A 72,089-nucleotide genomic window follows, 5' to 3' on the forward strand; every position below is an offset into this window, starting at 1 on the left:
AATACTTCTACCTAAAACAATAGCATCTCTTGACTGCAAGTTCAACAGTGGCACTGCCATCATCTGCTTGAGCACACTGCTGCTACAGAAAGCCCAGGAGCTGCCTGGAGAGCCTTAACATGGGCACATTTCAAAAACATCTTTAGTGCTTATAAACAATAGTTACCCTGAGAAAGATATTTGAGCTTTATAAACACAAAAATGCTGTGTAAAGGGTCTTGGCTGTGTTAACAGGCAGTTCTGCTGTGACTCTGGGTGAGGTGGCAGCCACCAGCACCTGCACTGAAGAGTAGAGGCCTGTGGTGGCTGGACCAAGAACACGAGAGGTATAGAATGTTTGTATAACTAGTTAAGAGGTAAAATGAATATATGTTTAAATGCATGCATTTATTACACCTCATAGCGGTATATACTGCATATATTTAGAAGTACACAAGTGCAGACTAGAGTGGTAAAGTTGACATTCATTTCAGAAAATAGATTTATTTGCTGTAGGAAAGACCTTAAATCAATCTTTAAATCAAGGGGAAGACAAATTTCGATTTACTTTTACTTCCAGTCTTCATTTTAATTGTCACAGTCTCTAGAAATTCCAGGAAGATGAATAGGAATGCCTGGATCATGTAGTAGAACTTATGGTTCTTTGAGTTCTGCAGTATAAGTCCTCAGAGAGGGTTTATGCACTAACGATCAATTCAAAGGAACTGGTTTGTTGTTAGAAAGTGTCTAGGAAAAGAAGAAGTTGGCATCAAGCAACATGTTCCTATGTTAAAAAGTGTAAAATACCAAATACACAGCTGGAGTAAACTGACCCAATTCCATGTAATTTGACTGAGATAGAGGAGATCATTCCAGAAGAAATTCAGCCAGTGAATTAATTACAACTAAATTGTCAGAGGGGAAAGGAAAGCCAACAAGACAAGACTGCAGAAAATGTTGATGGAATCTCTCTGGCTTCATTCCATTGCCTTCTCTGAAGAACTGAAAAATGGATAACTATGTCAACACTGTTTGTTGATCAGCACAAGCATTCCTTGAAAATTAAATTCAGAATTCACTTTCCCAGTCATTTGCTTTCAAAAACCAAGAAAATAACAATCTTCCTAATGTTTACACAGAATCACAGAATAGGCTGAGTTGGAAGGGACCCACAAGGATCATCCAGTCCAACCCTCAGCCCTGCACCCCAAAAGGCACATCATGTGCCTGAGAGGATAATCCAAATATTCCTTGAGCTCTGTCAGCCTTGGTGCTGTGCCCACTGTCCTGGGGAGCCTGGTCAGTGCCCAACCACCCTCTGGGGGAAGGACCTTTTTCTAATATCCAACCTAAACCTCCCCTGATACAACTCCAGGCCATTCCCTGGGGTCCTGTCCCTGGTCCCCACAGAGAAAAGATCAGAATCTGCTCCTCTTCTTCCCCTCACAAGGAAGTTGTAGACTGCAGAGATTAACAGGAGGAAATTAATGTAGATATTATTATTAAAAAATAATTGTTACAAAATTGGATGGTTTCTGACATAAAGTATTATAGATTTTTTTTAATGTTCTGAGCAGTACATATGTTGGAGCAGATTTTTAAGCCCTATTCATATTAAGAACTATTTTATACCTTGAGTGTTTGCACTGAAGTTATAGCGAAATCTCAAAGAGCAAATTAGTGTCAGCAGACAACAGATAGAGCTCCAGTTAAACTCCATGAACAGATACCATTAACTTCAGTGCAGGGTAGAGAGAGTAAAGAGCAAGGGCCTGCCTTTAACTTTCACCTATTTTCATACTAAAAAGCCTTGAAAATAGAATTTGAACAGTTACACGTTAAGGCTGCACATACCACAGTAGAGAACAGCATTTGTAGTGTTCTGGCCGTGTTAAATTCTTCTTGCAGGAAAAGACAGCCTTTATCATAAGTGTTAGAATGGTTCCCAGTCAAATGGTGAAGAGATTTTCTACAAGATGGGAGAAAATGTGGTTGTGTAAGAGTGTGAGATATCAGTCAGCTGAAAATTGCAGGCCTGGATCTGCATCTAGATGCCACTTCTCCTGGATGTGCAAATCTGTTCAGCCTTCATTCTTCACACTAGGGGGATAAAATTAAATCTTTATAGTCTTAGCCAAAGGTATGTTCAAGAGTTAGTTTGCCCTCTGAAGTTTCTGGGCAATGTCAAATCCTAGTGCTGCAGTACTTGATAAGCAGATATGAACATCAGTGCTCCATTTAATATTTTAAACTGTAACTGCCTTGTACAGAAAATACTATGATTAATACATATTGTAGTGGGAATAATCATGTAGCAAATGTTTTTCAAAGTAATGAAACAGGGTGCCCAATTAATTACTGAACTGACTTTCACACTAAATTAAAAACAGAAGTGTGCTTTTATTTTTATGTGGTTAGGCCTTTTACACTTTGGAAGTCATAGTCATTCATTAAATACTGGTAGGTGATTTTGCCTTCTTTTCTTTTTTTGTGAGGGTAAAGTCAATGCCTGTTGTTTGAACTGGCAGGGTATTATCTGCTCCTTCCTTAGGAATAATACACTGCTTATCTTATCTGACCCATGACCTGATGTCACAGTGACCCAGTGCTGTGAAACTAAGGTATCACACACCTCATATATCCTGTACTGAGAGTGAGTTCATACTGAGCTTCCTCCTGACACCACAAACCTACCTGATACTCTGACACCAGAGAGGGATGATCCAGATCCATCCTGTTCTTGCAGTGGTTCTGTGATACGAAGGAATAAGTTACTAAGATGAAGGTCCATGAAACCAAAAAGCAATCATCATTATACCTGAGAATACTGGCTTCTAAGAAAAAAAACTCAGTCCTTTCCCCTTCATTCTTATGAACTTTGCACATTTTGGGTGGAACCGCAACATAAGTAGCAGTTTTGAGAATTCATTATACATCTGTGCAACTCCACAGTTTGAAAAACAAACAAACAAAAAAAAACAATAAGTCCAATTCCTTTCTTAGGAGAGTCTGAAGTTTTGCAGCCCTAGTACACTTGGGCTGATGTAAAGACAAAAGACTTGAGAATTTTCTTCTTTCTAAAATTCTTCCACCAATGACTCTGGCACTGTTCCTCCAAGGACAGAAAGGTATCCTCATAAAGGATGACAGGGGATCATGGGTCATTTTCTGAAGTGGTGACTGTTTTATGTGTTCACAGTGCCTCCTGAAAAAGGGTTGTGATGCTGAGTCTGCTCAACCAGGTGTGCTCACTTCCTGCCATCCCTCCTGAGGTACATGGGATGCTCTGGGATCTCCTCACCTTCCTCGCAGCAGTGCCCAAATTTTCCTCACCACAGACATTACAGGAGGATTTTTCCCTCCCAGGTAAGTTCCCAGCCATGATAGCTCTAACCAAGCATGCAATTCCAAGCAGTGCCTCAGCCTCTAAACCAAGGCCTACAGCCTATTGATGCACTGCACAGAGCTCTCCATGTCCTGTATATGTTTCATCCCCAACGTGACTGAGCTGGAGTCATGACACTGCTAAATTTCAGGGCTACCTGATCTCCTGTCAGCACCAATGCCACAGCAGCTAATCACTCTGTGACCATGAAGTCGAAGTCAGGGTTAAGATAAACTTGGAGAAGTTATCTTCCAATGCAATGGAATTACATAGCAAACACCAGTCCTCAAATATGACGTGACTCAAACCTCAGATGGCAAGTTGTCTAACATTTAACCCCACTGAATGACTTGGGAAACAGTATATACTGAGAGGGGAGGGGAAATCCTGAAGCCACTTAATCAGTGTGCTGGCTGATGAGCCAATGATGTCAGGCTTCAGAATGTCTTTGTCATATTTGAATAAAAATAAAACCCTTTGAGCTTCTTAGTAAAGCTGAGTTGTACCAAAACAATCTGTTTTCGGGTTGAGGATGTCAAAGTTAGGTTCCATGCTTCTCTTAATTTCATTCTTTTGTCTGGAAGTGACAGGCAAGTCCACACCAGGCATCAGGAACAGTCCCACTGGCTAGCCCAGGAAAAGCACAAAGATGGGGCTCTATTTTAACTGCATGTGTTAGCAAAAAGGAAATCTATCAAAATAAAACTCTACAACTATTCTATAAATCTAGACCAACAGCATCTTTGAAAAATAAAAGAGGTAGAAATGCTATTTCTGTACTGTCTAGCTTTTGGTATATGCATAGTTTCAAAGCTTGTATCCAATTCCCACAGTTATCATTCCACTGGTGGTGCGCCAGCATCAAACTGGGAATTGGGGCCTGTTGGTTTCTTTCTAGTAAAGGGAATGGAAGTCAAAAAAACCCAAAAAGCACCTTTTAAAGTAATCTGATGTAATAAAATCCCTTTGTGAATGTCCTAGAATCAGCATGCGGCAATTTAGCCCAACCTAGAACACATTCTTATTCATTAGACAATGTCTCTGGAGAGAATATCAAACATTATCTCGGAGGGTTATGCTACACAAACAAATGCTGAATGTTTTGAGAGAAAAAAAATCAAAGCATGAATGTTAAACATGAAATAGGTGTGAAATTTTCTTTCAGAAATCTTTAGAAATCAGGAAAGCTGAAGGCTAAAAATCACTTTGCTTAGCCAACTGATTATATCTATTTTAACCTGCTGTGGTTGCTTGGGAGCTGTTCTGCTAATCCCTGCTTTGTCTTTAGGCCATATATTAGCAGGGTGGAAATGGCACCACTGCACCATAATTCAGCAATGTGAACACAGAACAAGGAGAGTGCAGAGCTATCACTGGCAGTACAACAGCAGATAATAAGACTCTGTTACTCAAGCAGAATGTGTTATGTAAAGACAATTGCAGTGTAGAAGCAATAGCTCTAATCAGGTTAATTAGGCTGTGTTCATGTTTCATTTATGGTGCAAGTGCCCTGTAAATTCAAAGCACTCTACCTCATCTTACTGCACTCCTTATAGAGCCATCACGTTCTCTGTAACACTCAACACTGTATATTCTCTTCCTTTAAAAGAAAAAAATTCCCAAGATATTTCCCATTGCTTTTCAACAATTCCTTTTCTTCACTGCTTATGGCTAAAAGAAGAAAAAAAGGAAAAGATACAGGTTGTGTATAAAGCCTATGCCCACATGAAATTTCCTTCCTCTGCAACCAAATTAGGCACTTGGAAGTTTTTTTGTGTTTAATTGTGTTTTATTTATTTTTCATGTATTTTCTTGCTCAGTAACATGACCTGTTGAATGTTTAAGAAAAATTGTATTGACTTTAAAAACTATGACTCTCACCTTTCTTCCTTTTATTCATTTCCTTAAAGTGATAGATCTCCTCTTTATTCCCTCAGAACTCTCTGGAACGATGTGTCTACTTTGAAGATAGGATTAGAGCCCAGTGCTCTGACCCTCAAACTCTGGCTGTGTCTCCTCTCCACTTACTGCATCTATTAGGTTGTTCCTTTACAGTGATAATAGGTACAAAAATTCTGAGATCACTTGCTCTTCTCCCCCAAGAAAACAAACCTGGGCAGAGAGGATCTATTAAAAAGAGAGAGAACATGCTGCAAATTAAGAGAACATTGCAGCCTGCACCATCTTAATTGTTATGGCTGTTATTTTAGCAGTCAGATATCTAGATTCTGATTGTGAGCTTAGACTCAGTGTGCTTCATTAAAAAAAAGAAATGCAGTATTTTCACTACCCATCTAGAACAAATCTATTCATATTACACCTTAATTATGAAACCTTTTATTAAACTTGAAAAATGTTATAGCTCCATTTTAATGTGTGTGTGTTCCTCACACGGTATTTCAATATGCTGTTAATAACAATGCATAGATAAATATTCTCCCCTATATAGTTCTATATATACCACAAATTTTTTCTTATACATTCTGTCCTGTGGAATTGAACTTGTTGAGCACGACAGCACAATATTACTGCAGAGGTCAAGCTGTGGCACTGATGAACAGTGACCAAAGCAGGAGAGTTTTGCATGTCACCACTTACAGGATTACATTGCTTCCATGCATTTACTTCCATCCTGCAAAAAAATGTGACTGTTTGTAAGGAATTTCTAACTCCATTTGACAGCACACACCTGCCCAGGTGTGCAGCTGAATTTCACAAGGCTCACAAACATGCTATGTCTTGTCACACCTCACAGCACTTAGCACCCTGGAAGAAAACATTGAGGAAAACCCATGTGCACCCAATTTTTCACCATCTGAGCCCACACTGAACCAACAACGCAATTATTAATCCCTTGTAATGGTTCATATGTCTGTGGTATATTTAAATATTTTACCAGACAGATTTCATTTCAGGGGAGGTCTGACTAGCCATCCAGTTCTGTATCCTTCCCTTTTTGAAGGCAAGCTGAGATATTAAAATCCTCAAGGTTTCAGCAGTGAAGAAGCCCAAAGGAGACAGCCCTCACTTGCCTTCTGCTGGACAGAGGGACCAGGCAGCTGCATCCCTGGCTCCAGCTCGGGTGCCCTGGCACCACAATAATGAACTTCATTATTCCTCACTCAGGTGGCATCACTCCAAAAAAATGAAGTAATCACGTAAAGGGACTGTTTGATGGGGCCTGCAGCAAATATATCTTCAGGCCTGGTGGTGAAGACCTCAGGACTCATTCTCGGGTTTCACCTTTCTCCTCCCTGATGAAGAGTAGCAGCAGAGAGAGCCTTGTTCTCCTCCTGGAGGACAAACTCTGGCTGCCTGCCTATATGCAAGTGTGTTCTACCTTTCACAGCCTCAAGGAAATACCAGATATGCATTCCTGAGCTCTCCTTCCTGCTCCCCCCAAGTAACCCTTGTACCCAGGTGGGTTTTTACGTGATATTTAATTTACCATTTGACCAAAAGACAAGCTTAAATTCAAAGTAAATGTTAAACACTTGCAAAAAAATATGTATAACTGAAGTTAGGGAGCAAACTCCCTACTGATGTAGTTTTGCTAAGGATTGATCTAAATGTTATTGCTACAAGTGGGAAATTCTGGATATATCCTCCCAGGAGTGGCAGCAAAAGCCTCATGAGAACCCACTGAGAAGCACCCAATGCTCCCAACTCACTGGGGTCTACCTGGAACGTAACTCACTTTTTATCAGGTTCTTCTTCTAGACAAAGAAATTAATTTCTCTCCTGTTTTCATAGCATAAACTTTCACTATCAGCCAGAAGCTGGTGTGGTGTTTGTACTCAGAAGATTTGTCTTCCCTGAGTAACGATGTGTTTGCAAAGACAGACGTGGTAAATACCCTGGAAAGACAATTTCTCATCCCATGCCTATGAGCTGTAAGGTGTCTCGAGCCTAAATCTGTGCAACCAACCACAAATTCTCCTCTAAAAGCAGAGTCTCAATGTGGCAGAGCAAGATGTGTCTCCAAAGCTGTGACCTTAATCAAGAGTAAATTATCAGGAGATTAAAGACACGACTGGAGAAAAGCTAAATAATTTCAGTTATGATGGAGGAACTGTGTTTACTTAACTTAAAATTTGTTATTTTACTGTGTAACTACAATGTAGAGAAATGAGGGGAAAATAGCAAGCAAGATACATTGAAAATTTAATCTCTTTCTCACATAGAAAGTAAGGTAGTTGAAATCAAGAGGTGATTTGAAGTTGTCAGCATTCATGACCTCAGAAATGTTTATTTTTTGATTGATCAATATGCATTCTAAAATACACTTATTTGTCAAACTAACATGCCAAAAGAAACATGTGATATCACATGCCTTTATAAAAGAGAAACCCATCACATTCACCTTTACTTTGTCCCCATCATGAGGGGCTTGATATTAGCCCTGGTTTTAACCCTGGTGGGTAAGTAAATAACTTATTTACTTGGATAAATTTAAAAATAATATTTTAAGGAAAAGGTTTCAGAATCTAAATACAGGTCACTGGCAAACAAAAACTTTGTTATAGAAAAAAATATTTTATGACTTTTTTGTTGTTTAGGGAAAAAAGAAGGCTTTTGGATGGTTCTGAAACAGAAGTTAATTAGAAAGGGTTATGCTATATGTACAAGATGAGATATAGCCCTTTATACTAAAACACACTAACATTTTGTGGTAGGTTTTCTTTTGCTTTGTCACTTCATTACTCTTTTTTTTTTTCTCTTTCAGGGAGCCAGCATCTTAATTACCGTAAGTAATTTTCCTATCAGCTAATATAATTATAATGAGTGAAATTAAAAATAGGATCTGAAAAGTATATCAATGTTTAATATAGTTTTACAACAGCTAATTTTGTTCAGGTGCATTGCAAAAATGAACAAATTCATCTTTTTTTTTTTTTTTTGTTCCATACATTCTAATAGAGGTGTTCTAATATGTTCTGTACAGTCTCTACAATATTTCATGGGAACCATTTCTTTACAGAACCCGATTTCAGTGAAAACAAGGTTTATACATTTGATTATGAAAGTACGCTTCTCAGTGGACTTCCAGAGAAAGGACTTGCAAGAGCTGGAATAAGAATAAAAAGTAAAGTGGAAATTAGTGGTATTGGGCCAAAACTTTGTCTTATTAGGGTAAGAAAATGTGTTCAATTTGAAAGGTAAAATTCTCGTCATACTTGACTTCTTTTTTTAAACTTTTGGGAAGCAATTAAGTTTCCTCGTGTGTTGTGCTTACTCAGGGAGAATGTAACTGATACTGTTATTTTTTTTATACCCTAAATTCTATTTGCACTTTGCCAGGTAATTCTCAGCTCAAGCCAACCTTGGGCTTGAAGGATTTCTTCTACTTTGTGGTCAGGGAGACAATGGAATGTAATTTGAAATGCACAATAATTTATTACCGTATCAATCCAATTGTTCCAAACTGTACAGCCTAGGATTATTTAATCAGCTGATTTCGTAACCAGCAGACAAAAGGCTATAAAACATGTGACAGTAGTTGGATGTGATTCAATATTTAGCATAATTAATGTCATCTGGTAGCTTCTTTTACTGAAGGGTCCCAAGTGACATTCTTTGTCATCCTCAACCGTATATTTTTACTGCATGCTGAGTAATTACCAAGAGTTTTGATTATGTGACAAACACTTTTGCCTTTAAAAGAAGCCTATACATGCTTATAATGGGTGTATAGAAATGCACACTTCAACTTCTTTACACCAACTCCACTTAGTCTCCTGTACATGGGGAAGAAAAATTATCTTTTTAAGAGATTTAATTTGGCAAATTGAAAACTGCAGGTTAAAAAAGACCAGTGAGTGTCTGATAAACTCTTGTAAATGCTGTAGCCTTCCAGCTTGAATTACCCTTCTGTTACTAAGTACTTTTATAAATCCAGATTACAATAGATGTAGATGGGAAACATTGCTTTTCCATGACCTCTGCAAGGGGACAGATTTTTTTTGAAAAAACAAACTAACAAGGAAATAAGAGCCACACATGTGCAATGGTGAGTGGAAGGCTTCCCTGGCAGAAAGGAGGCAGAAGCAGTCATGTCCTCACCCCACATCCTCCCTCCTTCCTGCTGAGAAAGCCCTTGGTGTGCCAGGGTGAGTCTTAACCAAAAGCTGACTCCTGTTCCCGAAAGCCTCCCAGCACAATTTCACTGGCCCTGGTGTATTTGTGTCAGAAATAAATACAGAAATAATTTCAGGCAAGAAAAAGAGAAAAAAAAAAAAGATATTTAGGGGGCAAGTTTTAAGCTAAAGGTAATGGTGCATTTATTCCCTTCTGCTACGGGAAAAGTTTATTTTGCTGCTGTTATATTTAAATTAGACAGTTTGGAGGGATGGTTCAGGGAATTAAACTTTCATCTGCAGCCTCCTAGTTCACATTCAGCCCAAACAAAAAGCCGCGTTCCCCGGGCAATTTCCAGCTGACAATTTTTTCATCACAAACCTGCAAGTAAGAATTGCCAGCTGTGTTCAAACCTGAGCAGACAGTGTAAGTCCTGACTGGGCCCTGAGGGCTGGGGAAAACTACCTCACCCTGACCCTGCAGAGCAGTCCCAAACCTGCCCGTACGCAGAATGCCAGGAGCATGTCCGAGAGGCAGCACGAGGGATTTGCTCCGTAACAGCCTCCCCTGTAAGCTTCAGTTACTGGGGTTGGCAGTGATCTCCACCAACAATAACAAAAATAAATATGAAAGCTCAGTCTCCAGTGGTTTGCTGTGTGAGGGTTTAGTTTTGTGTGGCTTTTGGAGAAATTAATCCCAGTCTTGCGTCACATCGCCCGCCTGAGGTGTCAGAGAAAAGTCTCTTCAAATTGTCAAAATATATAGAAGGGAAGGGTCCTCTGAGAAACTAAGCTAAACATGGCCGTTCCCATGGGGTAGGAATTATTCCAGTTAAGCATAGTTTAGCACAACTTTCTACTTGCTTGGATGTGCCCCAGGTTGAGGCTGGAGCGTGAAGTGCAGAGCACGGTCGGAGCCAGTGCCTGAGTTCTACAGCAAAACACGTAGGGAATGACAATTTCTGTAATCTGCTGTCCACTGCTCAGACTAATTCTGACTATCTGGCTGGCCCAGCAGCCATGCTGTTATTAGTTTCAGACTGCTGCCTGCCCTCTGTGACCCCAGCGAGGGAAATGACAGAGTTCACAACAGGAGTTAATGATGCTTTATGCAACATTAACTTCCTCCTGCAATTTCCTGCAGACCTTCCATACTGCTTTTGGGTAGCAACCTGCTTCATGCAGCTCTTCTCTGGCTCATTTCTTCGTACAAGCCAAACTTTGGCAATATGGATTCTCTACGTAATAGAACAGAGTGCAGTGGCTGCAGAAGTATCACAGTCATTTGCATTGCTCTCTTTTCTGTGTGGAAATATGTGTATCAACTAGCTATGCTAAATTACAGCTTCTAAGGCTTCCCTTTGAAGAGGCTTTGCATCACTTAAAAGTGTATTTTCGATGTGAGTAAAGCTCTAGATGCTTATGTGTATTAAGAAAAGAGTTGACTGGAAAAAAAAATATTAAAGAGTAATTCCATTCCCTCTTTGTTCCAGATTCACTCCATCGAAGCAGGAGAGTACAATGGGGTCTGGCCCACGAGCTCATTCTCTCGGTCACTCAAACTGACCCAGGTGCTGACTGGGCAGCTCAGTAACCCCGTCAAGTTTGAGTACAGCAGTGGCCACGTTGGGAATGTCATGGCTCCCGATTCCATCTCGGACGATGGGCTGAACATCTACAGAGGGGTTATGAACGTGCTGGAGCTGAGCATAAAGAAGATGCAGCACTCCTACAGCTTACAGGAGGTGAGATTTTTGGTTTGGCCGTTGTGGTGGCTTTGTAAATAAATAAGCCTTCTCTTCAGAGTCTTCTCAAGCATTTTCTGAATTCATCCTGGGCATAAACCTCACTAATAAGAAACACCAAAGCTTGGGAAATCATGATTAAGTTGCTCTTATGGGATGACTTTTGATGGAGATATATTTAAACAGGACAACAGAAGAGCAGATTTTTAATCTGGTTGATGAAAGTATTTCAGAAAATGCACTTGCAGTATTAAATCTTTAGAAAATCAGGGTTATTATTTAGAGAAGGTAAACTCCTGTGAAAGCTGAAGCCTACATAAAATGTGAATACTGTATTAAAACAAGCTTAAACATACAGCTTAATAGTAAAGCGAAAATAACAGTAATTTGACTTTTTTCACCAATCTTATACACTTTAATCTCTTCTAGCTCCTCTTTTAGGAGAAAAACAGTATATATGTCATGACATTACTGTAATAGCTTTGACAGTTGCAGTTGATGCTCTGTTGGAATTTCCACTGTTTTTCAGGTTTTAATATATTAGTCCAGGTAAATCATCTGATATTGCTGTTCACCACAGAAATTGCAATGTGTTTAGTTTTTGTGAAACCGTATTTACATTGATTAGAATACATTCAATTCAGAGATCAGCAAAAACCTTGAAATTATTATACTTTCATGGTATTTTTTATTGAAAATGTAGACCAGAGTAACTTTAATTTTCTTAAAATTTATTTTTATGTAAGTAGAGTTGTTTCTGGGAAAGGAACTACGTGATTTAATAGTTTCACACTGTTTGTTTTACATAAAAATCCATGTGCTGGAGTTGCATATTCTGCATCACCATTTTCCTCAAATCTAATTTCACATCTTAATTCTTTCTAATTCAGTTAGCACTATGTCCAAGTCTCTCTGCTAGGCAACAGATGTGACTTCACCTCTTAGAATCATTTCCAAGTTTCCTTTGCTTTTCTCAGAGAGCAAATGATTAATGAGCTTTGGCATCCTTGCTTGACAATCTCGAGTCACCCTGTAAAGGAAGATAAGAGTTGTTAGTTCCAAAATCTGAGCTGCAGAGAGGTTTAAAGGACTAACCTGGGAAAGTCTACATCCCATCCTGGGGGTGCAGGGTGAGGGTATCTGAGCTGGCCATGAGCTGCACACAGCCAGAAAGTCCAGATGGACAGGAGTCTAATTCCTCCCACTGAACTCTCCGAGCAGAACGTTCCCATTTAAAGTCTGGATGTCTCTACCTTACCCTGCAGTCTGCAGAGGAGCCTCACACCTGTATCTGCAGGGCACAAGTCTTTCAGAAAGCTTGGGCAATTCTTATTTCTAGCCCTTTCCAAAGCCACAGTGTCACCAGGAATTCTGTTAAGCTAAAGATGAAGTGGGTATGTCTTGCCTCCCAACCACCACATGACTATTTTGCTGTTGTGACATAGCCCAGAGCTGCTCTCCGCACTGGCTATGCTATAAATAACAGTGAAAAACAAAATCATGAAAATAACTCTTCCTCCTAAAATGCAATCAAATATTTTTCCTCTCCAAAAAAATCTCACTGACTGAGGAAATTTAAGAGCTCTTATAAATGTATATGCTCAAAATATTATTGAAGAGCTCAGCTAAAACTGTAAACTCAAGAAAAGCCACAATCAAAACTCTGTTATCCTGAAATTCTTTTTAATTATTGCTGTTCATGTTGTGACAGATCATCTGATATTGCAAGGCTCGTTCCATAGGCATTTATAAGCTGTCTATAAAAGCAAGTTTTAAGGGCAGAATGTCATCTCCAACCTTGAAAGACTTTGCTGTTGAAATGTCATTCTGACCGATCAAATTATTTTGACACTTTTTGTTAATATTCCTCAAATCTTATTTCATAATCAACAGCTCTAACTGAAAATCGCTACTCCCTTTTCCTGAGGCTCCAAGTGAAACTTTGGGAATTTTAGTTCTCTCAGTGCAACTCTGATTTGGCTCACTGGGAACCTGTACATGTAAAAAAGAGATGAAAGTAATCATCACCCCAATTTTGCTTCTGGAGTGTATAATGAAAAAAAAAAGAAGAGTAATTTTGAAAACACAGAATTAAGCAGGAAATTCCATGTGGTGAGTTGAAGCTTTGCATAAAAGTGAACTTCTCTGATCCTCTTCTCATTTTTGCCAGGCTGGGATTGGAGGTATTTGCAACACAACGTATGCAATTCAGGAAAACAAGAGGGCAAGCCTACTCTATGTGACCAAATCCAAGGACCTGAACAGCTGTGAGGAGAAAGTTCAGATTGTCACAGGTTCAGCAAACACTCAGCCATGCCAGGCCTGCCAGAAGGTAAATTAGAGAGGTGTTATGTATATGTGCTTCGTGTTCTTATGCTGAGCACCATTTGGTATCTGTTGCTTTGAAACACTCGAAATGAGGGAAGGGTCAGGTCTGCTGTATCCAGTTGTCAGTATTTTCTTTCTGTCTGAAAATCAGCCCACAGAGAAGCAGAGGTCTGTGCTGCAGGCTGTCATGCAGGCACACTTCAACCAGCTCAAACTAGCTGGCTTGGAAACCATTAATTATCAGCATGAGTTAATTCACCTATTCTGGTGAGTAAAAAAATAGCCACGATGTCCACTTTCTGCTGCTCAAGACAGGTACTGCTGCATTTTATTGCAATCCTCTCTTTGAAATAAGAAATTGTGTGGTTTAGGCAGCCGCTCTCCTCAGAAAATGTGTCTCCTTCTCGAGGGAATGACCAATTACCTCTATTTGGGAAAAAGAAAAAACAGCTAACACTTCTTAGCAGTAAAAGTAATGGAGCCAGGCAGCGTGTCTGACCTCTCCCGTGGAAGTGAGTGCACAGAATTCACATCAGCTGCTCTTATGGCCAATGAACAAAACAGCCCAGGAAAACGAGTGGGTTGAAGGGGGTGATGTAATAGCTCCTAGTCACAGAATTCAGAAGTTCAATGACTTTTTATTTTCTTTGTTTCTTTGCTTTTTTTTTTCGTATTTTAAAGAGAAACAAGAATTCCCGGGCGACCGCTACTTACAATTACAAAATTAAATATACACGCAGTGAAGCTGTAATTACACAAGCTGATGTCGAGGAAATCCACCAGTTTGCACCCTTCAATGAGATAACAGGAGGAAATGCTATAGTACAAGCCAGGTACTGTACATATGCCTTTAATTCAGCAACTAACTCAGCGACTCCATAATCCGGTCAAATTCCGTAAGTGAAATAAATCCTTTGCTTCCACAGCCCATTGTTTGCCAGTATTTAATTACATAAAATCCCAAACAGTTCATAAAAGCAACCTTCACTGCTAGTTGTAAATCTGAAGCGTGCACATCACCATCCAAATTTCGTTAGCTAAACTTGGCAGGGTTTGACTATTTTATTTCTCGGGGATATTTGATTTATGTCATAAAAGCCAAAACAAATGTAATTCCATCTGAAAAATTGTGAACTAATATATTTGAAGTAAAATACTTTGAAAGACAGTTATTCACAGAAAGAGAGTTCCCTGGAAAATAATAATGCAGTAAGAGACCCTTTGAGACTAGTTCACAAGAAACCTAGATAGGACTTTGGATTCCTAAATACACTGGGCTGCTTACAAATCTCCCATCAAAACTGTTTCTAAATAGGAAATTGGGTTTTATTGCAGAACAATTGGGCACAAGGCATGTAAAATGCATTTGCTTTTCCACAACGAGTTTTGCATATTTCTTTAACAATACTGGGGCAAAACGAAGATGTGGCTGTGTAAGAAATTACGCCCCTGCTCACCATTAGCTCTAGCTCACAAACTCTCAGTGTTTGCAAGTGATTTCATCTATCAAAATCATCTACTGAAAAACTTTTTAGCTACCTAGTTAATTATGGGCTCTGTATACAGGAGTGCCCTACTGAAGGGAGAGGCTTTTTGCATGAAGGCAGCTGTGCAGAAATTATACCTCAATCCCACTCCTCAACTGCTGTAATCTTGCATTGCTGCATTAGCTCCTGCAAGAATCTATTGGTATAATATACGGTTTTGGAAACTGCAGCATCAGAAAATTCATGTCAATAATTCACCAATTAACTTCATTTATGTAATGAACGTGCTCAATTTGGCTAATCAAAAAAAAAAAAACCCAAAACCAAAACCAGAACAGTAAAGGTGAAAGTGGCTTTACTATCCCTATGCAATCAAAGTGTAGATAGGCACAACTGCAGTGCTTTTATCAAATTATAGATTGTTGTGAGTCAGCATCAGTCTAGAGACAATGGACTTACAGTGCTTTACACTCTCATTCTGCAGAGATTGTCTTCTGCAAAGAAGATGTTCTTCCTCAGCCCTCAGAAGGGTAGTGCCTCTACCTTTCCCATTTTCTCTGGATTTTTAGCATTGCCCAGCAGAAGGGGACAAATATAAGATAGCTGGGAAGATGTGGATATCTCACTCGAGTCTTCAGAAGTTATTTCTACAATACACTCTCTGTTTAAAAAAAAAAAAAAAAAAAAAAAAAAAAAAAAAAAAGAAAAAATCTGTCAAGGACTTAAAACACCCAGAGCTGAGTTTTCTGACCTGTTCAGCATAAGATTCTTGCAGCACCTCTCAAAGCCAAGAGAGGTTTTACTGTTTTTTCACCTTTTTAATCCTATCTTTAGTATTCATTTGCTCTTCTCTTCAGAGTATATTTTCCCATCTATTCTGGGCAGATATATCTCTTCCCAAAACAAGAAAGATGAAGATATAATAAATTCATCATGATCTGGAAGGGAGAATTAACTCTGTCCAAGTGTACCTGATTTTCTGATTTCTGACCCAAACGCCCTTTCAATAATATTGTATAAAATTTCAAGAGAGAACAAATCTCTGCTGATTCTGTAGTGGTTTCTATTCACATTCCAGAAGCTTGTCTGCAAAGCAGTTATGCACTATTTCTGCAGCAGTTCTCTGCAATCCATATGGAAGGAGTGAATAAAAATGCTGCAGAAGATCATAGAGATTTCAAAATAAACACGCCAATTTTCTACGGAGATTTTGAGGCACTGAGTAGCACAGGAATATTGCTTTTGAAATGTTTTCAATTGTTCACTACAAATGCCTAACTTTATTACGGTGTCCTAAATGGCCCATTTTAAGCATAATTGGTAGGATAGCTCACGTCTAGCTGAAAATGTAGCAAAGATAGCAAATGTTTACAAAGACAGTCTCTCATTGGAATTATTCTTAATAACAAAGGATGAAGGTTGGTTGCTTCTTGAAAAGTTTCCAAAAGCTTCAGCACTTTCCAAAGACTAATCCTGAATTTATCTGGCCCTTTTTGTTTGGTAAATCCAATTTGAGACTTCATAAGAACCTTTTTTTGCAGTTCCCAGGATATTCAGCTTACCAGACAAAATGGGGAGGGCAAGTAAAAAAATTTCAATTCCTTTTGAAGCTTCCAGGAGACACAGGCATGTAACAGCTTTTATGAACTTCTTAAAGGGTTTAAATTAAATGATAACTAATGAACAAGTTTCCCATCTGTGTTTTCCTATAATCCTTAATTTACTCCTCAAGACACAACACAACACACAGTTCCTGTGATCATCAGGCTGCAGCTTCTCACCTCCTTCTTCTTCCTTAAATTCTCAAGCCAGGTTATTCCCAATGGCAGGCAAAGACTGGCTCTGATCTGAGCCCTGCTGTGCAAGTGCACACCTTCTCAGAGTGCAGTTCTGAGCATCATGTCCAAATGCATCTGTTTGTAGATATCTTTTCCCCTCGATAACAAAACCCTTCTGAAACAACTGTAGCTGCACTGCAATGCAGGGAGGCAGAATTACTGAGGGTTTTTTTTAGTTTGTACCCTGCATCTTGTGATGTTTTCTTCCTGGGGTTCTCCATTCCAGGCAGAAACTTACTCTGACTGATGTGCAGAAGCAGAGGACAGAGGTCCCACCAAAGGAATATCAGAATCGTGGGTCACTTCGGTACGAGTTTGGCAGTGAATTGCTTCAGCTTCCTGTCCACTTATTCAAAATAAAAGATGTGGAAAGCCAGGTAAAGTTCAGGCACTGGGCAGACTCTTTGTTGGACACTGGAACCTGTGCATGCGGGACACAATGCATGTGAACTTCCTGCATTTTCATCTTCCTGCAGATAGAGGAAAGCCTGCAGGACCTAGTAGAGGCCACCTCTGACCAGCTTCCCAGTGATGCGCCAGCAAAAGCCCTCAAGCTCATGCACCTCTTTCGTGCAGCAAACGAGGAGGATTACGAGTCGGTGTGGAAGCAGTTCTCCGGCCGGCCAGCGTACAGGTACGAGCATTAAAGGTGGTGCTTCTTCTGCTGAGAAACTCTGCTGGAGACCCTTATGCTCAGAGGCAGACCTGGAAAATGCTCCTTGCCTTTCCCATTGCAGGCGCTACGTTCTGGACATAATCCCCGCGGTGTCCAGTCACCGCGCGCTCCGGTTCCTGCGGCGCAGGATGGAAAGGCAGGAGCTCTCCAGCTGGGAAGCGGCTCAGACGCTGCTGGTGGCTCTGCACTCCAGCACACCAACCCAGGACGTGATGGAGGAAGCAACAGTAGGGTTCTCTAAACACTCTCAAATCACTCTTGGCTGATTCCAGCATCTGTTGTATTTATTCCTTTGACGAGATGTTAAAGGCTTTGAAAATATGAAGGTTTTATGTCCTCTGGTGAGACTGAAAGGACTTTGTTTCCTGACTGTCTTAAGGGGAGGAGAATGCAAATCAAAAGGGCAAAAATGAGTCCACAATGAAACAGGAAAGAAAGAGTAAAATACCCCTCAGGGACAAAGGTTATTGCTGCAAACAGTGGTTTCTAGTCTTCCTTTTTCCAAATGTATTTTGTAGTTACATCAGATTAGATCTCTAACTGATTCTCTACAAAGACAAAGGAGCAAGAAATACATATTTGTTATATCCATGTATTTGTCCTGATTGACCTATGAATTTGAGATCTGTCCAGATCAAGGCAATTATGCCAATGTGAAGGCCACGTAGGAGAAAGTCCAATTATTTTTACAATTTTTTCTTTATCTGCAGGGTTTAATTCCAGCCTCAGATGCAAGAACCTGTCTCTGCCTGCCCTAGGTAGAGACAACAAACCTCAGACTAGAGGTTTGCTCTCAATGAAAGCCTGTGCAGAGATGCTCTGCTTCTCACACAGGAAAGCAGTGGCTGATGCCTCCTGACAGCTCTTACGTTTATACAAAAATATTCCTCCTGCCCAAAATACTGAGGTCCCTTCCCAAGGAATCTCGAGTTTGTTGTACCTATGGCTGAGGGGATCACAAAACCTGATGGATGTTGCTAAGATAATATGTGTTTTTCCATTCCATAACTGGGTGATTTCCTCCCTTTGGATTATAGCCCATGCCAAATTTAAATCTGAAACACCATAAAAGCAACAGATCTGCCTTCTAGATGTTACTTGAAATTACTTTACAATTGTGTTGTCCAGTACAGTGCTATCCACTGATTACCTGAAAATCCACCAATACAAAAATATCAAAAGCCTGGGTTTGTCTTGCGTTGGGCAGGAAGGTATTTTTTAATATTGTTTCTTTTCATTAATGGTTAGTAACGAGCCACTGCTTCCTCCCCAGCTGATTGTCAGAAAGCACTGCCCACGCTCCAGCACTGTGCTGGGGAAGGTTTGCCACCTCAGCTACGCGTCGCTGTGCCACAAACAGTGCTCTTCAGCAGACTCCTGCTCCGAGTGTCTCCAGGTAATCGCGTCGTTATTCATCGCTCAAAAGAAAAATTAAGGCCTGAGTTCTTCCTTCGTTATTCAGAAAGCTGTATTTCACTTCACTACAGAGTTTCCTTTGGGGAAAGGAACCCCAGTTGGTTAAATACAGCGTTTTTATCTTTAGATTAGCACACGAAAGCGAGGGAGAGGAAGAAGTATATAATTCATAACACTTTCTATCCGAGCATCTCCGAGTGCTTTATTGCCAATTATTAATGAGGTCCCATGGCATTGCTCAAAAACACTTTAAATATAGGTACTTATCTATACTTATAAATGAACTAAGTGACACAAAAGCCTAGGTTTTTCCTGAAGTCATGTGTCCCTTCCATTCCTGAGCCAGAAGCAGAGCCCAGTCATCCACACAGGCTGTAAGCTCTTCATGAGAGTAACACCCTCCCTGTTCTGTACTGCTTTTAATCTGCAGGCCTCAAAACAATTTCAGTAGTCATTAAGTAGCATTTCCCAGTTCTGAAAATGCATGTCGTGGTTTACAGAGGCCAATCCCTCATCCAGAAACAGAGAAGGAAAGAGAAATGGGTGTTTTCAGCCTTTGGTGCTGGTCAGTTCACCGTCCCCAGTACGAGCAGGGTGTTCCAAATACCCTGTGTGCTTGACAGGATTGTTTTTCCTGTAGCACACAGGCACGGCCAACATTCCTACACAGGTCTCATGTGTTACAATTGCCACCAATGCTCTTGAGCTAATTAAATCTGAGAAGAGCTGTGTCAGAGAGTGAAAACTCTTTCCCAAAGCAAATGACTGTACAGGCTTATTCAATGCATTTCAAATGTCCATGCATTTAATTAGTGATATCAGTAGGCTGTTTCTGCACCGTTAGAGGGATTTCAAATGTGTTATTTTAAACTACAGAAACTGCATTGAAATTATTCTCTAACATCTCTGTTTCTTTTTTAGAGCCACTTGTTAGTGTTAAAAACAGATATCTAATAGGATTTAGTTCTTTTCTCTTATTCAGCCTTCAGACAACTACCTCTAATCTTGACACACTAATGCAAGTGTGATCCAGTTGCTTATAACAAAGGCTGTAAAATGACCTGATTTTTTGCCAATGATCTCATTTGCCACCTGCTAATCCACTTCTAAAAAGAGGCTGTCATAGCTGGTTAAGGGCAAGACCACCAGCCATATCTTCAGGAATCTTATTTAAGGGTCTAAAGGTTTAACTGTACCTGTATTTTTGCACCTGTCTTCAACCATGAGACAGAGATGTTCAAGCAGAACTATTTCAAGGTTTCCAACTCACCCTGAAAGCAGTGGGAACTAGCTCCTAGCCATTATTTTTGCCTTTAAAAATCTTACTTGGTAACTTTAAAGCATAGTGATGAAGAAGCTGTTCATTGCAGCTTTCTTGGCTATACTTGTTCTATGAATAAAATGTTCTATTCATGAGGACAGAAAAGAATTTGAAAATATTTAAAATAAATGAATTGGACAGACTGAAATTATGAGTGGAGGATGGAATAGAGATAAGAGCTGGAATTGAACTCAACAGAATTTGTTTTCTTTTTTCAGCTTCTTCATGGTTTTGCAGGAGAGGCATTGAGCAAGTCTAGCACAGAAGAAATTTCCCTGGCTCTGAAAGCCCTTGGGAATGTAGGACACCCAGCCAGCATCAAGCACATCAAGAAGTTTTTGCCAGGATATGCAGCTGGTGCCTCAGATTTGCCACTCAAGGTCCATGCAACTGCTGTGATGGCCCTGAAAAACATAGGCCTGAAAGACCCAAAAATGGTAAGGAAACAAAGCCACCTCCTTTGCACTTGCAGCTTGCACTTGCAAGGCTGTTAATAGATCATGGGTGATGAGGGGAAAACAGATCTTTTTCTCAAAAACAGCACAATTTATTTCTTTTAAGTACTTAGCCATTCCTTAGCTGGCATGTCTTGTTCCTTTTGACATTAACCTCCATTATATCAGACTGCAACAAAAATCCCATTAAAAGGATACATTCGTTGTTGAAGACAAATCAGTATTTCCATTGCAAACATTTGATTTCCAAGGACATTAAACAGAAAACTAAATTATTGACCCAAATGTGTTTAGTACTACTTCACCTTTGGTGTGTGAGAGAACCACAGAACAAGGTTTTCAGAGAATCAACATTTAATGCCGAGTGTCACATCTGATCGTAATTCAAGACCAGGTCTTATTGTAAATAGATACTGGGGGTTTGCATCCTAATTACAAATTTACAGGCATTGTGTGGGCTTAAGTCATAAACAGAGCATTTACCAAATGTGACTTTTGTCCCTGACTGAGATAATCTCACATACAATGGCTACACCAGCATGCTCTGCTCCACCACAGATATCACTTTACAATCATTTTCACCTTAAAGCAATTTGCCTATAAAAGGAAACCTTTTCAAGGTTTTCAAGAATTTTTTTTTTCCCTGATGTCGAATTTTTTTGTTTTATATACGTCAATTCTTAATATAAGAAGTAAAATAAAAGCTTTCATTAACGATTCACCTACTAATCTGTATCAGTTTTTCCATTATACTCATTTTTTTGCATGTGACTCCCAGTTTGAGTGCACGTATTGATTCATGGACAATAGTGTGCCAGGGTATGCTTTTAAGCAAAAGAATAAAGAAACAATTTACTAGAGTGCAGGAGCTGGATGGGGAAAAGCAGGGGGGAGGATAGAATAGCAAGGGTAGGAGTTAGGGTATTTGTTGGGGAAGAAAAAAAAGCCAATTTGGTGTTTGAAAACAACACTGTGTCTCTGACTGCTCTTTGGCCTGGCTTTCCACATGTGACCCAGACCACTCTTTAGTTCCATTTTCTATGCATTTTCTTTGGAGAAATATGATCTGGAGTGAGTTAATGATTGTGACCACTTTTTTCATTGTTCAAAAAACAGTTTAATGCCTGGTTTGCAGCTAGATACTCACCTATATTTGCATTAAACAGACTTAATTCATGGCCTGTCTTTTTTATTGTTTAATTTGAAAAGGCAGCTGCATTTAGGAAGAGGCTACTGCCTCTTTTATGTTGTCACCTCTTTTATATTGGTCTTTGATATTCAACATATTCAAATTAATAAAACCAGTCAGGGTCTTTCCAAATTTTAAGTTTCCTGGGTCACTTTTCCCTCCAGTGCACAGATGTGCACTTTCCTAGGCAGGACAGGGCTGTGCAGAGGGGTTACCAGAACAGTGGCACACAACCCACAGCCATTTCAAAGTTATGGCTTTGGTGCCACTCATGGAAACTGCAAAGGTTCCAGTACAAAATTAGTCTTGGTGCTGAATATTGCTGAGGTCAAACACATTGGTCACAGGTACTACTGTGGAAATTACACCTGTCACATAAAATTTTGGTTTAAGCTGCCTACACAGCATACAGATTTCTGGTAATAAATTGGGGTTTATTTGTTTCATTTCTATTCTGTTATTTAGCAGAAAGGGCCCAGATTAAGATCAAATTATTCGAAGTAAGTCATAGCTTTGTGAGTAGGGATAAGTGATCACTGAAATCACTTCTCAGGTGTGTAACAGGTTACTGAAATCTCCTTAACATAGGGTGGGATAGTTCAAAAAAGGGATGATAGACCTGATGCAGAAGTTACCCAGTGAAGTTCCTTGGCTTTGATTGTCTAGGAAGTCAGACTAGATTACCATAATGCCCCTTCCAACCCTCGGACTGTGAAACCAGGAACAACGTTGCCATAATTATTAAAAAATACAAATTTTTTACTGTGCCGGTGGTGAACAGATCATTCACTCCTGTCGAATGGTTATTAGCAGAACATTCAAACACACAGTAAAATTGAATATACCTATTTTTTTCAGGTCCAGGCTATTACCCTTGAGATTTTCCTGAATCACAGAATTCACCCTCGGGTCCGAATGCTGGCTGTGGTGGTTCTGCTTGAAACCAAGCCAGGTCTCCCAATAGTGATGACATTAGCTGATGCTGTGCTGAAGGAACCCAGCATGCAAGTGGCAAGTTTCATCTACTCACACTTGAGGGCCCTGGGCAGAAGCACATCCCCAGATCTCCAAGTGATGTAAGGAAAATCTGCATCCCTTTCCTGGCAGAAAAACTTATTGCAAACTAATCGACGTGTTAACGTGCTCACCCAACTTTTCCAGGGCTTCTGCCTGCAGAATGGCCATCAGAGCCTTAAGTCCCAAATTCGACAGGTCTGGATATCAGTTCAGCAAGGTTTTCCGCTTCAGTGTCTTTAAAGGTAAGATTCAGAAGGTTTTGTAGAGAAATGTATACAGGGAAATGTGTGAAAAAAAAAAATTGTACAGCATGAGAACCCAATTTTCCTAGCCAGCTGTTAGCTGCACATTGTTCCTCTGTATTCTCCTATGTTTAGTGGGGGAAAAAAAAAAACAAAATAAGAGTGTCAGGCTCTCCATTTGGAGAGTATTTAGGTCCCTGTGTGGTTTGCATTGTACACTGCCAGCATGAAATTACCACGGGGCTTGTGGGGCTCTAACCCTCTGTTTTCATTAGTCTGGGAGGCACATGCTCCTGTAGCAAATGCTGTAGTCTCAGTGGTGCTTAACAATTTCATACCATTGTTCAGCACCAAACAAACAGAAGGGACCTAAATTACTGCTGAAGTGGATTAATTTCCACTGGTGTTGAACACCTACAACTCCTGCTGAATTCAAATGTGATGCTAAGTATTCTTCACCCCAACAGTTGTGCCCAGCAAAACAGAAAACTCTGAAAACATTTACATGTGACAATTCATTGCACCCAGGAGCAGCTACCTCAGGCTTTTCATCTAAAGATCTTTCTTGCATCTTCCTACCAGGATTCTTTGCTGGAATAAGCAGATCCATGCACAGGATCTGGAGACTGACCAGTCACATCAAAGGGAGTAGCACATAAAAATGCAGTCAAAGCAGGGAGGACCAGATTAGAAGACAGGTCCTGATGGGCCAAAGTGTAGCTGTTGTTATTTCCCATATATGTTATTTTTCTCAGTAGGTTTTTTAAGCAACTGCCCTATGTAAATGGCCATGGCAACCTCATGATTGGGCATATGTAGCCAGCAGAGTAGGGAGATTATATCTCCAAACACAGTCTCCTTATACATGCTTTTTATCTGTCAGGAGTTGGATGGTTTTAGCACTTTTGTTATTCACTGGTACATGATAACATTTTTTTTAAAGTAATCAGTGTCAGACTCTGAAATATCTGAAATTCACTGTCTGAGTGCATGAGTACTTCTGCCTTCTTTTTTGAGGCAGGGATGTGGTTTGAAGGACTTCTGTAGATCTTATTAGTGTCCTGTCCCAGTTTTGTGGGTTTTACATGACCATTTAATCTACTCCATAGTAGAAATAAATGTAATACATACAGCAACAATCACAGTAATATACCATACACTGCTTGCTGTGTATAGTATATCCATCTCCATCCTCAGTGATGGAGACAGAGAGTGCCCAAAGAAATACAGTCACTAATACATGTGAATGAATGTGAACTTTTTTACTATTTAAAATGCATTTAGGGATAGATACATTTTTCTATTAATTTGCAGATGTGTTTCTTGTTTTAGGCACTCGTTTTGCCTTCCTATCTTTGCTTTTAAAGTTAAGCTATTTGAATTTTCACACAGTGAGAAAAAAGGGTGCAGTATGCATGAGGGATGCTGGCAAGGGGCTATGTGAAATGGAATCTTTTATTCTGGCTGTAGCCTGGAAATGCAGCACATCAGGGAATTGCTGTTACTTCCAGGTAAAGAACACTGTCAGAAATTTGGTTACAATCTAAACCTCTCATCCTTGAAGAACAAAGAACAAGCTCCTTTTCTCACACATGCTAGTCTGAGAGTTGGATAACTCAGCTAAATTAAGTCAATCTCTTCCTACACCGGCATGGGAAGAGGATCCATCCTCCAGCTTTCTGATTTGATTTGTCACCACCAGGCACAGGTGCAATGTGTCTCACTGAGTCCATCCTGGAGGAGTTACCATAGTGACAGCTCTAATGTACTACCTGTTTCCTTGATAAAAACAAAACTCTGCCCTCAGCACCACAGATCTTTGTGGTGCTCGATGCTGAATTTTTAATGACAGGCAATAGTGTCAGCTGAATCTATCTCTAATCTGGAATCTGTCACACATGGCCACCACAGATGGTGCTTCGTGCTCCACACACTGCTACTGAAATCATAGGGGTGACACAGGTTCTGCTTCTTGTGAGGACTGAGAGAACCTGACTCTCAGATTCATATAATTAATATGTGTACTAATGTTAATAGGTACCAAAGATTCCTTTCTCTGATCACTAATTTTTCTTTCCCTCATCTTTGGGGCAAGGCATTCAGTTAGATCTATGCAGGTGTCATCACACTGTCACAGTAAAGTGGCAAACATTTTCTTAGAGCATTAGCACTATGTAAAGCCTGAGGTATGGAAAATATTCCTGCTCTCTTCAAGTTAACGAATTCTATATAATCATTCAATCATTTATAAGCAACACTTCTTATTAAGTATCAGGAAGCACTGCAGAGTTTTTAACTAATAGTTTTCATGGGTTAGAACATGAAAAAGAGCTTTAACAAATTCAGTAAAATACTGTGCCTTATTTCTAATGTCCAGTCTTTGTAACACCTAGGATTGCTCTGGCTAAGCTCATTCAGAGAAAAAAAACCTTCATATTTCCAAGTCTCTTGTCAACTCATCAGTAATGTCCCAGTATGGCATCACTTTGCTTTTCATTCTCTAGAGGATCAGCATTCAAATGTGAGCTTTTGTCTCCTTACTATCTGCTGAAGGTTCTCCTCTTATTTTTCTGACCACAGTGGGGTGACATAAAAACTGTGTTTTGACTGCAGGAGCTGTTACTGAACCTCACACGTTGTAGGTAAATAGTGTCCAGCACTTTAAATAGCACAGAAGCTTCATACAGCGAAACAGTGAAGGCAGGGTAGTAAAATTCCAGTTCATACATAATTGCCTGTCCTCCAAGTGGTGTAGAAAGAGAAGAGAGAGGAGGGCTGGAAGAAAGGAAGCACAACAAGGATGCCTATGTATCCTGTCAGCCTTACTCCTTTTGAAACTTAGGGAAACTTGAAAAAGCCTCGGGATTACTTTAACTCATAAAACAGGACAGGGTATAACTGTGCAGAGATCATGAAGAATATATGACTGTGTTCTGCACTGATTATCTGTCTCTAAAAACATAGTAGATGATAAATCTAAATAGAGGAAATAAATAGAAACAAATTATGTTTGCTCAAAGTTCACTCGGTAGTTAACTATAACTTAACAATTGTTGCATTCCATGTAAGGATTACAGCATTTGGAACTAGATGTATTAAATTGCCTCTGAGTCATTTGAGAGACAAATCTATAGCTCACCATCTGTCCTTATAGGACATCTGTATCACTTTCCCTAAACTATTAACAAAGGATGGCAAATCTGTTTTCATTTCTGATCCCCTTTGTCAGGGTGCCCTAAATGATGTCTCATAAAAGCATTTCATAAGCTGACACTACAGAATCTGACTGGATGGAAAGGATAGGAGCAGGTGGATTTTCCACACTCGGACAAGTTGGGCCCATAGGAATCCCCTGGGGTTCAACAAGATCAAGTGCCAGGTGCTGCACCTGGGTTGGGGCAACCCCTTGTATCAACACAGTCTGAGGGACAAACAGATCAAGAGCAGCTCTGCCAAGAAGGACTGGGGGGTGCTGGTTGATGAGAACCTGGACATGAGCTGGCAACCTGTGCTTGCAGCCCAGAAAGCCAATTGTAGCTTGGACTGCATCAAAACAGCGTGGCCAGCAGGTCAAGGGAGGTGATTCTGCTCCTCTACTCTGCTCTTGTGAGACCCCACCTTGAGTGTTGCATCCAGCTCTGGGGTTTCCAGCACAGGAACAACATCAACCTGCTGTAGCAAGTCCAAAGGAGGATCACTGAGATGATGAGGTGGATGGAGCTCCTCTCCTATGAGGGAAGGCTGAGAGAATTGGGATTGTTCAGCCTGGAGAAGAGAAGGCTTTGGGGCAACCTCATTGTGGCCTTTAGGTACCTGAAGGGAGACAACAAGAGAGCTGGAGAGGGACTTTACACAAGGGTGTAAAGGGCAGTGATAGGACAAGGGAGAATGGTTTCAAACTGACAGAGAATAGGTTTATATCAGATATTAGGAAGAAATCCTTTACTGTGAGGGTGACGAGACACTGGAACAGGTTGCCCAGAGAAGCTGTGGATGTCTCATCCCTGGAAGTGTCCAAGGCCAGGTTGGATGGGGCTTTGAGCAAACTGGTCTAGTGGAAGGTGCCCCTGCCCACAGCAGGGGGGTTGGAACCAGATGATCCTCGAGTTCCCTTTCAACATTGAGCTCCCATTCTATGATTCTGTGATGCAGAAACAACTGGGAAAAAAGCATAACCACCATGCAGTGATCAGGAGGCTTGTAACTTTGCCCATTATTAGCTGAAAAAAATGCAAAATATTCTGTTTATAACTGTTTTATTACATCAGTTTTATAGCTGGGTTTTCTGGCCTTGCTCATATCATGCTGTAGCAGTTGAATTACGAAATTAGTAAATACATACAATCTGCACAGTGGGACTTGAAAACTAACTGTGCTATGTCTTACTCTCTGTTTCTCTTCAGAGTTCCTTATGAGTGGGCTGGCAGCTAAATATTTGGTATTGAATAATGCAGGCAGCTCAATTCCAACGATGGTAATGTCCCAGCTGCAGACACATTTCCTTGGAAGAGTGGCTGATCCCTTGGAGGTAATTGGGTCTGCCCACAGTTCACCTTCTAATCCCTTCTTACAACCACCATCCAATTGACATTTACACTCTACTTCTTCCCACAGGTGGGAATAACAGTTGAAGGACTGCAGGAGATGTTTGCTAAAGGTTACTCTCCTGACAGGGACTGGGAGAATGACTATGACTTCAAGAAAATCCTGAAAACGGTAAATTCTGGGGGAAAAGAGAATCTCTGAGATATCACTTCCTCAAATGTTATGAAGAATTAGACTTTTTTCATCTTCCTGTGCAGCTCTCTGACTGGAAGGCATTCTCCAGTGACAAACCTTTTGCATCAGGCTACTTGAAGATGTTTGGCCAGGAGTTGTTCTTTGGTGGACTTGATAAAAACACCATCCAAAATGCACTGCAGGTATTGTTTTGAAAATACCACCAGCCAAGAATCAAAAGCTCTAAAATTTTGCTTCTCTCACACGTTCTCTCCCTTTTTCTAACTTTTTAATTCAAGGTTGGTGGGGGTTTTTTTGTCTTCAATATTAATCAAGGTAATTAAGGTCAAGCTCTGATCAGGATTAGTTACAATCATTGCTGGCAGAATTTCCCCTGAGGCACAGTTAATGACACAGATCATGATATTCAAGTTCTGCTTATTCAGGTGTGTTGAACTCTGTAATTTCAGGCATGGTACGGATCTGACGAAAAAACCCCTTCACTAAGGAGAATAATCAGTAGCCTTCAGAGTGGTGTAGGGAGGCAGTGGACCAAGGCTCTCCTGTCCTCTGAGATCCGTCGCATCGTGCCCACCTGCACGGGGTTCCCAACGGAGACCAGCTTCTATTACTCTTCCATCACAAAAGCGGCAGGAAATGGTAATATATCTCATTACTTGAGCAATCCAAACGTGCTTGCCAGGATTGGAGGGCATTTTTAACACTTTCTTTGCTTTCTCTGTAATAGTTCAAGCGCAGATTACACCTTCTCCAAAGTCTGATTTCAGATTGACTGAGTTGCTAAATGCCAACATCAGGCTGAGATCCAAAATGAGTCTAAGGTAAATATTTAGTATAAAGTAAAAGAATAATATTTTCGAGTGGCAGAGGCCATAAAAATGCACCAACTGCTTGCTGCCTGAACATAATTATACCCTCACTCCACCTTTTCAGCATGGCCAAGGAGATGACCTTCGTGATGGGAATCAACACACGCACTATCCAGGCAGGGCTGGAAGCACGTGCCAAAGTGGATGCTCACGTACCTGTGAATGTCGTTGCCACTGTCAATATGAAGGAAAAAAACATCAGAATCGAAATTCCACCATGTAAAGATGAGACTGACATAATTAGCGTAAGGTAAGACACGGCACTTGGCACCTTTCTATGTAGCAAAGCACAGTCTTCTAAATAAACCAGAATATTTGCTTAGGGATCTTGGGTTTGACTTACAGCTTGGATAACTGATGTTATGTGATGATTGGTGTGGTTTATGGTTATTTTAAATGAAGTGGCATGCCCCAAAGCTTTGCTTGCAAATACATGTTGCTGCCCATGGTCTTCACCTGGAAATCCTCCTTACAACTGTATCTCAATTGTCGAGATCCATAAGCTACTTGAAACTTAAATGACATAAAATTTCTATCTCGTTACAAATGTTTGAACTGGGGACAGTAGGTAAGATATAAGCCAGCTGAATCCTATCAGTTAGAACAGATAACCCATCTATATTTGCATTTTATGCCTTGAAGCATAGAGGATTTGATGTTTCTTGTGTTTTTACCTTGTTTTCCTGTGGCTGCCATTTGGTTTTCTTACCTGTTAGGTCTACTTGATTTATTATCAGTGCATGCAATTACAATACACTCTGGAAAACTGTTGTAGCCAGATGCCAAACAAATGAAAACAGATGGAAATACAAGCACAAAGAGAGAAAGGAAACAGAAAGAGTATGTCCAAGGAATCAAAGCAGTAGACCAAACTTAGAAAACCTTCACACACACACACACACACACACACATGAAAAACAACTGAGAAAGACAAGCTGAAAAGTCATCACAAAGGAAAAAGCATCACTGACAAGAGAAGTCGGCTATTATACAATCCATTGAAATGTTAACAAGTTTCTGCTCTAGGAATGCAGCCATAACAAAAGAGCTCAGTGTCTTGATCCAGCTGCAATTAGCATCTGCAATTAGCATCCGTGGCTGCTGGCCCAGAGACGCTCTACAGGTCTCCTCAGTTTAGCCACCACGTGGGCTGATCATTGTTCTCCCTTGCCCTCCAACAGTCACAGACCATTTGACGTGTATTTGGCATCACATCTTCCTCCCTAAGACAAGTCCTCCACTCCATCAGGTGTGACTGTAATAAGGCTCTCCGGGCAAAGCAGGGAGGGTCTCAGCACTTCATGCAGCAAGAGTTAGCTGCAGGTTTTGTTTGGTTCAGTTTCTTGAGGAGGCCAGGACAGTCTGCTCCCAAGGTCATCAGGGAAGCAGGCACCCACTCTTACTAACCCTCACTGTTAGAGAGGGTGAGGAGGATATTAATGAACTCAGTAAGGATGCTGAACTGAAATGAGAATATTGAACACCGATACAGAGTTTAGAGCCTCAAGCAGAGCTACAAATATTAGCAGAATCCCCCCTGCAAAGCAAAACAAAAAATATTTCCTACTTTGACACACGCTTTGTGTCAAAGAAGACACAAAGTAGGGTTAAATGCCTTGCCAGAGAGCAGAAAGTAAGTCAGTATCAGAAACATGGGATTGCAGAAGAGGAGCCCATGAGTTCCAACCCAAGCCCTGCTCCAGACCCTGCAGCATTGCTATTTATAAAGTGAAGTAGTCACCTGGAAATAGCTCTATAATGCCAAGTATATGAGAAAGCTAATACTCACTAGCTAACTTTTAGCACCATCGATTCCTCTCCAAAAATCATTCCTGTTCATTGTTACAAAACAAATGGTCAGTACAAACCACACAGAGCAATGAAACAGCAGTGAGTGCAAGTAAAGGTGAAGCAATAACTAGAGAATATAACACTGAACCACATCACTGAGGGGGTCAAAGACCAAGCAAAGTAAAATCTTAAAGGTGTGAAGAGAAACAAGCAGCATGGTAGAGAGAAAAAGGATATATATAGAGAGATATAGTCTACATAGAATGAGTCAAAAATTTTAGTTCAACATAGTCTTTCTCTTCCTTTTGCATAGATCCATTAAATCGTTAAAGAGTAAAGAACCAACTGAAGTCAATATTTTAGGGATATTGTGACACCTTCCTTTGTTAGCTTTCAGTCCCCCATCTAAAGAAATAGTTCTAGAAAACTATTGATCTTTCATTTGTTTGTGAGCTCTGTTCCAAATGTAGCAGTGTTGGGTACTGTCTCAATGGTCAGCAGGTTACCTTCTACAGTACCATGTCATTAAAGCTAGGCAGGATGTGGTAGTATTTTCCCCTCCATCTCACATCCAGACACAGAAAAAAAACAGTCTTCAATAGCATTAAGTTCATTTATATCCTACACACCATACAGGTGTCACAGCAGTGGGATTTATATAAATTTTCAGGAGCCTAAGAGAAATTCAGGCAAGCAATCACAGACTCTAAAGAAAAAAAAAAGTAATGAAAACTTTGGTCATAGAGAGATTGCATTCCCAAGACAAATCAGCACATTACGGACTCGACTCTCTCTATAGCAGAAATCAGAGCAAAATAATTAATCATGCTATGGGGAGAATATATAACATGTGTTTCAATTCAATCTTATCAAAGTTAAATTTAATTAAAAATAATGGTTATTTTTAAGGCTCTTTTAACATAATTGTTTAGTATACTACAGATGGCTACTTCAACGCACTTTTAAACAAAATTTACAAGAAAAAGTAAAAATCAAATAAATTTCAGGGGAAATTAGAGCCCTGTGATTAAAGTATAAATATGGAGAGCTGCCAGAAAATGCACTTTGCTAATATATCACATATTCATAATAACAGGCTACTGAAGTACATACACAATCTTGAATAGAGCTTGCATCATATGGCTTTTTTGCTTGTTTTAACTGTAGGATAAGCAGAAATTCCTTCACACGGGCATCTTTTTTCTAAGATGAATTAGGAAATCACAACACTTTGCCCAACATGCCACACCACGAGTAGCAGAAAACGCAGAAGAACCAGAGCGCGCTGTGAGCTCGCGAGGCAGCGCCGTGTGTTTGGGGGCAGGAGAGGGAAACAGCTCCAACTCTCTGTTTTTATATCACTTTTGTACCAAGGTCAGGAGGAAGATGCGTAGGAAAGGCAGAAATTTTTGTTTCACCACAGCAGAAAGAGAGCTAAAGGCCTGGCTGTGTGATTGCCTCCCGCTTCTCATTTATTCAGATGTGATGTCACGCTGAGCTTTAAAACCTGAGAAAATTTTTGGTTTATTGATTGGTTTTTTTTGTTTTAAGCAGACATTAAGTTCTTCTGTCCCCGTGTTAGGGACGTATGCAAGGCCACACTCTCTGAAACATCAGTGGGCCCAACATAGCTGAATTGCTTGTCCCTTACCCCTGCAGCGAGTTTGGCTTATATTACAGCACAGCTTCTTCTCTCATCCAAAAAATGCGCTAATACATATTGGAAAATCTCCTTTTTATTTTTTCTCCCTTGTGTGGGATCAGAGAGAACAGATTCTTTCATACCATAGCTTTAGGCCTTCTTTGTGACTGTTTTTTCTTGTTAAAGCACCAGAGCTGGCTCTTGTAGCCTATTTTTACCGTGCCGTGTGATTCTGCAGACACTGACATGTGTCACCTGTGATGCAGCTACATTTGTCGGCTCTCTGTGCTCAACGGGGAGGAATCGATCCTTCTCTTTCATTAGGTGGCAGGAGTAGACTATTGGCATAAAAATACTAAAAAAAAAAAGAAAAATTGGAAAAGAAACCCCAGGGCTTTCTGCTTGGAGATCCAGCCTGCAGTTCAGTGGTCATTTGAATTATTGAATGGGATTAAAATAAAACCGTGTCCCCTTTTTGTCTCTTTACCCAGATGAGCCATCTGAAATGCAAGTTGATTTGTATTTTCTTTTATCCCCTCAGCTTGTTAGGGAGAATATTTTATTTCAGATTCCATTCTTCAAGGTTCTCCTATCACCCAGCGTGGAGCGTTGCTGTCATGTCCTTATCTAAAAAAGGAGAGAGATGGAAAAGAAAACAAAGCCCACAGGTGACACACGTTTTATTGAGGTGTTCCACATGAAGAGCAATTGTGTGCTTTACACTGCACACAGCACGGTAGGAGCCTTCAAGAGGAAGAGAGGGCTATCAAATGAATACAAATTCATCTTTCAAATGGGTTAGATTGGAATTGCTCAGGCTAGTACAGTGTAGACCGTATTAAAATAGAGACCATTCTGAGACCATCTTTCCATTCACTGTCACAGCAGCCTCCTCCATGGGCAGACCACAAAAGCCCAAGGGCAAACAGACCAGCTCCATCCTTGACAAACAGCACATGGGGACTTTTGAGCCGGATGTTAGCGCTGATAAGTGGCTAATAAGGTAGAGTTAGCCCAGTGCTAATAGCTCTCTCAAAAGTGTTCAGCATTCCAGATGTTTCTCTGACTGAAAACAAAACTCATAATTATCACGGCACTGTTACAAAGTCCATAAAGAAGTGGGTTATGGAGCCAGGGGGTCAGGATATTCAGCCATGGGAGCCTCAGCCTCGTGCTGCACCTTATATCACTTCTCCTGGATCCTGGCTAAGATGCTTAGAGTTCACAACGCTGGAAACAAAGTACTGAACACATTTACATGAATAAGCTTTTAACCTTCCTACACATCTCTCTGTGATGTCTTGCCAAGCCATGGCCAAGATCTGAGTACCAGTGAATTTAAATCCAGATGGAGACACTTTGATGATTTCAGGCTCCTTTCTTCAATTCTGCTTTAATAAAAATTGCACAGGAAACAGCATCCAGTAGCCTCCAGTCCCCAGGTTGTTTTTTGAAGTTATGGCAGTATTTTCCCTAATATAATGTCAAAAGAAATTAGAACTAAGCCTAGTGCAGTGAAGTCAGAGAAAATTAGTTTAAAAATTTAGAAGTCCAGGTCAAAATAGGAGACTCAAAAAAGCAGTAATCCACAGCCAGGCTTCTAAGTAGGTGCACTGTTGTTCCAGGAGTCAGGCTATGGAGATCTGACCGGCTGCAATGCTTTTAACCTGGACTAGTGATTCTAAAAGCCTGACTGAGCTATCTGCCCCTGAGATTGGTCTGTGTCTTTATTTACTCTTAGCAGTCCTTGAAAACACAACTAACAGGAAGGATGCTGTAAATATCTGTAAAGCAATTTGCAAGGTGTGATACTTGTTGCTGAGTACGTGCTACAAGGCATTATTCAGACCTTTTCCTCAGCAGTGCTTTATCAATACAGGTTTCCTCTAATGTTTATTCTGCAGGTCTAAGACATTTGCTATCACACGAAATATTGGGGATTTGGCTGCTAGTAAGATGACTCCAGTTCTTCTACCTGAAGCAGTGCCTGACATAATGAAGATGTCCTTCGATTCAGACTCTGCGTCAGGCGAGACCGATAACATCAGGGTAAATGATGTAGCGTCTGACTATTCTTTTTTGGGCTTTTAATCAGTAGGGGACCATTTCTTTTCTCCATAGGAAAAGGTACAATTCATCTCCGTGAAGCAGTGCTGCTTCACTCAAACTAAGTCAGGTTCAATCTAATAACACAAATAGCCCTGTAGTAACATTATTTTAAAATCTGGAGTGTAATACATCAGGCTTGCAACACTTTTTCTAAAGCAAAAGCATTTCCTTTGGTAATTAATTTTACACTGCCATCTACAGGATAGGCCCACAATCTTTAAAATACTTTGCAACCATTATGCAAGCATCACATTCCTGGGGTAGTCACAAATGTTCCTCAAGATGCTCCACTACTCAACCTGTAGAGATAAATTTAATGCTTTACAAGCATCCTGATTCGAGGAGGGATGGAAGCTTGTGTGTCAAGTCTGATGACTTTCCTGAGCCTTGTTTCCATAAAAGCCAGTACAGGCTTTCTGAGATAGGCAGCACTGTGATGGCATTGCTGTGACAATTCATTCCATGGAAGACTGACAGAGGTGAGGAATGCACTGTCCTGTTCTGGTTTCATTGATGTGTGACTCTGAAGGGTTTTCAGATAAAATAAGAGATGAACAGAGGACAAGTACAGCACTTTCCCATGGAGAAGTCAATAGACAAACGTGCCATCAGCGAGAGTAGTTTCCAATATCCTGGAACAAGCTACATTCTTGTGCTTTGTGCCTCTGTGCTGCCCTTCCTGAAAACTCAGCGTTCCACTGAGTTCATTCTTAAATGAACAGCAACTGAACAATGGCACTAAGCAGAGCATTTCCCAGCATCATTAGAAATTTCATTTTTTTGGTGGGGTTCGTGCAAGTTTGGAATCTTGTGAGACATGATAAACTGAGTAAAAAAATTAATTGCCAACTTGAATTACATGAGAAGTCAAAGCTTATGATTATGTGTCTTTGCATATTTGTTTCACTGCTTCAGGAAGTCATAGTTTTCATTTCATGGATTTGATTCCAGTTTTAATTAATTTTAATTTGTTCTTCAGCAAGCATTGCTTAGTACATGTAAATTACATAGTTTTTAGTGGAAATATCTAATATATGATATGTTTTGACCATCTAATTGATATAGTATCACGTCAGACCTCAACTGACAGAATTTTCGTGGACGTAGTTGAAAATTCTCGTCTCACCCAATCAAAAATCAAAGGAAAAAACTCCAGGCAGTCTAGAGCTCACTCAGTTTTATCAAGAACCTGTTAACACTATCTAATACACCAGGAAAACAAAATTAAATATTTAGAATTAATTTGTAATATAATTTTCCATTCCTATAGCCTGAAGCTCTTTTTACAGGAGATGGTCTAATCAACCGATTGAGATGATAATCTTCTCCAATTTAAAACCAAGTTGTCCCATGTCACAGCCTTGCTGTCTTGAATAAACTTCTTCCTTCCTCATGCACAGTACATGTAACTATTACCAAAACAGGATGCATAACATGCAAGTATTCCTCTTACTGTTGTCCAGTTTAACTTGACATGTGTGCTACCTAATAGGAGAGACAGTCTGCAGAGGATGTTTCATCAGGAAATCCCTTCTCTTTCGGACGCTCTTCTTCCCGAAAAGATCCGTTTGTTCAGTCCATGTGTTCCAATGCAAGTACATTTGGGGTTCAAGTGTGCCTTGAGAGGAAAAGTGTGCATGCAGCATTTATCAAAAACGTGCCTCTTTATTACCTCGTTGGAGAGCACGCCCTGAGCATGAGCCTCAAGCCAGGTAAGTACGACTGTGCACAGAACAGAAAACAGTGGGTGAGTGGGGGGGTGTGTACACACATACATGGTTTTTGCATCTTAAGTACCACTAAAACTACCATTAGAAGTAGCAGGTCTGCCAGTGTTGGCAGCGGGCTCTGCTGGCAGCAGGAATCCATTTCTCCCCGATCGCCCGAGCAGCGATTTCCCGGCTCTCCCAGCAGTGCCACTCAGCATGACCAGCCTCAAGCAGGGCTGATCTGTGCCTGCAGAGTGTGTCTGATGCATCCTGAATCACTGGATTTGGGATGCAAGCACGAAGCAATTGGACATGGGCAACAGATTTGATGCAGTGTCCTGTAGCTACATTCTAAAAACCCAGACTCTTAAAGGGAATTATGGATTAACCCTGCCAGGATCTAGTCCTTAATGTCTTAATCCACAATCATAAGAAATAAAAGCACAGCAGGCCACTGAATCTAGGTCTCCTAAGTATCAAACGAATGGCCTAGCCATTGGACCATTCTTTATAATTCAAGAATTGAGCCTCAACTCCTCTCTGATGCCTAATTCCCTAACCATGTGTTATCTTGTTAAGCAACCCAATTCACTTGACTTAAATCTGTTGATTACTCTGTTTATTGACTTGAAAAGAATCCAGTATCATAAGAATATTTTAAAATTTTGCTGCCAGTATGTGCTTTAGCTGTTAGAGAAAATTTTTAACAAAATTGCTGAATACCAGTAATAATCATTAAGCATTCATATTTAAGAAAAAAAAAGCCTAACTAAATTATGGGAAAATTGGGTTATTCTCTCATTTGGTTGCTAATACTAACAGTAATACTAATTGTCATGAAATTTCAGTTTACACAGAGGCACCTATTGAAAAAATACAAGTCACAATTCAAGCAGGAGACCAAGCTCCTACAAAAATGGTACGTCTGGTAAAATTTGAAGATCCAGAGGCACAAGCATCTTCCAGAAAAGAAGCAATTAAAAAATTGAAAAAAATCCTTGGTGACACTGATGACCAGGTACTGCTGTAAAATTCTAAATTTGTGTGAGACACTACACAAAGTTTAGTTATTTATATTTCTTTTACTAAATATCTTCCTTTGTTTAGACAATATTCAGAAACTGAAAAATGTAAAGACAGGCTTTTGGGTACACAAGTCTTTCTGCAGGTCTTTTGTTTGCACTCATCTCTTCTGCAGGTGAAGAACATTAGAAAGAGCAGGTTGGTTTTGTAGGCTTTTCCGAAAACCTCTTGTAAGACATAAAATAGCTGTTGTGTCCCCAAGGGGTAGTCTGCTCTTTCCTGCTACTGCAACTGCACCAAAACAGTCTGACACCTACCTGCCATGAGATAGTAGGACAGTCATTACCAACACCAATTACATGTAATTGTGTGGCCGACAACTCCTGCACATGTTGGTTATCACAAGAGTGTTTGGGGTATTGTTCTGCTTACATGTGGGTTTAACACCTTATTATGAATTTGCCTTTGAATTATTGTGACGTGCTGCAGAGATGCTACCAGGAGTACACATTGTCTTCTAAGCAGAGATTCAGAAATCTCTGCATCTGATTTGACTCGCGGTGTTTTGCAAGAACACAGCAAAGTAATTTTGTTTTGCCAATGCTACCACTGACCAGGGGACAAGAAAAGACAGAAGCTCATCGTCCAGTGCCAGCAGCACCAGCGGGAGCGCCGAGAGCACAACGAGCAGCCCCTCCAGCAGTGACTCTGACGGGAGAGCACCACAGGGAGGCACTCAGATGAATCTGAAAACAAGACAGTCCAAAGCCAAAGAAAAGAAATTCTACCCATTTGGGGACAGCAGCAGTAGCAGCAGCAGTGGTGGTAGCAGTAGCAGCAGCAGTAGTAGCAGCAGCAGTGGCAGTAGTAGTGATAGCAGTAGTAGCAGCAGCAGTGGCAGTAGTAGTGATAGTAGTAGCAGCAAAAGCAGTAGTAGCAGCAGTAAAAGCAGCAGTAGTAGTAGCAAAAGCAGCAGTAGTAGTAGCAAAAACAGTAGTAGTAGCAAGAGCAGTAGTAGTAGCAGTAGCAAAAATAGTAGTAGTAGTAAGAGCAGTAGTAGCAGCAAGAGCAGTAGTAGCAGTAGCAAAAGCAGTAGCAGTAGTAGCAGTAGCAGCAGCAAGGACAGCAGCAGCAAGGGCAGTAGCAGCAGAAGCAGTAGTAGCAGCAGCAGAAGCAGTAGTAGCAGCAGCAAAGGCAGCACCAGAGGCAGCACAGGTAGCAGCAGCAGCAGTAGCAAAGCATCTGGTATAAAGCATAAGGCTAAGAAGCAGTCCAAGAGCACACCATTTGCACGTGCCAGCGCTGCTGAAGGAGAGGGAAGTGTCCGTGAGCAGAAGCCCAAACCAGGGAGTAGCAGCAGTAGCAGCAGTAGCACCAGCAGTGGCATCGGCAGCAGCAGCAGCAGCGAAAGCTCCGGTGCTTCCCGTGGTCACGGCACATCTGACAAACGAGCTGAGAGGGAACGTGTCCAGTCCCAAATTAACAGTCTCAGCAGTTATGACATGTCTACAGAACGGGTAAAATTTCTAATACTTTGACTTCTGCTAGGAGGTGATCTTGACTGAGCTGTAGGTAATAACTTCTTTTGGAATTTTGCAGGAATTGCACCTTCCAAAAGTATACCGTCTCCGCTTCAGGTCTGCTCACATCCATTGGGTAGGTCCCTAATTCACTGCACATTGCTATGGTAGCCACAGTTGATATGGTCAAGCACTTTACTGAAGGGCTTTGTTTGGGCCATTTCACTTGACCATTCCATACTGTCCAATAACAATACTGACAATGGCCAAAATCAGCAGATTTATTACAAAAATGCCGTTATACTACATCTTTTTGTTATTGCAGCACTTGCAGTCCTCAAATTTGGGTTAAGACACCTTTGCAGTAGATGATGTATAATGCAACCAAAGCTGGATTAACGAAGACCATCGGGGAATTATAAAACAGCAGGATCTTCCTATGGGAATAGTTAGGTTCACAGTTTTTAGGCAATCATGGGCAAAATCATTAGGTATGTGGATTTTTTCAGAAACCAGATTCAGTATGCATTATGACACAAAGGTATTTTTAGTATATATTAGAAGGGTGATAATGTAGTGATTTTGTAGGTGTTACCTGTACAGTTATTATGTATCCTGCTTGTGAAAGAGGAAGATGATTTACAGTGTTTTTCATTAAATTGTAATATCTTTTTTTTTCTGCATATGGATACATTTGACCACTTATTAAATGTCACTTTTCATTTTCCCTAGCATTAGACCTGAACAGTGTGACATTGCCATTTGCAATCACTGTCTATGCAGCCTTCCTTTCAGCAGAGAGGCCCAGGTGGATCCAAGGCACATTCCTACCCAACGTACTTCATGTCTGTGTATGATAATAAAAATAACACTCTAGATATGTCTGTTACCTATAAAGGGAATCTGAGATCTCTGGTTTTGATACTTACACTATAAAACTAGAGGCCATATCACAGATTTTTAACCTATTTTTATTTCACAGCATCCAGACCATAAGGGATCAAGCAGCTCATCATCATCTTCCTCTGAGTCGGGAAGCACCCACAGAAACAGAAGCAGCAGGAGCAGCAGCAGCAGGAGCAGTCATCTGAGCAGCAGCAGCAGCCACCACCATGGAGAAAATTCTGCCCACAGCTCAAGGAGGAGCAGAAGAGTCAGCAGCCACCAGCACAGCCACAGCTCCAGCCTGGGGCGGGAGGTACGGCCGCGTGTGCGGCTGCTGAGCAGCAGCTGGAGATGGGGTGGCACTGACCAGCTCAGGGCTGGGACACTAAAAGTCAAGTTTATAAACTGAAAATCAAAGTCCACTGAGATATTCTCCCCCCCCAAAAAAAAAAAATATTTTTTTTCCAAATTCTCTTGCGTTCAGGCTTTTGTTTCCTGGTTTCTTTGGTTTATGATGCTTCATTTCTGAGGGCGTTTGCAGTATGGGGAAGCGTGGATTTGGAAATTATAAAAGTTGAAGGGAAGGGAGTTGTAAGTTAAAGGGAAGAGAATTTTATTTTCCCTATGAAAGCCCAGAATGCAAAATCAGCTGCATTCAGGTAAAAATGAGGAGGAAATAAATAACTCTGCCTAATTATTTTTTTAGATGTAGACCGGAGGTCATGAGTTCATGCATTGTATAACTAAAATCAGACTTTCCATGGGCATTACTGACTGGTAAATGTGAAGACCCATTAAGCACAGATCATCTTTATTATGCACTTAGTATTCTATAATTGTACTACATAAAGGTATCTACATAATAATAGAACAAATATCTCTGCAAATGCAGGCAATGTCTAGGGGAGTTCTGCTACTGGGAAGGATTTGAAAATATTTGAGTGGCTTGAAGAAACTGTAGTATAGTGCAATAAGTTGCGAATGTGTATAATGCTCTCAAGATCTTTGGGATGTGTTGTAGGCAGCTATTCAAAATATTACAATAATGAACAAAATCTTATTATATGCATAAAGATAATTTGGAAGAGTCTTGGATCCCTCATCAAAACAATCACGCCTTTGAAAATTTATGAATTATCAAGTTTCCCACAAAATTTATCCTTGCCTGTTGGGGATATAGAAATATGTGCTGCAAACTAAAGTGATGAAGGACAAGGGAGGCTTCCTGCTATCAGCACACATAAACTGGACCGTAGGCTCTCCAGTGAGCACACAGCAATACTTAAGCACAGATGGTTGGGGGTTGTTTTTCAGCGCAACTTCCTGGGAGACGTGATTCCACCTGGCATTACGATTGTGGCACAGGCAGTAAGGAGTGACAACAGAAATCAAGGTTATCAAGCTACAGCATATGTTCGTTCTGATGCTGCCAAAGTTGATGTGCAACTAGTTGTGGTTCAGCTGGCTGAAACCAATTGGAAAGCATGTGCTGATGCTGTGATACTGCCTCTGAAAGCCCAGGTAAGCACACAGGCAGCCTCGCCCAGAGAGGCATCTACAAAGCCCAGAGTAAGCACAAGAGAACCTGCTGATCAGGAGAATTAAACAGGAAAGGCGTACTTATTTCGAAATGTTTCACAAAGTTAGTGAAGTTTCAGAAAACGTTCCTATCTTTCACCATTCTTTTCGACTAAAAAATTAATAATAATAGCAATAGACTCAGACACTTCAAAATCTGGCAAAAAAAAAATATTGATTTTCAAGAGACATCAAAGTATGACCAGTAGAAGCACAAAAAATGTTTGAAAAATTGACTGCTTCATTACTATCTATTTATTATCTGCTCTATTATGAGTTTTCTTCTCTGGGAATCTTGCTTTTCCATACATAATTCATTTCAGAAGACTCATAACCCAAATGCATTTGCAACATTGTATTTCTTAGGATTTATATGAAAAGATGGAACAAGCAAAGTTGGTTAATGGGCTGATGCCTGAGAGAGCATCATAAAACAGGTTTTCCTTTTTCCTCATCTCCCTGTGCCGTGCTTCCCATGCACCTTTTAAAGCAAGAGATCTTTGCATAACAATTTACAAACCTCTGCTTTTGGCAGCTGCAATTGAAAAATTCAGCATGATATCCAGTACTGAAAAAAGTGGGGTGGGTTCATATCAGCAGGTCTTGGGGAAGGTTGATAGAAATTACAGCACAGTCATCTTTTAGAAAAAAATACATACTGATTATGAACTCACAAAGTCTAAGGAAATCTCAGGACGTTTCAGTGGCTGCTTTGAGACAGGAAACATGTATATGTAGCTCTGCACAGACCAGCAAACCTTTTTCCTACTGTGCCCCAGATTTTGCCAGGGGTAGTCAAAATTTCTCCATGAGCCCGTTTAGAGCTGAAAGAAACATTGGCAGCGTAAGGATCGATGCAAAATTTTGTGAAAGAAAATCTTGCCTTTTGAAACGGTCAAGGTTAGTTTTGTCCTTCCTTTCTGAATTTTGGGCGACTTGTTTCCCTGTTTTTAAAGGCCAGACTGAGATGGGGTACGGAGTGCCAGGACTATAGGATAGCAGCCGTGGCAACCACAGGGCGGCTGGCAAGGAAACCAGCAGCACAGCTGAAGGTGCAATGGGGAAAGCTTCCATCCTGGATAAAAAAGACAACCATGGCGTATGTAATTCACTCTTTCCTAAGTTGTTATTTTTTTTTTTTTTTTTTTTTTTTTTTTTTTTTTACCCCAATTGGCTTTTGAAAAACGCTGAAGGAATTGAATGAAATTTTTCGACGCGAACGGGTTTGGGTGGGCAGTGATGGAAACCACCAGTTCAGTGGCACAGAAGGTGTTCTACTTTCTCCACGTGTTTCATATTAAAAGATAACCCCCAAATATTTAAAAGTTTAGCATGGTTGATTTGACTTTCCATATTAAATTATTTGATATTTCAGTTCAAAATGCATTTTTGTTTGGAAATGTTCTTCTATTGAGTCTCAAAAAACACCCAGTTTAAATGGGCAAAATAAACCCAACGTGTTTCTTCTGGATAAAATCAACCATTTAGTTTGACCCAAAGTATTACTCCCTTGGTTTTTCTGTCCCTTCATTTTTTCCAGATTTTTCAGGTCTGCCAGTAGTCCTCACCCTCCCATGTGTGCTTTTGCTCCTGTACCTGAGTTTGTCACATCTTGTTTATCTCCAGATTCATGCGATACGTTCCTGGTGCAGCACTTATGTTGGGCTTCTCAGAAGCACATCAGAGAAATCCATCTCATGAATTCATAGTAAGGGCAGCTGCAACCTCTCCACGAACAATTGATACAGTAATTAAAGTTCCTGAGGTGCGTTAAGTTTTCATTTTCCTCTTCCTTACCTTGCAAGAGTTTCAAGTTATAACATTTTGATGCTTAATGTAAAGAAACAAAAGCAAAACATTCCCCTTTGGAGAAGCTGCCATATACATCAGATGGGTGTTGAAATACTGCAGTTCTCTTGATTTTGTGCTGCTTTGGTCCAGTGTAGTGGTAAGTTGAAAATCAGGCTCTGTAGTCAAATACCTTATTTACATGCTGAGAACAGCAGTGAGACCCAAACTGTTTCAGTTATGACCTCTCTGCACTCAGTTCTTTATTCATTTCACCCAGTGTGACTAGTTCTTGAATGGGGGTCTCAGAGCAGATAGTGGGGGCCTTGAGAACATTTTGCACTCTGCTGCAGCCATGAACAGCATCTGCCTGTGCTGGCACTCAAGTCCCACATCTGCAGTAACCCTGCTTGATGTGACTGGTCTGAGCAAGTCACAACAGCCACAAACACAACTCTGCCCTAACCAAACTGGAGCAGTTAGTCACCCTCTCAGAGCAGCTTGCACAGGCATGGTCTGCAGAATCCCACTGATTAATTGGTCCTTCTCCACCCAATCCCCATGCACCGCTTTGATAAATTCCCCCTATGGATCTCCAGCAAATTAATAACATCTAGCTATTCACGCACAGAGAAATCAGTGTGTCTTTAACTTTCCATGGTGCTTCAGTAGTGCAGGCTCTTTAATACTTGATAATGAAGAAATAGGTGCACTAGGCGTTAATTTGGTTCTCTTGGTAAATATAATTTTTAGTTACAGTGAAGGATCTTACCCCAGTGCTACGTCATGTCAGTTTTTCCAGACACATCCATCAGTTTACTGATGTAAGTTAAGTAACAAGTTACTTAACTTGTTACCTCATTTTTTAAGAAGTTTTTAAGAAGTCACTTAATTAATGCTTAAACTTCATCTGTGTCAGCTACTTTCCAACATCCTTAACAATTTTTCAAAAAACCAAGTATATGACTCGAAGAGAGACGACAATGATTCCTCACAAAAGCCGAAGGTTTGGGTGCATCCTGGAGAGACCAACACAACTGCAATCGTATAAAAGCATCCTCGAGATTTTTATTTTTTTTTCGAGATAAGAGCATATGGTTCAATTCATCTTAATGTATTCTTCATTTCTGCTTTTTCAGGTAACACTTTACTGCCAGGCACTCCGACTGCCATTCACTCTGCCCTTAGGCCCGTCTCCAGCTTACGAGGCTCGAGATATCACTGCCTGGAACTTATTGCCTGAAATAGCTTCACAAATAGCACAAGAAGATCAATGTAAATGTTACTTATATGTTTGTCTCGTGAATAAGCAATGTGTGTAGATCCATCCCCTGCCATGGCTGGGCTTTGCCTTTCCTTGTAGAGGTCTTGTAGGGAAGCAGAGCATTTCTAGCCCTGCTTTCTCAACAGCTCATTCCCTCACAGAGAAGGATGTTTGCTGGGAGGTGAATGAAGAGACTTCAATCTGCTGTAAACATTCAGAGTTTGGGAATCACCCCTGTCTCTGCAAGGACTAGAGGTTGTCTTTTACTCCCCCTGAGAAGGTACCAACTCTGCCCTGAGAGGCAACAGATGATGGGTAAAAGACACTCCATGTATTTTCTGCCCTGTGTATTGGATTCAAAAAGGAGCCATGTGAATCTAATGGGTTGGTGCCTAGCACTCCTGGGGGAAATGTGGAGGTTTTACCCCAGTTTGTTACACAATTCTGTACATTTCAGCCCCTGTTAGCTTGAGTTTTGTGTTTGGCATGTAATGAAAACCAATACTAGTATAGCCTATACTGAGTAGTTATTCTGTGGTATTCTCCTGTCCTTACAGACTCCTTACTCTCAAGGACATGAGGAAGTTTTCTTTCCTGTTTGCTGGGTAGTTCAATCTCATAGAGGTGTCTTTCCATGCTTTGCAGCAAATGACCACGGTCACATCTGCCATTTCTTTTCTGGTTTTGTTTTGCAGCCACGTGTGAAGTCAGGGAGCGAGATTTCAAAACATTTGATGGCATGAGCCATTCGTACTCTTTCAATAAAAGCTGCAACCTGGTGGTGGCTCAGGACTGTACTGAACACCCGAAATTCATCATTACCACCAGAAAGGTTGATCCTCAGTCTTTCTCCAGAGAGGTTCACATAAACACAACACTGGCGTAAGTGTGGTTTATACTGCGGGCTCAGCAATGAGCTATAAAGTTTCAGGGAGTTGTCCAGTTCCCAGGTGAAAATGGTAAAAATCCCCCAAATGAGATATTTGGGGAAAGACAGAATTTCCAGAAGGAATCCTCATCTGCAACTTTTTGGTGTAGTTTCTCATCTTGAATTTCACAGCCACAGATATCTGATACCATGCTCATTAAGTCCCCATGCTGTCTTTTCTTTAGAGGTTGAATCTCAAAGCCCAAAGTCCCAATGAATTTTGCACTTTGGAAAGAAAAACTGCTCGTTCATTCATCCAAAGTTCAGATATTCAAATTGGTTCTCTGCTGGCTTTGGTCACAAATATCTGTGCTTTTCACATCTTAAATTAACCACGAGTTTCTTCTCTTTGATTTTTGCTTCTCCTGAAGGAACATCACAATCTGTCCTGCCGCAAATTCATCTCTCCTCGTGGCATGCAATGAAGAACGAGTTCTATCACACAGTGGAGTTTCTGAGTATGAAAAAGGTAAGCTGTGATACCCAGCTTTCCAGGACTGACCTAGGAACTAAATATCAGGAAGTTTTTATAAATCCCATAGTAAAATCTTAGTGTAAAGAAAACATGAGTGAGATTAATACAAAATAAAACTAGAGGCTACTTTCTTAAGATTTGTATTGACTTACGTTCATGTTTCCTATTGTATATACACTCTTACTTTCCTCCAGCATAACTAACAGATGAATAAAGCCCTTTCCTATAGATATCATATAGCCAGGTTGGTGATTGTTCAGGAAAAAAATGCTTATTACAGTCACAGATAGATGCCTTGACTCAGACATTTAGCTGGAGCACCACCAATGTCATTATCATCTCAAGATTCAGCAGATACAAAATACTGGATACAAAAGTCAGGTTCAACTACAGGTAACAGCATGACAATATTTTTGAAAATAAAGGAATTATTTCCTCTCCACATAAATATGCATATGTAAATATATATAACTGGAGCAGCAAAACTGTCATTGTGAAGGAAAATGCATCGTGGCGTATTTTGTGCTGCACAGTTTCTCCGTTCATTCCAAATTAAGAAGATCACCATCTTATGATTCACCATCTTTTTACAGGTGATGTTAAAATTTACAAAAGCGGGACAACAGTTATCGTGGAAGTTCCAACACTTGGACTGACGAGGGTGACTTTTGACGGTGGGAATCTTAAGGTACTGGGCTCACTTTCACAGTCACTGCTTGCTTTCTGCCTACTACCTTGCCAATGTAACAGACCATCACTTTGGTATTCCCTACAAAGATGTGCTGTTTTACAGGTTACCGTTGCTTCGTGGATGAGAGGAAGGACCTGTGGAGTTTGCAGTAATAATGACAGAGAAAAGCACAACGAACTCCTCATGCCAAACCATAGGCTGGCACACAGCTGCTCTGCATTTGTTCACTCATGGGTATTGCTAGAAGAAACCTGCTCGGGGGGTGAGTAGGTCTGGAAACACTTTATGCTTGGGGAGAATACGATTTCACTTCTCCTCTGCTGACAGCTAGAAAATATTTTTTTTTAAAAAAAAAGCAGCAGATATCTTTTACTTAGAAATTGCAATAGCAATATATATCCATTTTAACTTTATTAACCACTGACTGTTTAAAACATCGCTTGTGAATATAGAGAATATATACTCCAGCAACAGTCTTCGTCTCATGTGCAGTTCAATGTTAAATAATTGATTCTGATTTCTTACACTGAGTACCTTTTTTACTGAGAGGCAAAATCAGGCCTAATCTTGCTCCCACTGAAAAAAAAGGGTCATTTTCACCATTGTATCGAGACAGTTTCAGCTGTTGTCTGCAGACTTAATTTAACCAAACAAGTTGCAGACTACGAATGCAGTGTCAGATCCTACGTTAGTGTAAATTTCCAAAGTGCAAAAAAAATCATTTTTGTTCTGCACCATCTGAGAGTGCAGTCTCAGGAAAATATTTAGAAATAATTCCGCAGTAAAGAGCTTCATCTCACATGTAGCTGGACAAATAATGATCATCTCCCATAACATCAATACAGTTTTGTTTGGTAGATCTCCATTTGCCTTGGACCTGAGATAACTTTATTGAAGTTAATGGTTGTTTTCTCCTTGACTTCAGTGGCAGTGGAATTGTACCTATCTGTGTGTCAGGAAACGGAGTCATAGCTGGGATCCTGTTAAGTTACATTATACCTTTCTAGTGAGATAATTGCAGCATTATAAAAATCATCCAATACAAAAATTATCCTTGATGTTATTATATAAACGCTGCCTTTTTTCTAATCCATTCACTACAGTTGACATTTTTCCTAATGCAATGAAGTAGCCATTGTACCTTGCAGTATCTATTCTTAATAGCTTTCAGACATGAGAGGTTATTTTCTGTGTATTATGTAGTTCTAAAAAACTGAGTATACATGATTCCATTTGGGCTATATTGTGCAATTAGATTTTAAAAATAGCTCCCTTTTCAGACTCTTTCCTCAACTTATTATTGTCCTATCTCGATAACCTCGCTGCCGTGAAAATGGTTTGCCAGATACCTGTTTTTTAATAAAAGCTGAAGAGAAAATATGGACCTTTATTATTGCAAGGATCGATTGGGATTTATTTCTACAATTTTAACCACCTTTCCTTTTCCTCTTAGGGTGCAAGCTGCAGCGCAGTTACGTGAAGCTGAATCGAAATCCTACTATTGATGGCGAGGAATCTACGTGCTACTCTGTCGACCCAGTACTGAAATGTATGAAAGACTGTACTCCAATCGAAAAAACTTCAGTAAAGGTTGGCTTCCACTGCTTCCCAAAAGGTACGGTATTTTTCTCCCTCTGTGTGTCATGTACTGCAGCAGCTGTCAGAGCACTGGAAAGAACAAAACACAGCACAGCCACGCACAGACCTGTGTTGCTCCGGCTCCTCTCCAAGCTGCGGGTTTTAATCCCATTAGTATTTGGTAGAACTGCTGACAGTGCTGGCCAGCTAAAAGCTGGTTTAGGCAATGGCAGGTAGCATCATCTGAGAAAAACATCTGAGGTGGTGAAAGGGGCAGCGACGATCAATAAAATCACAAAAATAAAATTTGTCGTGTCTTCAGGATCTCCGTAAACCCGAGGTAAGAAACACTGAGTCCTTTTATGCACGTTACAGCCTGCAATTTTGTGTAGAGCAGGGCAAGCAAGGCAATTGAAAGTCGCTCAAGTAGTGCGACATGACTGCTGTGATTAGACTGCCATGCTATGCCACGGTGCAATACATCAGCAAAAACACATTGCTGGAAGGTTCTCTAGATTGTTCCAAATAGTGGTTTGTTTTTGAAGGTAGTTTATACACACACAGTCATGCCCCAGGCTCGGGGGGTGGGGGGGAAGGCAAACAAAAAAAAATGGGCCTTTTTTTCCTTTGATTTATACCAATTTGTCATGGATGTGATGCACTGTCTAAGACAGGTTCACACTGAAATTATATAAGCATGAGACAAGAATACAACCTGGAACATACAGATATTTCTGGTGTATTCCTTCCTCAATCTTTTAATCAATTAAACACATATACCTTAGAGGGAAACCTACCATTAGGGAGCATCTACTGGAATGGTCTGTTCACTGTGTTAGCCATTGTTGGCCAAATCCATTGTTAGCTGGGATAATCCAGTGTAGTTTCACTGAAGCCAATGGACCCCCATGTTGAGCAGTACTGGAGAGGGACAGAGTATTTTATGTTTGAATTTAAACAACAGCTGTGTAGAACTTTGTTCGTGTTATTAATATCTGCAATGTGCTGAATCAGCCCATAAAAGCAGAGAGTATCTCTCTGTAACAGTCAACTATCTGCAACAGCCTATTCAACAAGTAGCACAGAGAGAGTGTTAATAGTTGGCTCCCTGAGACGAGAATAGATGCATTCTTTCATGAATAGAAAAACCCACCCGCAACAAAAAAACCCCTTCCAAAATCTTGTTATATCCGTGTTTCACAGATTTCTTTTGTGTATCCAAGTCTGTATCTCTGAAGTGTCATAACCCCAGGCCACTCACTGCCTCAGAATATTAGGCTATAATAAAGCTGTCTCATTCTCTCACAAAACTGTTTGAGAAAAGAGGAAAATCAGAAAAAAAAGCTACTGTAGTTGTTGCAGCCAGTGCTGCTTTTACAGCAACTGCAGGATTCTCTGGTTCATTTACTGAGGCAGAGACTGGGAAGTCTACTAGCAGCAGTCCTAATCAAGGGCTTTAGCTAGTTAGTTAGTTAGTTAGTTATCCTAAGGAGGAGGAGGAAGAAAAAAAGATGCCATTTGTCGATCTCTAGCAAGACAAATGCTTTCCTTAGGCTGAAGATCTATAGGAATACGAGGCCAGCCCTTAAAAACTGTTCTTTTTCTTCCTTTGTTCAATGACTTGGAGAAGCAGAAGAAACAAAATCCTCATCTTTCTCAACCTAGGAACACATATTTGCATACACTGGACAAAGATCTTTTCTCAGCTCTTTGTAGGGGAACTCAGACATGATAGTCTGCTCTTTCAAAAGAGAAAGATCCCATCACTGTCACCAGTGGAGCAAGGCTAAAATGAAGTACAGGAATGCAGAATTTCCCCTGTTGTCCTCAAATCAGCAAGACCGTAGCCTTAGGACCTTGACTGAGGCAGGCATCACTCCAAGTTTAAATCCACGTATCAGTTTACATTTCAAACATGCCACAAGGCCAACCCATAGGGATAATAGTTACTCAGCCATGATCCAGTTTGCCAAGGAAACTATTTCCTACATGGATATGAATGTGATCAGACCCACAATATGCCCAAGAGCAAGAAATGTAATGTATATAAAAAACAGAATTCAGAAATTTTATAGCATTTCTCATTTCACAGCCTGAAAACATTATATATATATATATATATATATATATATATACATATTTAAAAGCATCTCCAGCACCTTTGTGGGAAATATTTATTATCCAGTTTATTATGTAAAACCTGCACTTCACACTGGACAGTAATTTAGCCAAGGAGAGTGTTAGCCTTGCAGAAGATAAGTGACTGATACAACCTGAACCCATAGAGCAGTCTCCAGATTTCCCTGTGACGAGAGATGGCATTTTATAAATGTACTGTCCAGCTGAGGGATAAAACAAATAGAAGTAAAATTATGAAAGCTCTACCCATTCTCATTATACAAACTTAATCTAAATGGACGTCCTAATATTCTTCCAGATGCAATGATAAACCTCCAACTAGCTAAGAATATTTATTGGGAGGATGAATATCATTATTGCATTTAGATTATTTCAGCATTAAGGGATATGGCTTATTCAAGCTGCTGTTGAGGAAGCAGTGTGGTAAGGTTAATACTGCTACTGACAATGCTCTGCCAGATTTCACAAGATATGGGAAACTTTAATTAGAAGTTTATGAACCTCTGAAAATTCTCCAAAGGGCTTATCCTTCGGGATGAACTTTGACAAACAGTGAGCTGAAATACTCAGTGATATGCAGCACTAACGCAAAAAGAGATTACTGATGTGGATTGGTACGTGGTGGTCTTACACCGACAGCGGCTACCTCCAGCACTTGTACAGCCTGCTGCCTGTTGTCTTTGTGCTTCATGAAATGTAATTCATTTTGGTTTTAGGGGAGTATTAGAGTCATTATATCATGGATGAAAATCCCGCTCCAAGTCAATGAGTCAGTTAGATGCCAGCCGTGAGGGCAGGACTTCATTCTTCACTTGATGAGGGAGTTGACAGCCATCAAAACAGCATTTCACTGAAATGTGTTAATTTGCTTGATGTTAGTTAACAATGGCTTCACTCTTCTGACAGAAACTGCTGTAAGCCTGCTGGAATGGCAGAGGAGCAGCGATAAGAAATCTGCATCTGAGGATGTTGTGGAGTCTGTGGATGCTGACATCGACTGTACCTGCACTGGCGACTGTAGTTAAGCTAAACACTGTAACGTTGTGCTATAGACATACCACACAAATAATTGAATAGCTGCACAGATAAGAAGGGAACATAATAGCTGTAGTAAAATATTAAGAAAGGTGCTTGAAGGAAATAACCCTACTGCAAAGTCAAATGCACTAGGTACAGTCTGCACTGCTTAATAAATATGTTGTTCATTAAATAAGTATTCATGTGGTCTCTCTTTATTTTTCCCTATCAACAAAACAATCAGGCCAACGATAATATTATACAGAAATTCTGCTGGCTTTTATCTGCGATATAATTACAGCAGTCCTCTCTTAAAATTATATTCACTAGGTGATGAAAGGAAAACATGATTACGGCTACTACTAACATTCCATTGTGCAAAGAATTTCATATTTAGCATACTAAAGACACAGTAAGCATTTGTTTTCTTTTATGTTTTCTGGTAAAGAGCAAAGTCTGTTCTTGGAACTGTTCTGCAAAAAAATACATTTTACTCCCAGCAAGACCATTAGCCTTAGTACATTCTACAAAGGAATGAATTGGACTGCTAGACTCCCACTGTAGCTTTCCAGAGAGCTATAGTGTGTGACACAGTCTCCATTTTCATTTAAATTTCAATGGATGTTCTGTTGCTTCATGAGCTAAAAGTGTGAATAGGAACTTTTCCTTTTTTTGCTTTACCATCTCCTATTGTATATTTATGAAAATGGTGGCTTCAAAAACTTCAGGGAACAATAATACATCAAGTAGCATTCCAAATACACCAAAAAGTAACATATAGAAAAGTAGGTAAGATAATAGCATCATAAAGCTAAAATAAAGTACAAGCAGGATAGTTAGACTGTGTTTAACCAGTGAAGAGTCAATCTGCTGGCTTTCATTGTGCAGAAAAGGTAATTCCCTCCCACCCCAGGGGACCAGGAATAGGTGACACCTTCAAACTCCAAGCAGTGGCACAACCTCTCTTCACCCCGTGTCACAAATCAGCCGTGCACTGAACCATGGTATGTTTTCCACAGCAGCCAACATGCTCTTCCAAGAGAAGCCTTAGCGTGGGCAAGGTACTGCTGAACCCAAACGCTGTCAGGAAACTGTCATCAAAGACAATACTTTTCCTTCTAACTAAAAACTGATCTATCAGAAAGATGATTGAAGACTAAATAGTTGAACAATTACAGAATAAGGTTTCACCGTGCTTTCCCCTCAAGAGCAGAAACATGAGTAATGCATAGTACTCCTTTTACTCTCCCTCAGGTTGCAGCTTGCCACCAACTTGGAGTTAGTTAGAAAAGGCCTGGTTGTTCTCCATGTGCAGTGCTCACTTCATTACTTCCAGAAGTAAGCCATTATGAGTTTGTTCAAACCAGATGCCTAGTGCATACTTGGGGCAAGCACGTTTGCCTCTGTCCCTAAGAATCTCTCCTGAGGATATTACAAAGGGCAAAAGGTGGTTACCTGGCTCTTTTCCTTCTCCCAGCCTTATTTTGGTCTACACGTTGTTGCATCTGAGAACCTTCATGTGTAGTGCCTGGTCTATATGCAAATAGACAGTGCTCTATTCAACAGCTTTTTTTCGTGCATGTCTCTTCCAGACCAGCAACATGAATTCTTGCCCTGTGTGTTTATTTGTAATAAAGCATTCACAAATACCCCGTACAAAAGCTGTGTTTACTAACTCATCAGAAGTGCTACAGTGCAAAACAGGTAGCCCCAAACAAGAAGGGAGACAAAGAATATTAGAATATTGCGTTCCACTTTCCTTTAAAATCACACTAATATTACGCCTGGAGAGCCCTTTTCTTCCTGGTATTGTTTTCACTGTGGCTTATGGGAGATTTGACATTGACATTCATAGGATCAGACTGTCATCTTTAATCCAACACCTTTCTCCTTAATCCGCTTGTTTACAAAAGAGAAACTTTTGCCAGTCAACCACTCCAGATAAGACAAAGGTAGTGAAGAGATGTAGGAGGGAAGAAAAATGAAGTTTCATGCTCAACTACCAGAATAGGAATTTAGTAACAGCAAAGAGAAGCAATTCTGCTCTCAGTAAAACACAGTCCTCTACACAGAAGCACGACACTAATTAACAACGATCAAGCTGGGATGTGCAGCACAAAAGATACAAGCAGCTTAGAAAGGCAAACACCTTCTCCCAGAAACCATTTACAGACTTTTAAAAGCATTGGAAAAAAAACTTTGAAGGCAGAGACTGGTCAGCAGTCCCAAATCAGTTTATTCTACAGTGATGATATATAATAATAGTAGATACTGTACAGCATTAAAAAAGGAGTAAGTGTGCCAGGCCAGGTCTGTCCCCACTGAAGGCCCACCTTGGATCTTGCACCAACAAGAAGGTACCTCCAGCACCCCAGCTGAAAGGAGCCACCAGAACTGTTACTGCTAAATCATCACGCCTGGCCAGAGGTATCCTGCCCATGCCAAAACACACATAAGTCTTCTCCTTAGCAGGAGCTTCTCTCTTAACACTTCCCACTGACTGTGGTGTTCTTGGGCAGTAAAGCCAAGATGCTGCACTTGAGCCCAAAAGACCTAACGAAACTCCTGGCTCATTGCCCTGTCCCACACAGGAGGAAAGAAAGGTGAAAATGCCCCACAGTGCCAGCCAACGGGCAGGGAATTCACTCACCATGACCCCTCCAGTGGCACAGGCTGGGCTGGGCTGGGCTGAGCCAGAGGGGAAAGCAGCACTGGCACAACCCGGGCACACGCCCGTCACTGCCCGTGCAGACACAGCTCCCATGAGCTCCATTTCCAAGGGGCAGCTCTCCTTTGTGCCCAGCTCCTGTTCCTTTGTGCCCAGCTCCTGTTCCTTTGTGCCCTCTTGCTGAGACAGCTGAATGTCTCGGACTGACTGAAAGGCTTCAGTGACACCGCAGCTGTAAAACCACAATGTAAGGAGCTCAGGAAAGCCCGAGGTTGGCAGTGTGCACGGCAAAGCAAAAGACTTAGAACCGGCTCGTTTTGCCAAAGGAATTAAGGACATTAGCAGTACAAGTGTGAAAAAGCCCTTCTGGAATTTCTAATGCACCACACAGACGTTTCCAACCCATCTGGGAGGATATCTGCAGTCCATATTTAGACTTCATTTGGAAATCATGCCTGTCCTTTCTTATAAAGCAAACCAAAGCTATACACCCACCCCGCTATTAAAATATGTGCTACATAGGCTGAGCTTTTATGCATTCTAATTTTCATTCCCACTGCTTCTCAATGACATGAATTAATGAATTCTGGACTTTATTGTAGTAACCAAGTAATATAATCTTGCCATTATGGTACTCTAGTATTGTTTAAAAAAAAGGAGTGCCAGAAAAAAAACGCAGGCCTAAGCATAAGCCAGGCTTGAGTCCTAATCCTGCCCTTGCAGCTCTGTAATGTGGTTTTGCATGAGGCTGGGGACTTCTGCATCTCATTTTCTGCATCAGAAAGATATGACTACTTACCTACTTGATGGAGTCAGAAATGCTTATGAATTTATAGTCCCATATGTCTTTTGCAAGTTCTTCAATGATCCTAGAGTTGAAAAGTAAATTTTTCCACTAGATCTCCTAACCACATGAGTATATTTTATTGCTAAGTTGAAGGTTTTCATTTCCAGATTCATCCAACTGTAAAATAACCATACATTTGGAAAAAATCAAAACAATATACTTAATTTGTTCACGGTCAGCTTTGGTTAAACCTTAGTGGATTATTCATAAAAGCCTAGAATTGGATGCTGCTATTACAGAGGGATAAGCAAAAGGCTATTGGAGACACAGTCTTTTGTATCCTAGACAAAGACAACAAACCTTTTGTCCATCAGAGCTGGCTCTTCTGATTCACTAATTTTAAATGACACAGTGACTCTCAGGAAAACATGGTCATTCTGCTCCAGAGGAAGGAGCTGCAGTGTGATAGGAAAGGACAAAAACCACTACTATCAAACCCCTCCTGGAAATGAAATGCTTGCTCCACAGCATGAGCATTAAAAAAAAATAACATCTACAGTTCTAACCCCACTGAAGCCAATGGTTAAACTTAACAGAGCTAGGCTTTTACTCAGCATGTTTGAATGAGTTATTAAATGAACTTTAGTTGTCCCTAAAAATAAATGTACTGTGTGGATCTAAGTGCAGCTGATGAATAAGAAACCTCAGGAATCTAGCAAATACAGTAGTTAGGGCTAAAACCAGAGACAGCACAGAAGGTTGCAGAAGAGAGTAGCTATTAGTGGCCATTTGAGCTTTATGTCAAATCTCAAGGTCTCTCGTGCCATCTACTGGCTTTTTTGTTTACTTACAATGGTTTCAACCTTTTTCCTCTAGGTTTATTTGTAGGTCTGATAAATTCCAGGTAGTTTTAGATAAATTCTAATCAAGGTTTGGGGTGTGGGTTTTTTCCCTCTAATCTCCACACTTGATTACTATGTGGGGTGTTTTTTTTTTCTGTAAGTATATTACAGTTTGGTACCTTTCTGAATACCATTTCACATTGTCCCCAGAGGAAAAAGACATTGCCTAAGACATTCTTATTTCTTTGTTGCTGGATAGGCAGTAATTACACCGCAAGCAGGACTGGAGGAACAGTTTACTAAGAAAATCCAAAGCTGTTTAAAAATAGTACTTACGGTTCATCCTCAATCAGTGTGAGAAGGTTGTCATTTTGGTACCTGAAAATGCTTAATGTACAAAAAAAAATCTGGTTGTCCCTTTTTTTTCCCTTGCAGTTCATTTAGCTGTAATTCCCAGGGAATATTTCTATGTCCAAATATTTTTAAATATGCTTTCAGATGGGATTTGGGAAGCAGAATTATCTATACAGATAGATCTGATCACAGGGCTTCCCTTCATTAGTAGATGTACAGGTGATGTTGTTGATGACAGGCAAGGTTGGAGTTCAGGCCCCAGAAGAAGTGTGAACATCCAAGACCTCTGGATTATTTTGGATGATTCCAATTGCCACCTGTATACTATGGGCAAAGTCAAAACCTTTACAGTAGCAGCTAACTGTGCATCTGATTATTCACAAATACTTGGGTCCTCTTACTGAAGAGCCACATTCTCCACCACCTTTGATGCATTTTATCTTTAGCTAAATTGTGAGTCCTTTGGAGCAAAATACTAGTTGGAGATTTGTACCATCAAACCCCAAGTCCTGCATAAACTCTGCAAGGTCACTATAACAAATACAGTGCTAAACTAGGGTGCTGAAATAATAATCCTCAGGCTTTTGCCACGTCTTTGTTTTGTCTCACTTGGAAAACAGATCACAGTTTCTTTTCATACTGAAGCTTCAGGGCATTCACATGACTCTTAAAATCTTCTTCTTGGTAATGATATTAATTTCAAAACAGAGTAAATGGTGACAAGCCATGAAATGTTGTGACTAGCTCCCCTCAAACCTATTTCCATTATTTTTTTACATTTTTTCTTCCATATAGCGTCTTAACTTTCACAAGTAGAAGTAACTCAACATCCCTTATTGACATTATATGAAACAATATTTAAATGCCTTGTGTAAAAGTGGTCATATCTGTCTCTTACATGGTTGAGAATTTATTCTAGCTAGAGCTGCTTTGATGCTTTGTTTTTTACCAGCTGAGAAAAAGGTGATTATAGCAAAAGAAACAGAGCCAAGAATTTGGGCTGAACAAGCTAACACGGTAGAATTCTACTTAGATTTCCTGCTTCTGTTGTCAAAACAAAACTATTAATATTCAAGATCTGTTCATGATTTGGGGGATGATATACAGATTAGATTCACTATGGGCATAAGAGATTAACACAGGCTCAGGCTGGGGCTGGAATTGGCAGACAAATGTTTGTCTCACCATGCCATTAACCTGTCTACATTATTGCAGGCTCAGTGCAGATACCTCAGGACCTCTGAATGTTGTTTCACCTTTGTGAAAAAACACCATTTCCTTTTGATCTACACCATGAGCCACAGTGCCCCCATTGTCTCTGGTATGACCACTTGCTGTATTACAAGACCTGACTTCCATGCCTCTGAAGTCAGAGTACAACGTTCCCCCCGGAGTGATGCACTGAATTCCATCTATTAAGGAGAGCTAAGCACTTAAGGTGTGACATAAGGTATCTTCCCCCTCCAGCCCAACAGCTGTCTAGACTATTCAATAGGAAATGCTGCAGAGGTCATCATACACACCCCATTTCACAGGGCCCTGGGTTCCCTGGGAACAGGTTTCCATACCTGAAACCACCTTCTAGGTTTTGACCATTCTGAAACACAGCTGGGGGTACAGTGGGCTGGGGACAGTCTTACATCTCAGGTGATTGTTCAACCCATTAAATCATTGTCAGAATATAGGCAGAGAACTGAATGAACATAATCACAGATGCTGTGCTTTTGTGGGGTTCACTGACACAGATTAAGGGGTGTAGAGGGAAGAGCAACTTGTGTGACATTTTTCATGTCTTACATGTGAGAAGGGGCTGAGCCCTGCAGATTTTCCAGCATTTTTGAGCAGAGGTAAGGCTGCCTTTTAGGATGCTGGAGAGCTTTACAGATGATAGACTTTGCTATTTAAAGGTGTAGAAGGGAGTATTAAGGATTTTAGTCTTGACTATAAGCACCTGCATTGTACCTAAGTCTTTTTCCTTTCCTCTGTGAAGCTGGGCATCAGTCTCTGCAACACTACAGCTTCACATTGGAAAACCCTGATGCAACCAAACTGAAACGCTCCAGAGGAATTAATTGGTGACCTTGCCTGACAAATCAAAATAAATCTGGCAGGCAGGTCCCCCCCTTTGCCAAGTCCTCAGCTCCCCAGCTGCAGCCATACGGATAACACCGCTCCCTGGGCCGGGTAAGGTTGCCAGCTCCGAGTCCAGCAACCAGCCAACTCCCCAGCGCTGCCTCCTGCCTTCGGCTTGGCTCTGCAGGCTCCTGAGCGTGCCCAGGGCCAGCTGGTTAGCACCAGGCAGACAGGGAACCTGGCACTGCCCCCACCCTTCGGCCAGCTGGTGCATCGACAAAATGGATTGCTCCACTCATGAGAAACGCTGGGATGCCGACACCCCCTCCTGCACGGAGCCAGGCACGATGTGACAGCCCCGAACTTCCCTGGGACAGCCCCAAACTTCCCTGGGACAGCCCCAAACTTCCCTGGGACGTGGATTCTTCCTGCGGCACCTGCAGGCTGCTCTCTGCCTCACCTTCTTCGCTCGGCCAGGGGACACCCACAGGAGCTTTTCAGGGGCACTGTGACCAAGTTACTTCATTTATATTGCTGAAAGGACCTGAAGCTCAAAGCATTAACTTTTTGTGCATCATTTGGTATTCCATTCCAGCTTTCCCTCAGTGAGTAGGCACAGACCAGCTGAATTAAAGGTCACAGTTTAGGTTATAGGCACAGGCAAAGCTCTGTGCTTTGTGCTCAACCAAATCTGCAGCTTTACATCAACAAACACCTAGAGAGAGAACCCTGGCCTGACCAAGCAGAGTCATAGCTCAGACTGTAGTAGTGCTTTATATCGTGTCAATATAAATATAATTAAGAAGGATTTCTCATTTTGTTCGAAGCTTCTACCACCAACTCTAAGGGCAAATCCTTTATAGTACGAACATTTGAATGTCACCTTCACTCACCTGCTGCACATTTTCAACATGGTACTGAACAGTGCTTGAAATGTGTAAGGTTTTGCTCCTCCTGAACTTGTTCCTCCTTTAAAAGTCTCGTTTTAAAGGTGTTTTTTTAATGATTTACATATGCAACTGATTTGTTTCGAGCTTAGATGATCAGGACTCTATGCCTGAATGGCCCCACAATAGCAATATAAATATTTTCTGTAATTGTGTCCACCCCTTCACCACTGTTCCAGTCATCAAGTCCCCTTTTAACTGCAGCTCCATATGGAGCAGAAGAGACAAGCAGTGCCTCAACAGCTTACATTTGCATAACCTCTGTGCTGCAGACAGTGTGAGATTTTCACAACTGCTAGCTGGGAATGTATTTGTTTAGCCAAGCTGCCAAAACTCATATTTTAGCTTGGGAAGTCCTTCATCCACTGCACTTCCCTGTGCCACAAGCACTTCATCCTAAGGCAATCAAGATGGTAATAAATAGTTCCTTTTAAAAACCAATAGCCCCAAGTCATGTGTGTTTGGAGTACAGATGAAGTGGGATCACCCAAAGTCAGCCCCCTCAGGAAGATACCTGGTAATTTCCACATTACATCATTCTTGAGTTTCATCCTTTTCCTCAATAGTTGCACAAACAGCACGGAAAATATTGAACCTTGTTGTTTTCCTCCACGTCAACATGAACTCTGGAAAAAAAAGAAAAACAAGTTTCTTCTGCCACAAAAATGCTGATAGATCGTATGAGAAATAAAATACATGGCATAGTCTGCCTTACTTTTCTAATGACTCAAGTCTGAAAGCTGCAATAATTTTTCTGAATGACAGACTGAGAGGTTTTCTTGCCTGGTGATCACACAGCAATTTCACAGCTACTGGGTTTCATTACCCCCTTCCCTCCCCAAAAGATTTCCTTCATATGAAAAGACCTTTCCTACTTTAAGTTCTTCTCTTTGCCTGAATTCTTCATTATGCTATTTGTAGGGCTTATTTTTCCCTTGTTAGGCAGTAAGCAGGGTTGTCATGAAAGCACTACATAATCAAGTGTGTCTCAACCAGCTGAACAGATTCCCACAGCAAACCCCCAGGAAACCCAACTGCAGCCCCCCCTGCTCTTACCAGCTGCTGCTGTGCTTGTCTTCCAGATAAGAGACTTGGTGATCTCTTCTATGGCCTTGCTCTTGAGGGAATGGAGCAGCAGGAAAGCAGGTTTACTCACACTTCACCCTGACTTCCAGGTGAGGGGAAGCCTTCCCTGTGCAGTTATATGCTCGCAGTAGAGGCTGATAAATAAACCAAACCATAAATCAAACAACAGAATTAAATAAAATCCATTAGTGGTGTTTTCTGCAGAGGCCCCTTGGCTGGCTCCTGGGGGCCCATCAGCTGCAAACTCGCTGCCACTAGAGGGCAAACGTGACCAAGCCATTTAACAAAATTAATCCCTCTGCATTAATACATAATCAGGTTTAATTATGGCTAATTTTGTGAGAGGAAGCCTCTTTGTCTAACTGCAACTTCAGAAAAGATACAGTAATGGCATCTTCTACCAGAGACGTTGATGTCAGACACACTAAAAATATTCACAGTTGGAGCTCTGCCAAAGCACATTGCCACTTCATTACACATGTCCCTAAAAACTTTATAACTGAGTATGTCAAATGCTCTTCTCAAAAATTCAAGTAAAAACATGGTATCTGTATTGATGTTACTCAAACCAATACCGATGAAAACAAATTAGACATTTTTCACCTTGTGGAAAAGAATTATTTTGAAAAAAATACATTCACAGGAACCAGTCAGAAGGTTTCCAGAAAACTGTTGAGATCCTGCTCTAGGTGTCTGCTATTAAGGGAGGAGGTGATACAATGAGACATCTAGACTGACTCCCTCTAAAAGGCACTTGCCTGGCTTTCATCTCCTTCTGAATGAGCACATAGGCAGCTCAAGTCTCACTCAATAACTCTTCATAATGGCTTCAGGGTCTGTATGAGGAGTTAGTCATTATCACATAATATGGGCATTTAGCTATTCAACTATTCAAGATACAGAGGGTAGTTTCCAGTGTAACAAAGTGAAAGGAAGAAAGTAAGGAGCGCTGTAACTGAAGATGTAATTTAAACTGTGAGGACGAAACAGTATTTGTTTGATAATTTCTTGAAAGATTTGAGCAGGTGATTTTCCTAATGGAAAGAAATTATGGGTTTAGAAAGATCCTGCAGTCGTACAAGCCTGCAGAATTGGTATCAAAGTTCAGAAGCTGGTGAGTTTGTTCTCCCTTTAATGTAAGCAAGGCAATATTTTTCTATAAAGGGAGGTCCAGCTTCCTAACTGCAATGAGATGCAGTCTCTGGAGCTGCATTTGCCTCTGGTATCAGGAAGTGTGACGCCCCAGCATCAGGATTTTACAAAGATTAGCCCAGCAAGCACATAAAATGTCAAAAGCTACAGGAAATTTTCAGCATTTTCCTTCAGCTCCTCAGAAGGAAAGTTGTCAAAGTAGCTGTCTGCTAAACATATCATCTGACTCACTATAGAAAGAAGGATGTCAACACTGCATGTCAAATCCAACACTGAGATATATTTTTTAATGGGCAGGATCTGACTTAGACAGATCCCAAATCTCTCTGCAATTACCTACATCTGTAAGAAAGGCACAAAAGGATTTATCTTAAAGAGCTCTCAAACTGTTTTCCAGCCTTGTTTTTTGTGACAGAAGCAAAGTAAAAATCTTGGGAAAATATTTCCAGAGGCATTGTTTGAGGAGACTGTAAGTGTTAGTTGCTTCCACGCCTTCACACCAGCGACAGTGCCACTTGGGTGCAGTTTGGACAATGACATTTGCTCTCAACCTTTCCTAGGGGTCTGGTGACCCTTCTCACATGAGGTCCAGCCCTCTGTCAGCACTCAGACACCACGACACACAGCAGCTCTCAGGACAGGCTCCTCTCATCTGCTACTACAGCCTATTACCTTCAGAGAAAGTGTTTGGGATAATGCAATGTGAAGTACAGCAGTATCATCCTTTTTTTGTGTGTCTGTCATCTTTACACCTACACAAGGTATGTACAGAGCCCTGGTGTGCCTTTTTACAAAAATTTCATGAATGTCCAAAGAGGAGGAAAAAAAAAATAGGAGACCCAAGCCTTTATGATTCAAGCAAATTTTTTTGCCTTTGCAACTATTCTCTGCTGGGTTAGATTCACCAAACATTCAAAAATGTGCTTTGGTGGCCCAGGGAAGTAAAATTCTGGACTGTTTTCACAAGTACTCCCTGTGGAATCTTACATGGAACACTGAGGAACTGCTCCCAGTAAAGCCAGCAGAGTGAAAGGGTTAGGGAACAAGACTTAGTGTTGTGCTTAGCCAGCACAGCTCACTTCTTTTCTCCTTCTTTCCCTAATTAGACATGAAAATCAAAAATAAAAAAAAATAACAGAGGAGGTTTTGTAGAAGGTGATTGTCTGAAAACGTATGAACAAGATTTTCTTCCTTCTAGGGGAATCCTCAGCTGGGTGGGTAAACCCCTGCCCTTCTGGACTGGGCTGGATGCAGCAAGTCATGCTGGCCCTTACTTTTCCTAAGCTTCTTTTCTCCTTCTCTGCTATCATCAGACAATTTATTCTTTAAGGAATATTTACAATTTCAGCATATCCTGATTTTTTTAGAAGGGAAAAAAGACTTTGAAGCGTCACATGCCTTATGGCTTCAGAGTATGGTGGGACAAAAGGATGGCAGAAATGGAGTACAACTGCATTCTGCTTCTCAGCTGATGTGCTTGGGTACATGGCCTGAGCACCTTCCTCAAGAAAAGGGAATGTTTTCCTCATTCTACAGGAAGGGATAATCTGGTGCCAAACAAATGGGCAACCTTCTAGGAACTGCTCCCCAAGCAGCCTCCCTGCAATTGCTTCTGGTTGAAGACCGCACAAGGATTCAGTTTTTCACAAAGGCATTAGGTAGAAAAGCTTTAATTATTAAAAGACTGTGAATTAAGCAGACACTGTGCTGCACCTACAGTGCCTTGGTGAGAAGGCGCTCTGTAAACAGAATTATTATTTCATCAGCACAGTAGACTCCTCACTTAATGGCTCACTAACTGGGCCAGAGATGAGATTCGATGTGAAGAAATCAATGACTCAAAGCAAGAGACTCAGCAAATATGAAACACCTAGTGCTTAGCTCTTAGGATTGCATATTGTCTCCTGTGGAAGTGACTCGTATCATGCAGGGAGAAAATAACACTCCTGCTGCTGCGTCCAGCTGTATCCATAGGAGATAAGACTGAACTGGTGCTTGCCAGCACTAGAGTCCCATACTTTAGGGGGGCTTTATTTGCTTTTTGGTGTTCTCCTTCTGTGCTATATCTTCTAAATTAATAAGCATTGCTACTTCACGTTTCCAAAATGGTCTTACCGGTATCTTTTTTTTCTTTTTGTAATTCACGACACGAAAGTCAGTATTTCTCAGTAATGGTAGCCTTGTTTTGGTGTCCACCAGATGTACCCATCAATCAGAATGACTCTGCTGTACCGCAGAGCAGGAGCACCAAAGGGCATCCTGCAAAATTAAATGGGGAGAATAATGGAGTCCTTCACAATTCCTCTCTGTTCTAACCATTATAACAACTCAGGAGAGCAGAGAAGATATTTTCAACATGTGGCTATAGGTGCATGACTCTTCTTCAGACAGCTGGCTAGAGGGTAAATGGCAAGAGCAATAAGTATCTATCTCTCCTCCCTGGGAGTGAACATGATTCATGGATGAAGAATACTTTATTTTCCTACTCACCAGCATGCTGAGGCTTTACTGTGAAATTACTTCTTAAGTTTTCCCCTTCTCTTCAGTGCTGATTTAGGGATATAAAACTCACCACACTGGCTCACTTTTTACTGAAGTGATTTCAGCTTCGCTTCCAGATTCTCAGGGAAAATCTCAGCTTTACATTCATCAGCTCCTAATGAAAAACAGCGAATCCGACCCTGCAAAGAAAGGTTCTGGTGCAGTCAGGAGTGTCTGTGGAAAGAGGGAGAGGTGAGTTAAATTGCAGAGGAAATCCTTCATTAATAGTGCCAAAGGACTGTACAAAACCTAACTAATTCTCTGAACGAAAGAAGGATTAATATCCCATTTTATGGGGAGGAAAGTGAGATAACAGAGCAAACACCCAGGAAAATTAACAGACCGGATCGCTGCAGCTTCAGTTCCACATCCATTCCCACGGATGGAGAGCCAAGTGCGGGCAGAATCTCTTCTGTTGGAATGGTAGTTTGTTTATTTGTTGCAATAGAAGGAACAGCCCAGCAAAATTTCACACAAGCAATTTTCCTCAGAATATCCCATCATTTCTCATTTGGATTTTTTTCCTCTCAACCATGCATCTTTACCAAACAGGACAGTCAACAGTTAACGTGACAGAGAACAATTACAAATTGCACAGAACTGTGTGGAAACCAGACTGACACCTCTCATGTGCTTTTGAAGGTGATCTGTCTTTCTGACACACCTTTCTGGCTGCTTTTTGTAGGGTGGGATAATGCAGCACAGAAACACAGCTTTGAAAAATGGCAGCTTACAGTGCCTTCCTCGAAAAAAGCAATAACCTTTTCCTACATGTAATTGCACTAAATTCACCAAGAGCACATAATGGACAGGAATACAAAATGAATCACAGCATTTCTATATGAAACAGCTGTTCCATGAACTGGCCATGATGATTTTTGACTATACGACTGCATCTGTAGTTTGGAAACAATTAGCCAGAAGCAATTATTTATCTTGGGTTGTCACACTTGTTTTATCAGCTCTTTAGGGGGTTCTCTTGTAATCATAGAACTTGCAGAGCTGAAAAAGCAGGATTTTCCTACTCCAGTTGGACCAAGAAATAAAACGCAAATCAATGACAGCATGTTTAAATAAAATTTGTGCGATCCAATTTCATCCATCATTCTCTTCCTTTCCTTGTTAAGACAAAAACACTACATTCTCTCAAAGACTCAGGAGATCTCAAAATATATTTAGTAGCCACACCAGTATACTGGAATCAGGAGAATGCAAATAAATCCCATTCTTCATTGCCTCATACTTTCCACTCCTCTAATTTGCAGTGGTAAATTTGAAATCCGAATAGTCTCATTTTTCAGAAAGCTCTGAGCACTCCCGGGTGCCTTTTGCAGCCACTGGGACGTGCAGCTGTGACATCCAACACCTATGCAAATCTGGGCCGAGTTATCTGCAGTGACACAACTAATGCAGCTGAGAAAAAGAGTTGCTTTGCCATCTCACCAGGGAATGAAATCTCTGTAGTGAGCTGCTGGCTCTGTTAGAGGTAACTCCACCACATTACAATAATGTAAGCAGCCTTAGGAGCAGGCTAAAAGTTATTAGGAAGTTGATTTTCAGAGCATATCAGGAGAGGATATATGGCACCGTTGTGCATTCAGGAAATCATGTTCAGGTTTTATAAACCACAAATGCAAATAAGGCCTGGCAATCCTTATACTAGGAACACATAAATAGATTTAGCATGTGCAAACCATTGTGTAGCTCAACTGGAGAATTAATACCATCCAGGAACAGATATGCCAGAGGAGTAAGAAGTTTCTCAGTGCCCAGGACAGTCATATCAGGCTTTCTAATTTCACATGGCTGAAACGAGAACCAAGACACAAATGTTGTTGACATTAGACATCATTTTGCAGGACATCCTGAGCAGTTAGCCAAGTGCAGCATGGCTGCACAAAAGAACTTGCTGTCACTTGTTATTAAGTTATCTGGCTGCTTAGGTATGGACCACAGCCTCTGGACAGTTGCTCTGAGTGCTCAGTTTGCAAGCAATAAGCATCATTTTTCGGGGAAACTAGTAAGAGTGAGACTGCTCAAGTATGTATTAAAAGGCTGTTTCCTTTCAGAGCTGAATTCAAATTTGGGCTCACGCAGTTCTTTCAAAATTAACTCATTTGTTTTATCTATAACCTTTTTTCACCTTCTTTTTTTTTAAGAAGCATTTTTTGAACATGTAAGCAGACTAGGGATCTGATCATGTTTTCCCTGCTGACATATTTACCAGTCTCCTGTGCTGAATCCTGATTCACTGGGTGCTGCCCCCACTGCCAGGCTTGTGCCCCTAAACGGTGCCAAGCACTGCTCCTGCTCTCACTGTGCTCCTGCTCTCTGGGCACAAATCCTGTTACAGGAAAGGGGCTCTGGGTGCAGCTGCCATAGGTGCACAGGACAGGCAAAGAGCTGAAGTGCACCTCATCCTGAATGCTGAACACGAATACTCTGCCTCACAGCTCGGGGGGTAATGAAAACTGAAGACACAAAGGGATTTTGCACTAGATTTCTGAAAAATCCAAGCTGAGCTGACAATCTAAGCACTTCTCTGTCAACAAAGGCTGCTTGGGATTTACAAACTAGCTGTCCCTCCTGAAGAGTCTGATTTATTTGGTATGCTTTGAGCAGTCTTAATGTATGCCAAGTCTTTATTCACAGACATGGCCTTTTGCATAATACCCGAGTAGAGTATTTGCTCAGGAAGTGGTAGACCTGAATTCCAGGCTTTTCCCTGCAGAGGAGGGCTGAAAGCCCGGCTTCCACCTCCTGTGGGAAAATGCAGAGCCCACAAAGAAGCACAAACCTGGATCCGATGGAAGAGACCTGGGACCCGGATTCTGCTCCCTGGGATGTTCGAACATCTAACATTAGATGGCATCTGGATTAAAAAACAAATACAAGCCAGAAATAATCAAGGACACAGAGCTGGGACCAGGAATACATCAGTCTTGGCCAAGCTCCATAATCACTAGGTTAGATAATGATGCCAGTCCTCTTGGCAGATCTTATTTGCAACGTGCTAGTGCAATTATATTGCTTCAGTTCTGCAGCAGCTTGAATGTCTCTGCACTGCCCCTCCATGGCACAGTGCAGTCACACTTTCTTCTCTTTTCCTGAATTAGTTTGGTACGAGCTACCTTTCCATTCCCTGGGTCAGAGACAAGTTATCCGTAATCGTAACATTAATGTAACTACTACTGCTTCACTATTATTATACATTTCTAAATTGGGACTGTACATATCCTTGTATCCATGGCATTGCCTGCACCTGGAACAGGAATCTTCCCCATTTAATTCCAAAGATGTTCCATGATTACAACAGTCAACCATTCAATTGGGGTATCATCCCCTGTTTCAAATAATATTTAAATAGGTTGCACCTAAAGAAGAGCAAAATCGAGAATCTCCTATCCAAGAAAAATAACAGAGTATTTTAGAATAAATATCCTCAAGATTTTAGAGTAAAGATGATTTGACAAGGAATAGTATGTTATAATTCATCTGCCCTTGTCTTTGTTAACACATCTTACCCTCCCTACAGTGGGGATGAGATTTTCTGGAGAGCAGCCCAAGATCAGGGAGCATGGAAGAGACACTGCTTCATTCCTCCTCCATGGATGGAGCTTTTGCTGTACAAAGCTTTCTGCCCTTTCTGCCTAGTGCCCAAAGTGCCTGTGTGATGGAAAGGACATTATTTCCCCTGGCCTGAAGTGGCTCTGAGCTTTCAAGAATCCCACACCAGCTTTCAAGAATCCCACCCCTGACTCTACTGATCCTATGGGGTATCAGGACACCCAAGAGTTAAATACCTTTACTGCAGGCATAAAACATCTTCCATCCCCTCAGAGAATGAGCCCTCAGCTCCTCTCTGTGCAATATCCCATCTAGCTGAAGCACTTCGGGCATAGGTGCACTCAGACCTGCAAGGCACTTGGATTTCACAGGCGTGCACAAGTACCTAAAATTCAAGTATCAAAGACACCTAGATAACCTCCTAGGAGAACATGAGTCCACTTTAGTCAGTTCTCAAGACAAGCCACTTGCCCAACCACAGTCACAAGTGGTTGTTGCAGGGTCTGACTGCCACACAAGTTATCTCAGTGTCAGACACTTGCAAAGAGCCAGGAGTTACAGCAGTGCAACACTAAAAGTGGGTCACCAGAGTTTTTTGACATTAGCCTGCCTTTGACTCACAGCCCAAAAGATTTAGATCATTTCCAAGGAAGTCTGCCACACTGAATGTGCAGTTTTTAAAACTTGATGTTAAGGCTGGGCTATTATTGTGCAGCATGTGCTGCTTGCACAGCAAGATGAGAGACTCGTTTCCAGAATGAGGGTCAAATTTATAAACCTGCACACAGTGCATTGTCTCTTACTCTAATAGGATTTTTTCCTTCACACCCTTTCCTGTTAAATGCAAAGTGAAATTCCATTTCATCTTTAGTAAGCCTTTCAGCTGGAATATAATTTTGACTAATAAAACCTCCATAAACACCGTCACTTTTATTATCTGTGACTGCAACAGTCACACCTTGATAACAACACTTGGCATGACTGGCAGCAGCAAGGTAACCATGGACACTGCTCTTATTAAGAAGAGATAAAAAATTGCATTTCAGTAATTTAGAAATACTTCTTTTCTCTTCAAAGGGAAAGTGGAAAAAAATCATTTACAGATATATTCCCATGTCAGATACCTTGCCTATTATTAATAGCATTAATATTGTTATAGTTTTAAATGTGGTGCTTGGAAACACCAGCCTAAGGTCAGGGCTACTGAGGTCAGACAGAAAGGATGGTCCTTGTCGTTCAAGAGCTGGAACAAACAAGACAAACGAGTAGAAGAAAATTGGGTTTATTTCCATTTTTAAGATAAAGGGAAAGAAGCACAAGAAGACAGATCTTTAACTAGTCTCATGGACTTTGTCACCTCTGAAAATACTTCTTCTGTATCCATTAAGCATAACAAAGGCATCAAAAAGCAGTGGACTAGTCAGTCCTGCACAAGTAAAATCATATCCATGTCCTCACTAATCTTTCGCATTACTTATAAACTTTTTATAGTCGTATTTTAAATAACAGTTTCTATAAAAACTGATCACAGAGCAGACTGTTGTGTTGACATTTTTATGGTCTACAAAAACATCTCAAGTTCTGGAATTTCAGCAAACTGCAGCCCTTAGAGAGCACATTAATTTTATCTGTGCATTTTCCTAGCCAACTCGTCTTTTCCTCTTCGTGCATGGGTGTCAAAAACGGGTATTTGGGTTGACCCAACTCAAACCAGCTGTTGGTTTTCTTGTTTGAATTATTTTTCTATCACACACTGCTTTTGCCCTTTGCCCTTCTCCATACTGACAGCTTTGCCAGAATAAATCTTTGCTGTTCAGCCAGATGCAAAAACAACCCACAAACATGGTTATTGTCCTTTTTTGGCTAGGTATGTGTAGCCCAGACTGCAAAGTCCTGACTGGTGTGTCAGGCTGTTTTCACATCTCTTATTCTGTATTCCAAAAGGTGTCTCTGAATCATTAGGTCATCTACCTGTAAATAAGCCAAATTTTCATAATGATGCTAAAAAATAAATCTTCGTGTGGCAGGATGCATACACTTTGCCTCAAATATGTACAACGTCACCTCCTCTCAGTCCCAGACAATTTAAAAGATACTTTCCAAGATTTCCTGAGCAATCTAAATCCGGGTAGAATAAATATGATACAAAAGATACAAAAGGCAATAAGCCTGTATTTCATGGTAGGCCATGAAGTGCTCCCTAACACTGGTTGTTTTGAAATTACTTCTGTCGAGGTGGCGAGCAAGTGTCTGTGCTCTCACCTGGAAACAAAGACCGAATTATTGTCTCTGATGTCGGGGGAATGTTTTAATTTCTTGTGTTACTGTCACTTGAAAGTGGGTCCCCCAGGCTGCAGATGGAGAGAGAGGGCTGGGGTTACATTCCCCACGGAGTTATGTGCCTGAACTCTATCTCAAACTCATCACTGGGGGTCTCACAGATGACTTCATAAATACCAAGAGTTGGGTTCAGCTGTTCAGTGATAGATCTCATTGTGTGTTTCTTGAACATATTCTGTATAAGGGCTATTTCTTTGGAAAATTAGGTTTCTTCACACAATATTTGCTTCTAAAGGAGGGTCTTTTTCCACTCTGTACAAACTGGGATATATCAGGTTCATTATGTCCCATCCCTTCTTAAAACTACTACTGGAGAAAGAATGGGATTTTCACTAAGATTTTAGCTGATCAGAGAATGGGATGTAGAAAAACCCTCCCTGAGATGGCTGAAAATGTCAAACATTCCCTATGGTCACTAAGTTTCAATAGGGAAATGAAAACACCAGAAGCTTGAAGAGGCAGAAAATCACAGAATGAAGAAGAGATTCCCAAAATGAGATGGCTTTCACTGTTACTGGTTGCACAGAAAGAAGATACATTAACCTGCTTCATCAGCTTGGTAGCTGGGTGACAGTGTGTTTACATCCAGCCCAGTCTAGACAGGTAACATGATAAACGTTCTAGAGGGCTACACCTTGTTTCAGTAGCTCAAACCTAGTCAAAATCCACCTTCACAGTATGTTTAGGCTTCAGAAGCATGAGAGGGTGACTGAATGTTTGCACTGACTTTTTCTGGCACGATGCTATTGCATAGCTGGGTCTTTTCTGAATAGAGATCAATATTATTTGTACGGTCATTTTATAATAAACTATGCACCATGGCAAATCTTCTCAGGTTGTATAAGAAAATATTAAATTACATTATTTAAGAACACGTGGTGTTAAGTAACACCTGGTTTCTTCTCAGCAACACTGCTAAATATATATAGAACACAGTTCTTTACATGTTCATTAACACCTCACTCACAAGTAAGTAGCTGTGTAAGCACAGGTAGCAAAGTACTAACACCTCAAAAGTCAAGAGACCCTCAGGAGGATGGAGAGAGAAGCCCCATCCATTCAGACCCCATCTCTCCCACCAGAGGGGACAGCACATGGACAACAGCAGACCAGCAAATGGGCCAACTAAAGCCTGAGGTGGGGTTCAAGCTGCTCACAGCTCTTGGTGCTACAGTTCTGTGCTCACCAACAAATACCTTCTTGTCCTTGTCCTCTGCCGGTGCTTTGTTCCCATAAAACAACTCTCGCTGCAACAGGGCTCAGAGAGCAGAGATCACACTCCTTTGTCCTCCCAAACTAATGTTCAAAGTGAGAAATAACAGGAAAGCTAGAAGTAAAAACAATTCACGCAAATGCATGAATTCTCTGCAGTTCAATGCCACAGGACATCAAACCAAAATACTGCAGATAGTCCCGCTGCTTACACAGTGTACAAGCAAAAACTCATCATAATTCAGGCCATACAAAGTAAAATCTACGGGACAAGAAAATCAGCTTCCTTCATCTCCCCCAGTGTGGTGGCAGGCACAGAGCTCGGCACACAGATGCTGCTCACCCCAAAACCCACTGCAGGGGTCACCTTCCCGGGATGTCACCACGCCTGTGGTTTGGACAGGCACAGAAGTTCCTGCTGCTGTGACCCACAGCTCTCCAAAGACACGCCGTTGATATAAATCACAAAGCAAAAATGCTCGTTCCTAAAAATTTGCTTTCGTTTCCACCGTGTTCCATTCAAGTGTTTTACCAGCACGCTGAGGATTGTGCTGTGCATCTCTAATGCTTTTTTACTTTTTTGGTGCATGTCTTTTACCCAAAATACATGAAAGTTACACTGCCAGTAATAGATTATCAACCGCTGAGGCAATTAACAGTTTAAGCAAAAAATAGAATCTTTTTTTTAAGTTATTAATCCACACATATGTAACATTAGAAAGAATAACATCATATATATCACATGATACTTAGAGCTTCACTTTTTTGATTCTTATTAATTAAAAAAAAACCCTACATTAAAAATGGGGAAAATAACGACATTAAAATATCTTTATTGTCTTCAAGGCACTGTAATTTTTAGATCATGTTATTCTCCTAAACTTTAGGTCGTGCTAAGTTTTTTCTCTCTACTTCCATATTTTTCTCCTCAGCTACAGATCATGCATTTCCCCCATCTTTTGCTTCTACTTCAAGTTTGATTTTTCCTAGGGACGGGTTTGTTCAGCAGCAAGCAGGCAGTCATTTTAGCTTCTTTATTCCCATTATCCCCCATTCTCTTCTGTGGATTTAAAGGATACACCTAAGGTGAGTTGAGACACTATTCATAAGATCTTTCTGTCCACCCCCACCCCAATAACAATAATCAGAGACAAGGTGTCCTTGTTCTTTCCTTGCTACCAGAACATTCAGGATTGACAACTCTATACCGAGATGCTCAGTTAATCATACATGTTCTGCTGGAAATTATTACCTTTATTGCAAAGCTGTGTATAGATGGAATTAACTGCTCATCTTTGCAATAAAGAATGTGCTCTTCTGTAAAATAATTACTCCATTATCAGGTCTGCTTTAAGTATTGTGAAGTTGCTAGTCATTTTTTCCCATTCTGTGAGGTTTATAAAGAGAACTTGAATTTCCAAAGTACAGGATTTAAGACCATCAATTATTTCCCTTGTGGATCCCTCCCTTTCCAAAAGAAAATAATCCCTTCTGAAGGAGGTGTCATTCTTATGACAACAGAAGGATTGCAATATCACACTTTCAATGAGAATGTTAGACCTGATTCAAAGTCCAAAAATTTGAAGTACATGAAAAGTATCCTATTAACATCAGCGAGC

General features: G+C 40.8%; 1 protein-coding gene across 1 annotated transcript; it reads left to right on the forward strand.

Moving 5' to 3' along the window:
• The first annotated feature begins 7,745 nt into the window (after positions 1 to 7,745).
• On the forward strand, positions 7,746 to 51,064 carry LOC114000075 (vitellogenin-1-like). The gene is made up of 36 exons (XM_027744047.2): positions 7,746 to 7,785; positions 8,091 to 8,111; positions 8,346 to 8,497; positions 10,935 to 11,186; positions 13,357 to 13,518; positions 14,196 to 14,347; positions 17,066 to 17,216; positions 17,316 to 17,473; positions 17,577 to 17,742; positions 18,789 to 18,911; positions 20,471 to 20,689; positions 22,755 to 22,972; positions 23,058 to 23,155; positions 27,559 to 27,683; positions 27,770 to 27,871; positions 27,958 to 28,077; positions 28,345 to 28,534; positions 28,623 to 28,716; positions 28,829 to 29,014; positions 34,102 to 34,246; positions 35,799 to 36,018; positions 36,864 to 37,033; positions 37,656 to 38,073; positions 38,245 to 38,555; positions 38,638 to 38,694; positions 39,541 to 39,756; positions 40,758 to 40,964; positions 41,978 to 42,120; positions 42,648 to 42,786; positions 43,949 to 44,084; positions 44,769 to 44,955; positions 45,373 to 45,470; positions 46,070 to 46,164; positions 46,270 to 46,429; positions 47,621 to 47,782; positions 50,791 to 51,064. The coding sequence occupies exons 1-36, from the start codon at positions 7,746 to 7,748 to the stop codon at positions 50,907 to 50,909; spliced, it is 5,712 nt and encodes a 1,903-aa protein (XP_027599848.2). The 3' UTR covers positions 50,910 to 51,064.
• Positions 51,065 to 72,089: the final 21,025 nt, after the last annotated feature.

This window comes from Pipra filicauda, unplaced genomic scaffold (assembly GCF_003945595.2).
Source record: "Pipra filicauda isolate LSUMZ 115617 unplaced genomic scaffold, ASM394559v2 scaffold36_size6622888_pilon, whole genome shotgun sequence".
Taxonomy (NCBI): domain Eukaryota; kingdom Metazoa; phylum Chordata; class Aves; order Passeriformes; family Pipridae; genus Pipra; species Pipra filicauda.

What these genes read in the sequence shown, in the direction of transcription:
- LOC114000075 (XM_027744047.2), top strand. Translation starts at nt 7,746, where the DNA reads ATGAGGGGCTTGATATTAGCCCTGGTTTTAACCCTGGTGG. An exon ending in GAGCCAGCATCTTAATTACC is followed by an intron (nt 8,112 to 8,345) that starts GTAAGTAATTTT and finishes ATTTCTTTACAG; the next exon opens with AACCCGATTTCAGTGAAAAC. An exon ending in AATGCTATAGTACAAGCCAG is followed by an intron (nt 14,348 to 17,065) that starts GTACTGTACATA and finishes TCTCCATTCCAG; the next exon opens with GCAGAAACTTACTCTGACTG.